A 72089-nucleotide genomic window follows, 5' to 3' on the forward strand; every position below is an offset into this window, starting at 1 on the left:
ACCATCATAAACAATGACAATATCCATAACTCATTAAACGACCAAAAACCTCCCATCCCACCTCTTGGGAATGTGGGTGTCGTCTTCTTAAAATTACTTCCATTTTTAGGGGATCCTGAAAAGAAAATTTTTGGGTTAATTGTTAAGTCCTATATTATTTGTCCAGTCTCTGTATAATAGGAAAGTTCAGGGCTTGTCACAAGTCCTTGTTCGAGTAGTCTGTCAGGCTGGATCATCTTAGCTAGTCATCTCGAAATTGTCCTGACCAGTTTGTAGTCCAAAGTCGATTTTTCCATGGTGTTAATTGGTTTAATGGCTTTATCGTAGTCCATGTGGAATCACCTTTGTGGGGTCTCTTCATCCTTTTGAAGATTTCAAAGTCGCTGTTAGGCGTGGTCATGGTTCCTTGAAGACTTTTTCTTTTTCTTTTCTTTTCTTTTTTTTTTTTTTTTTTTGTGCCTCCTCTGTGGTTTGGAGTAATCACAGTCTGATAAATGTCTGTCTCTCGGAACCATGAACATTCTTCCCTAGAACAGAAAATCTTCACAGCAATTTCTCCCCACCATTTGTTTTGCCAAACTTTTCCAAACTGACCTTTGCCGATGCTTTCTTGTAACATGATGGTCCTGGCAATTCTTCTCTGAACAAGCAGCGGTAAACCCTTTGTCCCAGGTAGCAGCATCACCGCAGTCACCAACACGATAAGAAGAAGCCAGCAATTCGGAGTGTCTGCCGCTGCCTCCATGGTCCCACCACCATTTGTGGTTCCGCCGGGGCCGAAGCTTCTCCCAAGTCTCCTAGGCCGGCCTCAGACTTGGGATCCTCCTGCCTCTGCCTCCTTCAGCAAATCCAACCGGCGTGCACTACCACAACCGGCTGAGTGTAGCTCGGGCCCACAAGCTACTGAGCTGGCCCACAAGCACCTTTTTCATGAATTCGTACCACGAACGTTGGGCACCAGATGTAGCATGAATCTTAAAAGTTCTTATTAATAAAATCCAACCTGAGGCCAGTTATTGGGGTCAATGCTGGTAGATCAGAGAGACAGAACAAGCCACAGCTATCTCACCTTGCCAGTTCTTCAGCTGGTCCTGTTTCCTCAGACTGGAAGCCTCTGAGTCCTCATCCAGAATGAATCTCAGCTGAACTGTGTTGCTCCAAAGCCTGAAAGCTTAACCAGCCAAATGCTTAACCAGGCAAATGCTTCTAGTTTCTGGTCCTCACGCCTTATAAACCTTTCTGCTTTCTACCACCACTCCCTGGGATTAAAGGCTGCTTTCTGGGATTAAAGGCATGAGTCACCATGCCTGGCTGTTTCCAATGCGGCCTTGAACTCACAGAGATCCAGAGGGATTTCTGTCTCTGGAATGCTAGGATTAAAGGCGTGTGCTAACATTTCCTAGCCTAAGTATCTTGTGGCTTTTCTGTTCACTGACCCCAGATAAGTTTATTAAGGTACACAATATTTGGGGGAACACAATACCACCACAATAGAGTAAGAAGGAAAGAAAGAATACAGAATAGAGAAAAGTGAAAGCCCAGAGGGAAAAGATAGATGGGATAATTCAAGTAAAGATAAGTTGGCTAGAACTAAATCAAGCTAAGGCCAGACATTCATAAGTAAGAATAAGTCTATGTGTATTTATTTGGGAACTGGGTCTTGGGTCCCTGAAGAGTTTAAAAAAAACAAACAAAAAAAACTACAGTCAGGTATAGATCTAATAACTCTGCTTTTATATATTACTTGGTCCTTTTCTCTTATAGCTTTTAATATTTTTCTTTGTTCTGTATGTTTAATGTTTTGATTATTATGTGGTGAGGGGTCTTGCTTTTCCGTTTCTATCTGTTTTGTGTTCTGTATGCTTCCCATACTTTTATAGGCTTCTCCTTCTTCAGGTTACAAAAATTCTCTTCTATGCTTTTGTTGAAAATATTTTCTGGGCCTCTGAGTTGGGATTTTTCTCCTTCCTCTATTCCTGTTATTCTTAGATTTGGTCATTTCATAGAGTTCCAGATTTCCCAGATGTTTTGTGTCAGGAAATTTTTAGATTTAACTTTTTCTTTGATTGATTAATACATTTCTTTTATAGTATCTTCAATGCCTGAGATTCTCTCTTTCATCCCTTCACCTATTGGTGAAGCTTGCCTCTGTATTTCCTGTTTGAATTCCTAAATTTTTCAATTCCAGAATTCCTCAGTTTGTGTTTTCTTATTTGCTTCTATTTCCATTTTCAGATCCTAAACAGTTTCTTAAAATTGTTTGTGTTTTCTTGACTTTCTTTTACTCATTTACAGATTTACTCATTTTTTTCTTTAAGGAGCTCTATAGTCTTCATATAGTTGGCTATTCTGTATTTGTCTTTGTTGAGTGGGTGTTTTGTCCCTTGGCTTCTTGTGCCTTGATTTCATGTTTTATATTTTTGGAGAGTATGATGGTTGTGTTGCCTGTTTTACTGGCCTGCTCATCTAGTATGTTCACAGGGAATGTCTGCTGGTATTGGAGGCTGGGGTGCTGGGATGAGGTGAGGGAATGAAGGTTGGGAGAGAAGGTCTTTGTGATCTGTTGGGGACGGGGTTAAAGAGGAAAGTCAGATTGCAGCAGATTTCCTGTTACAGAGCTGGGGACTAGCCTGGGGCTATTGGTTCTAGAGAGCAGTAGGGAAGGTATGAGTCTGCCTTCAACCTACTTATTGCCCTGGGAAGGGTGATCCTGGCATTATCAGGGTGTGCCTGTTGGGGCTTAGGACTGGGATAAAGTGACTGAGTCTCTGGGAAGGTTAAAAGGAGATGGACTGTGGGATCCACAGGAGATGTGGGCAAAGGAGAAGGAAAGCTGTAGCCGGTGTGGTGTTCCTGTGATTGAGATAAGACTGGGGTATTGGATCTTGGGTAACAGAGAGAAAAGAAGGTCTGCAGGCCATGTAGTTGGTTTTCTGTAAGACAGGGTCTCTGGATTAGCATGAGGTACCTGCTGGAGTTGGGGAGTGGGATAAAGTGACTAAGTCAGTGGAGAGAGGTTAGGAGGGGATGGACTGTAAAATCCACAGGGAATGTGAGTAGGCCAGTAAAACAGGAAACATAGAACCATCACACTCTCCAAATATCTAAAAAGTAAAACCAAGGCACAAGAAACTAAGGAAAAAAATGCCCACCCAACAAAGACAATCAAGAATCACCATATAGACCTACAATAATCCCAAACTCAGATTACTGTGTTGTAACTGTTGCAGCACTGGGGATGAGACTAGAAATTAGATTTGCAGGGGAGGAGGGTGTGGTCTTCAGTTAGCTTACCTGTTGCCCTGTTTTGCTTAGGTGGTATGTTCCCAATGAATTTCTGATGGTATTTGAGACTGGGATGATGGGATGAGTTAAGAGGAAGGAAGGTGAGGGGAGAAGATCTTTGTGATCTCATGAGGATGGGGTCAGAAAGGAAATGGAGACCATAGCATGTTCCTTGGTACAGAACTAGGGATGAGACTGTTGGGATTGTATTGGGTCTCAGGAGGAGTATCTGGCATTCATTTCTTTAGTGTTGATGATATCACATTATAGTCCTAATGGTCTATTCTTGCATGTCTTTACTCTATCTACAAGAGTTAACCCATAATGGGTTTTCTGTGAGATTACTCCAACATCTCTGCCATATCTCAGTCTGATTTACTACTCTGTCCCTTCAGACTGGTTTACTTGTCTTTTGGCATGACTATTTGATTGAAAACTGGTAGAGTTTCATCACCTACTAGGAACTGAAGATGTAGGGTTTTGTGTTAGCTTGACTCATCATTAGACTGTGTGTGAGATTTTCTGATGCCAATCTCCCAATTTCTCTAGTTTTCTTTCTATCTTGTTTGAAGACTTTAGTTTCCCCAAGATCTTCTTAGAGCTGTCTGTGTTTTCAACCACTTTGATTAGAATCAACTGTTACTGAATGCAGTCCCCTCACATGGTGACAATCTAGAGCAGAAAGAAGTCCTATGTAATCTCATAATGTGTTCTTAGTCTTCTAGGCAGTCTGTGTGTCTGGGCTGTTTTGATCCTTGTAAGTACTTGTCCAGAGATACAGCTTTTCTCATGAGAAAAACAGAAAGTCTGCAAGGAACCCTATAGGGCAGACTGATCTTTTATGCAGAAAGCCTTAATAAATCTTCTCTCTTTGAGACCATGCCTTTGTCATGAGAATGTTCTGTGTGCATTCCACTACAGAGCTGGAGGATATTTTTCTCCAAGAAATTCCAGTGATGTTCTTGGAGGTAAGGTACATATAAAGGTTCAGGGCTTTCTATGTGTGAGACCTTGGGAGTGGGGTTACTGTGATGCTATCTCATAATAAGCCCCCAGCATTTCTTTACAATTATCACTAAAGTATGTGTATCAGCTTGTTTACATTTCCTGTTAACAAGTAAAATGTTAAAACAAGGTAACAGCAGGAGGTTGGTTCAGAAAGGAAGCAGACATATACTTTCTTTTAATAAGGTTTATTAGAGTGAAAGGGCTTCAAGGTTCTGATGGGGCCCTGAGGTGGGAGAGAAAATATTCGGTAGAAATAACAAACATGACGAGGTCTTAGACAGGAAGAAGAGCAGCTGTTCTTTAAAGCCTGGAGGACAGCACAGTATGTGAAAATTAAGATGAGAGTGGGGGAGGGAGAGAGACAGACAGACAACCACGAGAGTGATGGTGAGAGGAGGCTCTTCTGATTAGCTGAATTTCCATAAGGAGTCTCTAGACCAAAATGTCAGAACAAAGGAGAAATGTGACATTTGATAACCTTAGTGGAAGTGGCAGGAAGTTTCATATCACATGATTTGTTTCAGCACAGTGTATCAGACAAAGAACATGAGGACCTTGGTATCTCCAGAGTAAGGAACAAAGAGGTACAGCCATATAGCCTGTGGGATCTGGTATAGGGTGTGGGCTCCTATTCTAACACTAAGTGGGTCTTGACTTTGATCGTGCTTAATTTCATCTTTCTCCAGATTTAGGCATGACCCAGAAATCTCACTGATGTAGCCAAAGAAATCCATTCACTCTGAAGTTTTCTAGTTTTGCCTTGCTTTAAGAGGGGAATAGAAACTTCTGAATTCTTCACATGAAAGAACAGAAAACAGCACTGGGCATTGACTTTTCACTTCCAATATCCCTCAGTCTCTTTACTCCAACTTTGAGTGTACTGCTCTTTTCTTCTTTAGTTTCTCAGATGAACTTAAGTAATCCTATGAATTTTAAATATGCACTATTGAACTTTTTAATTTAGAATTTTCATTTGGATTATTTTTCAGCCTGTTATCTATCTTCTTATTATATTAATGTCTTTGCCTAAATCCTTTCACTTATTTAGAATACCTGCAGCTTCCAATTCAACCTCCTTTTTCAGTTCTGTCCATTGTATCTACCTTTTTTAAAATGTTGAATTTTCTTGGGACTGTAGATTATAAACCCTACTGTTAGATTATTTTTTTAAGATTGTATATTTTATGGTTGCTTGTATGTATGTCTGTTGGCTTTTGCACATGAGTGTAGGTGCAGAAACCAGAAGAGGATGTCAGATGCCCTGGAGCTGAAGTTACAGGCACTTTTGAACTGTCCATGGTAAATACTGAAAACCAAGCTCAAGTGTAGCCAGAAGTTTTCTCTGGTCCACAGTCCCGCAGAGGCTTAATATTATTAATAACATTATTAATAATTACTCAAAGGCTTAATATTATTTACAAACTGTATGGCCTATGGCAGGCCTCTTGCTAGCTAGCTCTTCTATCTTAAATTAACCCATTTATATTAATCTGTGTTTTGCCACATGTTCCATGGCTTTACCAGTCTCTTGGCATGTTGCTCCTTGGGTGGCAGGCTGGCATCTGACTCTCTCCTCTGCCTTTATTCTTCCTGTCTCTCTCTCTTGGATTTTGTGCCTAGCTATAATTTGACTTGCCATAGGCCCTAGCAGCTTCTTTATTAACCAATCATAGCAACACATATTCACAGCATACAGAAAGACCATCCCATAGAACTCAGGTCCTCTCAAGTAGTAGTGCTTGTCTTACCTGCTGAATCATCTCTTCAGCCCTCCATCTATTGTTTTAAGGCCAGTTTTTTCTCAATATTAAAGAGTAACTCTGTTACCTCTGCTGCTTGACTCAAATTTAGTGAGGTCACACAAGTTAATATTAGTTCTGTGAGTCTACATTTGCAAATATCCAGCTATTTTATATTTTTCTTATTTTCATTCACAAATGAAGTATTTCCTTTTCCAAAGCAGCAATTTGTATGCTGGAGCCTGGATCTCCTACACAAACCACTAGGGCCCCTTTCTCTACTCTTTATCCAACAGATATTACTAATTTAGCTTCCTGGAGTTCTAATTGTAGCTCCTTTACATATCAAGAACTTCACCCTCTACTGGAGTCCCTCTTTCCTGTACCATGGTCCTGAACCTGGCTCAAAAAAAAAAAAAAAAAATGTGACCATTGTATGGACCCAATTTCTTTTCTTTAAAGATCACAGTCTGGTCTTGTTCTTGTTTTGATGCACGAAGGCATCAAATTTGTCTGTGGTGGTCAGTTGTTCTCAATTTAACCTAAACTAGAGTCACATGGGAAGAAGAAACCACAATTGAAGAAATGGCTCTATCAGATTGGCTTGTAGATATGCTTATGAGGAATTTTCTTGATTAATGTTTGATATGGGAGTGGGAAGGCCCAGCCCGCTGTGGGTGGTGCCATCCTTATGCAAGTGGTACTTGGTTGTATGGAAGAGTAAGGTGAACAAATTATAAAAGGAAAGCCAAGAATCTGTGCCTCCATCATCTCTGTATCTCTGCTTCAGTTCCTGCCTTTGTTCTCCTGTTCCTTCCCTTCCTGTCTTGTTTCCCCTTTATCTTGGACTGTCAAGTATAATGAAGTCCAGTCCAGAAGCTATACTGTAAATTTAAGATAAACCCTTATTCTCCCCAAGCTGCTTTGGGTCAGTGTTTTCTCACAACAACAGAAAGTCAACCAGGATACTGTCTCATGTTTTCATCCATGTTCTAAATATTTAGCACAAAGATCATTTCCTCTCAGTTACTCATTAATAGTCAGAGTAAAAAATCCATACTTGATTCCATGCCACTGAATCTTCATAATTCAGGATACCAGGATTGATTGAGCATTATGGAATCATAGAATAATCTGAATTGTATTGAGATTGGTTCACTAAATTCAGGAAAATTTTGTTTTCTTATTCCAAGTTAATTTAATCTTAAAACTAGTTTCCTAATTTTCAGTAGTTTGGGGAATCCTGTGCACCTTCTCTTATTACTGCTGTTTTGAAAACCATCTTATCAAGTGATGGTGTAGATATCTCTAGCTCAAAAGAGTTTCAGAAGAAATTTAAAGTTAGCAAAATATGATTCCTTTTCCACAGAAAGCTAGGGTAGGGAGATTATGAGTTCAAGGTCAGTCTGGGCTACAGAAGGAGCTCAAGGCAGCTTGGGAAATGTTCTTTAAAAATTACCCTTTCTTCAGCCTGGGTGAAGGGAGGAGGGGACTGGACCTGCCTGGACTGAATCTACCAGGCTGAGCTGAATCCCCAGGTGAGTCTTTGCCCTGGAGGAGATGGGAATGGGGGGTGGGCTGGGGGGAGGTTGGGTGGGGGGGCCGGAAGGAGGGAAGACAGGAGAATCCGTGGCTAATATATAAAATCAAATTAAATTATAAAATAAAATAAAAAAATTAACCTTTCTTAAAAAAATGAAGTGCAGTGCTGGGGAAACAACTCCGTGGTCAAACACTTGCCTGGCATGTGCAAAGCCTTAGGTTCCAACCATAGTAACGAAAATACAATATTGAATTAACTAGGATAAATAGCAATAACATGTCTGGAATCCTATTTATGCCCCAGGGCATACGCTGAGCTTATCATACAATTTACTGCATTGACACCCTGCATTATCTTTATATTGTAATTACTAGTATTTTACTAACTAAAAATGAGGGAACAGATAATGCAAGCACAATTACTGCCTTCACTTGATCTACAAAAAAGCAAGTGCTTTAGGAAAAATACATATTAGAATCCAAACCCAGGTTCGAATCAGAAAAGCACAAAACAGATATTAATTTCTACTTAGGAAGGAAAGCAATATGAATTCAGTGTGTATGACTCAGTATCTTCCACAATATGCAACTTTCAAAGCTAAGGCAGGGTCTGTGACGAACAAGAACAATTTTCCTGTTAATTTACTAACAGCATTTGCTTGAGAGCCCCAAGGTTTTTCTTACAAATAGCATGCAGCTTACTTCAGAGACCTTTACTTATTTTCACTTTTATAGTTATTGACATCATTATTCTGTAGGCACAAATATTTTCTCCATTTCTAATTCCTCTCTGCATAAATATTTATTTATAATCAGGCTCACTGCCATTTGTGTTTCTCCAAAGATCTCCTTATGACAATGGTCTGTTCTGCTTTACTCTAGACATGGATTTATTTTTGTTCTAGCACCTCCCAATGCCCTTTGCAAACACTGTAGTAGCATTCATTATGCATTTGTTGAATAAATGAGTAAATGCAATAAATAAGTAATGAAAGCCTGAAGTCCCCTGTCTGCTCTCCAAGTTCTTTCTGCCAATTACTTACTCTCTTTTACTTGCCACAGAACTCCACATCTGTAAATCACAGAGTGAGCAATCCTACACAGACCTTAAATTCTAACTTTTTCTTCATTTTCTTGCCTATACTCCCAGAACTTCTCTCAAGTGCCGACATGCTCACACACATATGTGTACACACACACACACACACACACACACACACACACACACACACACAAACAAGTAAGTACACATACACAGAGGCTTTTCCTTGTAATTTTAGATGTTTGTTTTCTCTTCCACTCATTAGAAATTCCTTGTAAATACCACTTTAGTCCTAAGATGCAAAAAAATAGGATCCTTGTGTTCATCAAAGATTCTGCATTACATACTAAAGGCAAATACTACCTGTAATGATTTACTTACCTATGCATCATGTATTGTGGTATCTGTTAATATTTAAGGATACTTGCTGCTACTGTTGTTGTTGAGGTGTATGTGTTTGTGTGTACAGGCATGAGCATGTGTCTTTTCTTTGTGTGTGTGTGTATGTTGTCAACCAATAATGGAGTAAAATTAAAATTGAGATTTCATTAATTTACTCTCTCTCCTCTCTCTCTCTCTGTGTGTCTCTGTCTCTGTCTCTGTCTCTCTCTCTCTCTCTCTCTCTCTCTCTCTCTCTCTCTCTCTCTCTCTCTGTGTGTGTGTGTGTGTGTGTGTGTGTGTGTGTGTGTGTGTGTGTGTGTGATATAGTCTTTGGTATGGATCCAATGTTATCAGTAGAACTGTTTTTTTAAATTACTCAAACAAGGAAATAGTGCAAATACCCACCATGTTACAAAATGGATGAGTAAACTAAGGTTGAGTGAAACAATCACATACTTCATAGTATGAAAATGTAAATTTTTCTTCAAGTGCACAATATGTTCTTTTATTTCTTAGCACTTTATTATTAAGATTACAATATAATTGCACCCCCTTTCCTCTCTCCAATCCCTCACATATATTTCTCCTTGATACCTTTCAAATGCATGGCCTTTTTATTATTAATTTTGACATCCTGACATAATGCAGATCTATTTCTGTGCCATATTTTTGGATTAGTTCTTTTCTTAACTTTCCTATTAAGCTCTATAATTATTTAATGTACATTTTAGAAGGAAGGCAATATTGTTTTTCTCCCTCTGAATGCCTGTAGACTTTCTTAGATTCCTAAAAGGCAGTTATAGATAAACAGAAGGTAGAAAAAAAGAATGACTTGGTCTGACCTTAGACAGAACCCTATTTATTCATAGCAAAGGGGCAACTTATCATTCATATCTTCAGATGGCCAAAATGCCTACAGGTTGAAGATGAGTTGTGGTCTGTTATAGAGTGCAAATGACTTCTATAGTCTGCAAAGTCTGAGAAGTATAGTTTTTCAGCAGGAAACTATCAGACTCAGAACTGTTTTTACAAAGATTTTGTCTTTGTTAGGGTTACTATTGCCGTGATGAAACACCATAACCAAAGAACTTGGGGAGGAAAGGGTTTATTTTACTCACGGTTTCATATAACAATTCCTTATCTAAAGGAGTGAGGGCAGGAACTCAAGTAGGTCAGGATCCTGGAGGCAGAAGCTGATGCAGAGGCCACGGAGGAATGCTGCTTACTGGCTTGTTTCCATGGCTTCCTCAGCACCATCCACAATAGGCTGGACCTCCCCATCAATCATTAATTAAGAAAATGCCCTACAGGCTTGTCTGCATCTCAGTCTTATGAAGGTATTTTCTCATTTGAGGCTCCCTCCTTTTAGATGATTTTAGCTTGTGTCAAGGTGCCAAAATCTATCCAATAGAGATATATTTTTATTTTTACTTCTATGTTTTTGTGTTTGTGCATGCTCACCTGTGTGCCACATGTGTGCAGGTGGTAAAGCCAAAAGAGGGCATCAGATCCATTAGAACTGGAGTTATAGTCACTTTGGGGACAGCCTGGTGTGGGGGCTGGGAATACTCATGTCCTCTCTATGAGCAACAGACACTTTTTCATCCCTCATAATGATTTAAAAATAATTTATATCTATTTTATTTAGATGTATGAGTGTTTTGCATGGATGTATGTCTGTAATATCACATGTTTTGCATCTGAGATCTCTCCGGCCTGCAGAACTATTTTTTAAGGACAGAACTGTATACTTTATTGTATATAATCTTTGTCACCAATAAATGGGTCACATGCGTGTGGAGCTGACTATGAAAGAAGTTTCGTGCTAATGGCTCATTTATACCTGACATTAGTCTATTGTCATAGCTATAGTGAGAATTTCCATCTAGAATTATGCTCCTCCATCCATTCTATGTGAGATTTCCTCAGTAATTCTTCCCTGTACTACACCACAGTAATTCACTGTCAGTGACCAATTTTAACACAAAAATCTGCTGGAATATTTAGAAATCACATTGTAGTTATTGACAGATTTTGAGAAAACTGTATTTTCACAATACCAAATCTTGGAGCCCATGAATAAAATAGAATCTTACTTTGTATTCCTTCTCAGTAAAATATGCATTTGTTATGTAAGGAAATACAAATGTTTAAATACCAATACTGGTTTGTGTAGATTAACCCAAAGATAGTCATTAAGTCTAGATCTAGTTCTAGTTGAGTAGAGTTGAATTGACAGTAAGAATATGAAAGCAGAGGTATATGTATATCATAGCAGGCAAGTCAACCAATTTCCTCTCTTGTTTTAATCTTCACAGTGTCTGTAATTTGGCCTTGGTGGGTGGGTGGGGCGCTGTTTCAGTGTCTATGATACTTTGATATGGATTGTTTTGTCTAAGTCTTACCTTTGGATAAAGGAAACTTGTGTTGGATTTCTAATCAAGGAGATTTAAGTGAAATAGAATGTGGAACTTGAGTCCTATTTTTCAGAGAGACATTTTACTCATTGAATTAGGTGTGTTGTTATTGGAGTTTCATGCTTCCAAGAAGGAATGGTTTCTTTGATGCATCTTTTCTCAACAAGAGGTTGTCTAGGAAAGAAAATGGTCTTAGTGCATTAGTGTCTTGGGCTTGGTTTTCACATAGGAACTATTGGGTTAAGAAAAATAATGCAGAGAGCTAGAGAGATGGCTCAGTGTTTAAGAAGGTATGGTATTGCTGAAGAAGGCTAAGTACAGTTGCTGGCACCCATACCAAGTAAGTAGCAACTGACTATAACTTCAGGTCCAAAGAATTCTCTGATCTCCACAGGCATGTACACACATGTAGTAGAACACACACACACACACACACACACACACACACACACACGCAAACACATACATGAACAAATTTTAAAACAATAAATGATATAGCTGTCATAGCTTTCTATATATTTGTCTATCTAAAAATGTTAATACTATCTGCCAGTGGTACTGTCTGTAATTCACCTTTTTTTATGCTGAAAATATTTACTGTATACAGTAGTAATATGTCTGCCCCCTTTTCTTCCATGTCACTGAAAGGACAGAGACAGCTATGTTTCAAAGTGGAAATGTTGTAGATAATGTGGTATAAGGATGGGGATATCTCAAAGAGTAACTCCAGAAGAATAGTTACAGAAAGAAAGAAAAACATTCATTGTCAAAGAATTATTTTTCTTTGAATTTAAGGATTTTGAGAAGACTATTGGTAGAAAGTGCGTTTTGCCTTGTTGCAACCCCAGAGCAGAGAAATACAGAACAGAGAAATAATTCCAATTCTGACACTTTAAGTAATTAGTCGGGGTTCAAGAAGCAGTGAGTAGCATTGTGATAGATCTAAAACTGGGCGTATCCTCTTCTGCAGCTGTGGTTTTTGACGCTCTACCACATATCACAGGATCTAACACAAAACATGCTTTTTCATATATTTACCTATGTATTTCAACAATACTTCACTTTGTAGCCCTGGCTTAGCTCAGACTCTGTCTCCCTGCTTCCACCTCCCACGTCCTGAGAATCAAATTTATTACTGACATCATATTTACATTTACATGTACCATATTTATGCATTTATCATTTGATGAAAAGGTGGGTACTTTTTCATTTTCAAGCTATTATGAACAAATGATTACAACATATGCATAACTAAAAATGAGGTTGCAAATATGTCTTTTTTTTTTCAGCTGAGCTTATTCCAGAAGTGAAATGGCTTAGTTTATGGGAAAGAAACATCAAAAATTTGAAGGAACTGTTGGAGTCTTTCCAAAGTAGCACCAAAATTTGCATCTACCACGCTAACACATCAGGTTGGAAACTACACCATCATCTTGACAACACTTGCTATTGCTATTTTAATTTTTCCCATTGTGTGTGAGTACAATATGGCCCATTGCCTTGTATTTTAGATTTCATTAGTGATTAATAATTATGAGTATATACACATTTGTATGAATTTTTTGTTCTTTTCTTTTAATTCTGTTTAATCTTATTTTTAAATTGTTTTCTCCCTTACTATTAAGATTAAAGTCATTTTATATTCCAGACTGTTTCTTTTTTTATATATCATCATTGTTTACAAATATTCTGCTCCTTTCACTGGTTTATCTTCTGCTTTTCAAAAATGTCTAGAAGAGTAAAACTTCTCAATTTTGTTGAAGTACAATTTATTAATTGCCTCTTTTATATCAGGTTTAATGGCTACTTTATGAAAGATGTAGTATTACTGAATTCATAATTTTTATTTTAAAATATATTTTGTGGTCTATTCGAAGGCAGTATTCTGTCATTATTATTAGGATCAAAATTCATTTTAATTTTTGTTTTTTGATTGTGAAACCAGAAGAAGAACAATGAAGAAGGAAAAGGAACTCTTCAAGACATGAAAGTGGACTCTTGGAGAGGAAAATTATACATGGGGCTGATGGAGAGGGCAGAGAGCACTGTGATAAAAACATGTATTAAAATGTCATGAGAAAACGTTACTTTGTATCTTAATTAAAAAATCAAAAGTTTAAAAGAATAAAGGGAGGTAATGCAATAGTTTTAATATCATTATTTAAACAGGGTTTTTGGAATGTCCTTGTCATTTTTGTAGAAAAATCAATAGACTATGTACCTATTTCTGGACTCTCTGTTTTTGGTTCTATCGATCAGGATGTCTATTTATACTCTTATTTATTGAATGCTATAGCTTGTTAGTAAGTACAGAAACCAGGTAATGTAAGGCTTTCAATGCTGGCCTGTCTTTCTTTTTTCCTTTCCTTTCTTTCTTGGTTATTTATTTATTTTTGTATGTGTGTATGCCTTTATGTGTTGGCCAGTTAAATCTGTCAGTTAATGCTGTCCTTTGTTGTTGTAATGAAGTCTTTCCATTTCTATAGTTAGTTCTGAAAAAAGAAAAAAAAAGCCTGCAGGGACTTTTACTGATTTAAATTTGAGTTTTCATATCAGTTAGAAGGGAAAGGACCACATTATCTACTACACAAAAAAACAGATTGTCTTCTGTGTGTAGGTTTCATGGGATTTTAGAGAGTTTGTATGTTAGACACACTGAGTACTGATAAAGAAATGACTTGTTTCATTTCCATTCTTTAAACAGAGGAATCAATAATGTAATTAAAGCACAACTGACCCTTCGACCCCATTCCTTAGAATGCACACATCTACCCAACTATACCTGATTGCTCTTGTTACAGAATGTGACCATTAGAAAAACACATTATTCACAATTACCAACACAATTACACAAGTGTGAGTCCACACACACAAACACATATGTACATACACTGCTTAACGTTTTTACTTGCATTTTAAGTTTCTGTTTCCTTTATGCTCGTGGCTTTCCCATAGAACAACTGCACTTTATTCTGTATTTGATAATTCTCCCAGATGTACTAGACAGTACTTTATTTTGAGAACTAAGTGAGGTCACATTTTCCTGAGAATGCTATAGATTTTTTGTTCTATGACATCATCTGGCCAGTGAAGCATTGGGGGTTTTTAGCATAACCAATCTGACTTTGTCTATGTTTTTTTTCTAGAAATTCTAAGCAGCCTTCTTACTTACTCTCAGCTTGTAATCACTTACAGTATTTTCAGCACAGGAGTGCATCTAGATTTGCTTGATGTTTGACATTGAGCTGTGGCCATATTTTCAGTAATAGAGTGAAACTGAAACCCAGATTTGTCCCCTTCACTCTGTTGGTATATTGCTTAGAAAGAAGCCTCAAAACACCTCATCCTACAGTGTGGATAGGCCTATCTACTTTGTCTAAAGGTACCAACCCATTCCAAAATTTGGCGAATTTACCATGAACAAGCCCATTGCAGGCTACTCAGTCACATTTTTATAATACAAAATTGTGAGCTCATGGTCCCCAAGACTAGTTAAGTATTAGAGTAGGAAAATCCTGATTCAAAATGACCACAAGCAGCCATTGATGTTGACTGGAATAGAGGTCTGATAGACTTGCAATACCTGTCTTCCCCTGAAATGTAGAAATGCAAGAAACTTCCTTTGTAAACAGGCTTGGGGATATGGACCAGATTCTTTTGTTCAGTTTCGTCAACCACTAAGTTCTATAGAAAATTCTTGTATTAAGACCTTGACCTATGGGGTCATATACAGTGATATGTGGCCTGAATTTGGGTTTGTATTGATGAAAATATTCTATTATCTATCTAGGCTGATACTGAGCTGGATTCAGCATTGGTCTCAAAACCACAATGACTCATATTATTTTTGGGGTGCACTGGGGCCCACACTATAGCTCGTGGTGACTCATACCTTTGAATGGAAGTTCTGGGCAAGAAGCTGTACCTTCCACTGAACCTTTGCAGGGCCAGCTACCTAGAATTTCAGGGCCTGCAGAAGGTTTAAATTGTTACAAGGCCAGAGCCAAATTATCTTGGATCATCTTTAGTCTTTTTCATAGCTATTTATAGACCCCTCTGAGTGTGAACTAACATCTTTGTGACTCATTATGTAAATCTTTTGGGATTCACAAACATACAGACAGGTCCCACCAACCAAAAGACAAATAACACCATCAGATAGCACCAGAAATCTACAGATGAGCTTTCCAGTTTTGCTTTAAGGATCCTAAAATTTCCAATGTATTTGAAAAGCACCTCAACCTTTGGCTATCTTTGTTCCATTACTATAAAAATTTCATCCTACTTTTCACCACATTGGAACTCAGAGCTTGGGGTAACAAAGCTGTGTTCTGGTGCCTTGACTACTCCTAATGCTCTCTGGAATGAACTGTCTTTTATTCTCTTTGAGCTGTGTGTTCCTATAATCAGATCAAAACATGAGTCTGTTCCAGTGGGATGCAGGTATCTGCCTAGTGCTGGGGCAGTTCTGGAACATGATTCTGACAGTAATTGTGCTACAAAGAGTTATGGGATGGGTGGTATTGACAGGTCCTTGACTGTTAGGATAATGTTAAGCTTTGCCAAACTCTAGTCTGAATAGTCAGTAGGAACTAAATTTTAGGGGAGGTTAGATGTGCCTCAGGAACATTCGAGGCAGAACTCATCCTGAGGCCACCTGAGAACACAGAGCTTTGACACTGGTCTGAAGCTTCTCCATTGGTTTTTCTTCTCCTCTAGAGAAGTTCCTTTTTCCTTTGTAACTCCCAAGTCATGACCACTGTTCCTGTTATTATTATTCCCATGTTAACATGATATCTTTACTGTCTTCTTGCTTCATTCTTGGAGAAGGTAAGACAAGGGACTGTTGGAGATGGGAATATTGACCTTCTCTCCATACGTTACTTAAAAAACAGTTGCATGATGTGTTGACATATTATTTATCCATTGATACATGCCAATTTTCAGCAAGTTTAAAAACATATTTATACCTACATTTATTTGTAAAATATAAATTTCAGAAGTTCATTCTATTATAAATCCACAATTGCAAGATATTTTAGTTGATAAGTATAACCAGTTAAGTAAAAAATAGGGTTGTACTTCTGTAATCCGGTAGATTTGCTCATTTTCTCATAATAATTATATTTGTTGGGTAATTGTCATGTGCCAAGCCCTCTTCTTCTTCTTCTTCTTCTTTTTTTTTTTTTTGAGACAGGGTTTCTCTGTGTAGCTTTGCGCCTTTCCTGGAACTCACTCTGTAGCCCAGGCTGGCCTCGAACTCACAGAGATTCACCTGCCTCTGCCTCCCAAGTGCTGGGATTAAAGGCGTGCACCACCACCACCCGGCTCCTCTTTTATTTTTAAAATACACTTCTTCTCTCTGACTTTTTGCAACAGGTACATAAAAACTGCTTTGGCTACAAAGTATTGACTACTCAAGTGGGCCCACAATGCCACAAGATAACTAACAATAGTGATGAGGGAGTGGGAAGCCTGGTCCCTGTCTTTATTTTGTATCTTTATCTTTGATTTGGGTCGTCTGTTTACCTCCATAGGCACATAGATGTGTTGATCATTCAAGGAGAACTCATCTAAAACCATCTCAACTTCTTTGAAGGCTAAGGCACAAAGATAAGAGTAACTGAGCCAGGTATGTTGGAGCATGCCTGGATTCTGAGCACTCTGAAGTCTGAGGCAGGAGGATTGCCAAAAGTATAAAGTAGCGTGGTTCTGTGGATATCACTCTGTATCCTGTGAATGTGTTGCTCTGGTTGGTTAATAAATAAAGTGCTGATTGGCCAGTAGCCAGGCAGAAAGTATAGGCAGGACAAAGAGAGAGGAAAACTCTAGGAAAAGGAAGGAGGAATCAGGATTCACTAGCCAAACACAGAGGAAGCAAGATGTAAAGATACCAGTAAGCCATGAGCCACATGGCAAGGTATAGATTTATAGAAATGGATTAATTTAAGATGTAAGATCTAGCTAGCAAAAGCCGGAGCCATTAGGCCATACAGTGTTAATTAATATAAGCCTTTGTGTGTTTATTTGGGTCTGAGTGGCTGTGGGCCTAGTTGGGGCTGGAGAAAACTCCAGCTACAGCTTGGGCTTCTTAGCAAAACATCAGCACAACAACAAAGTCTGGAAATTATATTTTATCAGGGAGTGGTACTTCTTACAGGTATTTTCAGCACTCAGGACTTTTAAAGAAGATGGATTGGTAGGAGTTGAAAGTCATGCTGGGTTAAAATGTGTGTTTCAAGTCAGCTCAGGCTACAGAGTGAGACCCTGTCTTAAACAAAAGTGAGTGAGGTATCTTACTATTAATTCTTAAATGTCCTGCTCCAGTCCTCCAAAAGGTGCAAAAGGTCTTTGGTTGTTGTCCCAAACCTGGGTCCAGGATTTGCATGTCACATCTAATCCCTATCACCACATGAAAGCAATATTCTGTAATAGTGGGACTCCCCCACAGAGCAGGGATAATCATCCTCTAAGAACAAAATTGCTCCCTTTGAACAAGGACAGTGACAATTTTTTGGATCACCTTGCAGAGCCAGAACTGAGACGTGATCAACCAGAAGACTCTGTCACTAGGACTGCTTAGTGATGCTGCTTCTCATATCAAGTCTCCCTGGGTGTAAACCTAAGGTTCATAGAGTGTTCTGAAGATAGACTTGTGGTCACTGGACCCTTCTCCATTTCTCTTCACAATGTTCCACATCTATTAAATCTTTCTTTGCTTTTTCTGTACTCTTTTCTTTAATTGGGGCTTGAGGGCTTGAGGATATTAGTTGAACTCCTTTGTTAAACTTATAGAGCTGGAGGCTTTCCCCTCAAACTCCAGAAACCAACTATAATAGAAACATCAAGAGGTATTGATATACACTCAATTTTCTATGTAAAGACTCTCTCTCTCTCTCTCTCTCTCTCTCTCTCTCTCTCTCTCTTTCTCGGTGTTTTTGAGACAGGGTTTCTCTGTGTAGTTTTTGTTGCTGGGCTTGGATCTCGTTCTGCAGACCAGGCTGCCCTTGAACTCACAGAATTCCACCTGGCTCTGCCTCCCGAGTGCTGGATTAAAAGCATGTGCCACCGCTGCCCATGCTATGTAAAGGTTCTCAAGACAACAGATATCCAGTAGCTTTTCTATCGTCCACTTTAGAAAATACAAATCAAGATTTGTGATTCTAGGGAATGTACTCCACAATTCTACATGCAGTTTTGATTGCATGTGTCTGATTATAAACAGAATCCATGAGTAAATCAGTCAGAATAATTCTACAAGGCATCAGCCAGTCTAGTTTAGCTTGAGCCTGAAGAGTCCTGGGGGAGCTCTGAAGGCCAGAAAGAGGGCAGGAGCATCATGCCTTCCTTTCACCTCCCTGCTTACTGTTTACACAAGCAGGGCCTACAACTATACTTCCCTTCTTGGATATTTTTTACTACCTCCAGTTCAGGAATAAATGTGTGTGTTCAGCGCCATGATGAAAGGCCTCCAGTTTTCCTGTAATTTTTTTCCCCCTAGGGAGTCATGAACAGAGGGAAGACCAATGACAGATTAAAACACAAGCAAACAAACAGAAGCTCTAAGACTAGCTTACTGAAACACTGGGTTTATTTGGGTTACTAGCAGAAAGGTGGGTGATTCTAAGTCAACTGTTTCACTAAGAAGCCTCACCCAGCATGCATGACAACTTGCCTACACTGCATCCCTGGTACTTCTTGCTTAGCAGGCAGACAGTTCTACAGACCAGGCTCTTCTCAACTCACAATGAATGCTCATTACTTAACTTTGGGGAGAGCTCTTGCAAATCTCTGGGGTTTTCTGAGCCTGTGAACCTTATAAGTTTCCTTAGCTTTCTGAGTTTTATGAGCCTCCCTCATACCGGTCTCTCCCTAAAGGGGATTGTTACAATTTGGAGAAATAGTTACACAATTATCAACAGGAAATAGTGAGCTTCCTCATAGTCTGAGGTTCCTAGGGTAGATAGCCCCTGTGGATCCCAGCTTGGTAGGTCTCCTCAACAGTACATCTGTCTTCCTTTCTCAATTACCTACATCAGATAGTAAGACAGTAACCTTGAAGACACGGAACAAGGTCAATTTTATTACAATTCCTTTTATATATGGAGAATAACAATATATTGATAATTTTATATCATGTAATTAGCATTACGTTCACATATAATTGTGTACACAGAAAATGTTCTAGTTATTCTTCATAAGAATTTCCAGTTACCACTGTTTATTTTATTGACAAGGAGCCACATACCCAACTATGTATGGCACAGTCTGTCATATTGATTGAGAAATATCTATGTATTTAGACTTCCATTAATAGGAGGTTCATACATATCTACCATGTGATGATGAGCAGGTTACATAATCTCTCAGAAGGTTACTTTCCTTGTGGGCAAAAGAAAGTTGTGAGGATGATATAACACATAAATTGCCTAATAAGTGTTGTAGCACTTAAAGAAATGAGAGATACAGTTATCTGTATTGTTATGGCTGTCAGAATTAGTACTAAAGACATGTAATTGAGTCTATAAAATCATCTCTCCATATAACAATATTTAATGGGACACAATGATGACACTTATTTCTATCTGACAGTATCTCAATACATTTTGTTTCAGACAAAGACTTTTATTGCTGCAGTACCAAAAACACTTTTCTAAGTGAAAGACTAATTTAGAAGAATAATGAAATTAATGATAGGGATTAAAAAACAATAGTCATGCTCCTTGAAAAAGTGTGCAAGGGTCCCATTCACATTTTAAAACTGAAATACAATTAACATGTATTACAAAGCCCAGATCTCAAGTGTTAATTTAGATTATTTAAATGTATTTTTAGTTACTTACATGCAGCATGTACTGACAACTTTCAATCCCCACCTCCTTAGCACTCTTGCCTACCCCAATCCTCACTACAAATCTCTTTCACATTGTTACCAGTTCATTTTGTTTTGTGACACAGAGAGTTTGAACAAACTATGGGTTTGGAGCTATCCCTTGGATCCCTGTGGGGTCAGCCATAAATAAACAACTAAAAACAGTGATTGTCTCTCTCCCAGAATCTATTGATAGCTAATAGTTCATCTGTGAAGAATAGTGCCCTGGGAGCCTCTCCCACTTCCTTGACTGACTCTCTATAGGGCCAGTATTATATGGACCCCATGCATGTAACCACAATTGTTTTGCGCTACTAATAGATGATGGGTGCCTTTTGGGCAGTTTTTGTACATTGCAAGCTAAAACTAGATTCAATATCTCCTACCTTTTTTGGCCCTTCTTCCTCTTTGTCCACATTTTCTGATTTCTGTAATAATAGATTGTTGTAAAGTTCCCACACTTGTGAATGTCTTTACTTCCTAGCTTCTTACAACATAATGTTGGGATTGATACACAACTTTGTATATATATGTGACTGCTTTGTTCCTAATGTTTTGTTTAGTTTTAGGTTTTTTTTTTTTTTTTTTTTTTTTTTTTGAGATAGACTCTCCTTATGTAACTCTGGCTGACATCAAACTGGAGGTCTTCCTGTCAGGCTTTCAAGGGCTGACATTACGGGCATGCACCACCACAGCCAGCTACGTTTTACTTCTTTATTTAGAACTAATATTTCATTGTATGAATCTATTAAAAGCATAGTTTCCTAAGGAAGGTATTTGAGTTATTTGTTTTATAACTGTTAAAATGACATTTCTAGAACATTCCTAAGTCATTTTCATATACATTTTTATGTGCTGAATTGCTGTCTCAGTGAGGCTGATGATTTTTACTTTTTGTAAGAAACTGTCAAACACATTCCCTAATCTGTTAGAGCAACCCATGCTTCTACCAAAATGCATGGAAGTTTTAGGTACTGTCTCTCCTCACCAGCATTTGATACTTTTGCTTATTTTATATTTAACCATTTAGGCCTCAGAATATAAAGGTACATTCTTTCAAGCCTGAGTTTAATCCCTTGGATCCACATGGTGGAAGAAATGAACCAAGGAAAGAACATGGGCTGTGGCATGTGCCGACCTAACCGACACAAATAAATAATAAATAAATGCCATAAAACTGAATCTTTAATGAGTAAAATTGCTCTACTTTTACTTTGTCTTTGTCTGGTAACCAGTGACAGACAACATATCATGTGCTGCTTCTTCAGTTGTGTTCCTCTTTAGTGAAGCATCTTTACCACTCTGCCTAGGACTTGTCAACTTTATTAACCTTGCCAGTGATTTCATTTCTGCCTTTATTTTTCTTAACATTATTTTTCAATTACATTTCTTTTCAGTTTTGACTATTTCCTTTTAATATTTCCTTTGGTTTTAAACTTGAACTCCTTAGACTACTGTTTTCCAAATTAACTTGGATATTTTCACTCCTCAGTGTAAGTGAATATTCCATGAGAATATCAAAAGACCTTGTATTCCATGCTTGCTAGTTGGAGTGTTTTCTACAAATTAGTTTCAAGTTGTTTGTAATGCTGATTAAAAGTTCTCTATTCTTGGTAAAACCCTAAGTACTTTTTTTCTTCATATACTTATCTAGTTATTCTGTCTTCCATATTCCAATTATTGTCTAAACATTCCATTGACTTTCCTTTTTTTCCCATTACTGTATAGAATAATTACTGAAAACTTAGCAATTTACAATAATACAAATTTATTATCCCATGATATCTTTGGGTAAGGGATCCAGATATGCTTGCTCATGTTCTTTTAGAATCTTGTCAGGTTGGAATCCAGATGACAGCAGGAGCAGTGATCTAATTTGTAGTTTTGAGTCCCTCTTCCAACATCATTGTATTTTTTTTTTTTGCCATACTTTAGTTCTTTGAGGTTGTAGAACTAGGGCTTCCCTGAGCATTGAACATTAATTATTCTCAGTAAATGGAGGATGACCTTGAAACCATTCTGAAAGGGGCAAAAGTATTCTAAGCTTAGACTGACTTGTGACCCTTCTTTTGGCTATCAACCTTTTGAAAAAATGGGTCCTAGGGAATTAGAATTTTCTCCGGAATCTCATAACAGAGAAATGGAAAAGTTCAAGTTTGGTTTCAACCAAAGAGGTACTTGTTTCCTATGACAGTGTTTCACAGAGCAATGAGTTCTGATCTACTCAAACCTGCTTTTCCCCATAACTCTTCCCAGATATGCACACATCCCACAATCCCTACCAAGTAGATACCTTTCTTTTTGTTTTATTTAATAAACTACTGAGTCTGATTTTTGTTAACCATAAACTCCTGGGTTTGGGGCTATACACTGGAGCTTGGTTGTCCTACCAGGAGCCACACACCCTTAAATTCAACACAGCTTCAGCTGGAGGCCGTATTCAGGTCTGTGGTCTGTGCTGTGCTCAGAGGCCTTGTGAATGTCCATGGTCTTTGCTGCCACCTGAAGCCATGTTGATGTCCACAGGCTGTGTTACCACCAAACTCATAGATTTCAATGGTCTGTGCTGCTACCTGAAGCCATGTAAATGTTCATAGGCCATGTTCCCACCAAAGGCCATGTGGATGTCCAGGGTCTGTGCTACAACCTGAAGCCATACTGATGTCCACGGGCCATGTTATCACTAAAATCAATGTGGATGTCTCTTGCAAAACATTTGATTGTACTATGAAACCAGAGATTGTGCTAATAAAATCAACCTTGGGATCAGGAGGCAGAGCCAGCAAGTAGTTGATTGGAATTGGCCATAGAGAGTACAGAGGAGCCAGGAAGACAGGTAGAGAGACACACAGGAAGGAGTAGGAAGGGACTTAGAGTTTCACAGTCTTTTTGGTTTTGGACATGGCTGGGGAGATGCTCTCTTGCTGGGTCTCTGGCCAAAAAAGTTCAGTTGGTTGCATCTTGGCATCTGTGAGCTAGCAAGTTTTCACCCCAATATCCAACTGCCATGCCTTTATTGGCAAATAGAATGACAAAGACTTAGTTAAAAACTACATTTGAAGGCAGCAGAAGAGCCAGTGTCATCAAAACCAGAAATCCTACCAGTCCCTAGTGGTGGGGTTCTGACTGTGGACCATAGGGCCACAGATGGTAGTTACAATATCAGTAGATTCAGGTGTAGCCACTAACCCAATGGGCAAACAACAGATGTCCATGGTCTGCACTGCCATCTGAAGCCATGTTGATGTCTGAGGGCCATGCTGCCTCCTGGGGCCATGTTGGTGTTTGTGGCCTGTGCTCCCACTGAGGGCAATGATTATGTCTGTATTCTGTGCTATGGTGAGCAACATGCTAATGTCCATGGTCTGTGCTGCCACCAGAAACCATGCTGAGGTCCAGTGGTACATGCTGCCGTGGGAAGCCATGTGGATGTCCAAGGTCTGTGCTGTTGCCAGAAACCACGTAGAAGTCCATGATCTGTCCTGCTGCTGACTGTAAAGGGCAAGGAAGCTTTTTTTTTTTTTTTTTTTTTTTTTTTGCAATGGTATTGGTGACTGTTGAGAATGAGAGACATAGAAGGTTTCTATGACAACCTCTGCCCTCCACCACCCCTTCAAGTAAAGGAACAGTCTAGACAGTAATCCATTGAAGAGAACTGATAAAAACAATGTGATAGGGATGCTAATGGGTAGCTCTTCACAGTTGATGGCTTCTGGCAGGGATCAGGTGGAGAAGAACGCAGTTTTCTTTAAGGGAATGGCTACGGGGAGTTTGACCATGCTCCAGTGAAAATATGGGCAACATCAATTGGACTTGGTATATTTTTTTTTCCTTGGAGGAGGAAACAAGGGAGAAAAGTGTGGGCCTGGGCTGACTTGGAAGTGAATGTGATTGGGTGCATTGCATGAGATTACTAAATAATCAATACAAATATTAGATTGGGAAAAATTAAACTGACTCTTCCTACCCCAAAAACCACTGTCTCATAGCTTCTTGGTTAGGGGTGGAGGCTCATAAACTCCTTCCCACTCCATGGTAGAATGCTGTTTGGCTTTACCACAGTTCATTGAAAAATACTGATGAGTATGGGTGGGACTTAAGGTTTATTTTTTTTTTCGAATTTTATTGTTATTGTGTGTATATTATGTGAAGGGATGTAGGCATACCGCTGTGTTTATAGAGGCCAGAGAACAACATTGTAAGGTTGGTTCTTTTCTTTCACCTGTATAAGGGATCAGACTCAGATCACCAGGCTCGATCAGTGAGCACTCTGCCCTCTATGCCAGCTCACTGGCTGTGTCCTGAGGTTTACAACCTGGTCTTCTAGTCTAGTGTATTTCCTGATTTGCTCAAATATGAACAAGCAGCCTCATGATCCTGATGCCACAGCCAACAGCTCTTTCTCTTGCTCCATTGGACTATATCTTCAGTTGCTTCTGGTTAGATACTTGATCACAGCAGGGAGAAAAGTAATTAACATATACCATGTTATATGGTGTCATATGGTCAGCAAAGAAGATTTTATCTTGGCAGAAAATGTCTCTTCCAAAGCCCACAGGTTCAGGAACTAGTAGGATGAGCCATTAAGCATGGACTTAGTGATGGGAATGGGACCGAGCTCTGATGACATCTGTCCTCCACAGAGTACTTTGCTACCAATTTCCCATCCTGTGCAGTGGTGATATGGTACCTGAAAAAATGCAAATCATTTCTAAATTATATGTGTTAGAACAGGACTGTATAAGAGCAGTGGGAAAAAACAAAATTCCCCTTTAATGCCTATATAATTCATAGTATAGCCAAATTTGTTCTAAAAACTGCTAATTTATAAATAATAAGGGTTTACTAATTTTACTCAAGCATTCAACTTAATGTGTAGTTTTATTCCTCTCAAGTGACACTTAAAAACATAAAGAATAACAATAAACCTCTCAAGAATAATGTGTTGCAATAATATAATAAAGCACATTAGAGGAAATCAGAATGAACTTCAACCACACAGCACAAAGGGGGATAAGATTTACTGAATAATATTTACTTACATAAGTTTGCTTAAAGCTTAAACTGGGAGGTTAGAATGCCTTCACATCTCTTTCTTCAGACCCCACTGCAGGTTGAAGATTGAAATACAAGCACTAATAAAACATAATGACAAATAGAAGGACATGTGTGTGATCTGTCTTAAGGTAATAAAGTCTGTTGCTTGAGCAATGTATTTATTTAGGGTCCAAAATGCTGTTGAACATAAAGTAGTTCTAGAAAACCCTAAAGGAATTGAGCTACAGCCTGAAGATCTCAAATCTCAGAAAGTCGCTGCAGTAGAAAAGGAAATAGATAAAAATAAAGATGAATGTAGAAATTGAGATTAATTTCAATGGGCAAGGTTAAGGTTAATAGAATTTTTTGCTAAATAAATCTAATCTCAGAAGGAGCTGATTATTGCATTTGGGAATGACATCTTTTGGGAAAAATGTCTTACTATGGTCTATGTATTATCTAGTTACCATTTAACCATATCTATTATTTATTTTATATATCTCCAATTTATCTATCATCTATAATTCTATATGTAATTGTTTACCTGTAGCTAAACAAATCTCTCTCACCTGCCAGTCCCACAGCCATTCAGACCCAACCAAGTAAACACAGAAACTTATATTGGTTACAAACTGTATGGCCGTGGCAGGCTTCTTGCTAACTGTTCTTACAGCTTAAATTAATCCATTTCCATTAATCTATACCTTGCCACATGGCTCGTGGCTTACCGGCATCTTCACATGCTGTTTGTCATCGTGGCGGCTGGCAGTGTCTCTCTGACTCAGCCTTCCTCTTCCCAGCTTTATTCTCCTCCTTGTCCTGCCTATACTTCCTGCCTGGCCACTGGCCAATCAGTGTTTTATTTATTGACCAATCAGCAACACACTTGACAAACAGACCATCCCATAGCATTTACCTACCTATGTCTTATATGATTGCCATTTTTTCTCAGTTCATCTATCAATTCTTTATCTATCATCTATCTACTTTTCTTTCAACTATTGTGTCATATATTATCTCTATCATTTTATGTATCATCTATTTATTAATCTTCTATCGATCCTCTAGCTATAATCATATAATAACTAAAAGTGCAAGGACAGCAATATCTTTAATCTTACTGGTAGGAGCTGCTATGTTTTGTGAAGTTGTGAGAACACACACGCGTTCCTGTAAGTATCAGGTACCTACAAAAAAGGTGCTTAATTTTGTATATGTCCTTTAATACTAAATTTTTTATTATTAAATCACAAATATTACCTATCTGTGGTCATGTTATCTATGATCATTTTTCAAAATGTGTATATAGGCTAGTCTATGTCTTAAAAAAAAGCACAAATAAATAAAAACAACAACAAAAATCAGTTGACACGAAACATTTACCGCATAATATGTGTGAATTTACAAATCATGGTTGTATAAGGATGGAGATTTTTTAGATGCTTGTTGTAAAATTTAGTTGTTTCTAACTGGTTATTTAAAATATACTTGTACACTCAGACACAGATATTTAAGAGATACAATGAGAGAGCTTTGCAGGAATCTAACCTGCTGGGGCTTCATTTCTGTGCTCTCTTGATATGGTTGTGTGCAACACAGTGTGTACTCTACAGCTTAACAGAGATATGGGAAGAATGAGGAGCCAATGAAGAGGTTTGATGGATTGACAGTGTAGTAGTCAAATATAGAAATTGGACTTTGCTTGGCAGAAGGCAATTTCTGAGAAATAACTAGTCATTTCTTCCTCTTTACCCAGGTGACATCATATGAATCATGAAGGAGACTTGGTTTCTTCATCCTCAAAAGGAGACTACTTAAGAATGTCTGACAGTCTTTTCCTCAACTACAGGGTATAATTCTCAGAAAGACTAGTGCATGGAGGTATTGTCTTAAAATAGACTAAATTGAAGCAAGAAAAAAATTAGACTGGATACTGCAAAGGAAAAAGAAAGTTAACTGTTAAGCTATATTGTCTAAAAAAGAACTTCTCTTTCTATACATTTTTAAAACAATGGGAGGTAATTCATATGAGAAAAAAATATGTGGATTGGATATTTAGAAACTGTGAACTTATTTTTTTCAAAAAGTAATTCACAGTCCATCTTTCAGTTTGGGAAAAGCTTGGCTCAGCTGTGCCTTCAGTCATGTTCTTGTTCATTCTGACTTGTCTAGGTTTAACCTTCTAATCATCCAAAGTAGACTTATGTGGCTTCTCATCTTCACAGGGTCTTTGTATTTGCTGTTACTTTGTGTGAAATTATTATCTATCTCTGTTTAAGCTCTTCATGCAGAAGATTCCACTTTTTAAGAGGGTGTACCTTGATTTTCTTTCTATGTCAATGACCCTGTTTGGAACTCTTTTAACAAGAAATCATTTATCTGTAGTAGAATGTAAGGCTGAAGTTTCATTTCCCTGTGTACTCACTTCCAAGTTTCATTTCCTAACTCTGCTCTTTAACTCCAGAGGGAAGAACCAACCAAATTTTCATTATGAATATGTCCCAAGTGCTCAGACACAGACCCTAGGACAAGCCTGGAAGTCCTATAATACATATGCATCTAACAGTGGAATGATGATTTTTACTCTCTCTTGTTTTAATTTGAACTCAGTTTAACTGATATTTAGGGACACGAGAGTTTTACACGTATGTCTCCTATGTCATATGTTTGTGTGATATAGATCATGTAATGCAATCCCTTATCTATGTAAGTCTTACTTTCTACTCAGGATCATTTCCTTGGTTTTCCATTTGGAGGGTTGATAAAGTCCTGCATATCTCCACAGTTTCTTCCTTCCCAGTTAATGTTAAATTATACATAATCTTCACTAGGGCAGTTATAATCTACAGACCCTAATCAGCAAAAGCTTACATACAATGAACATAAAATCATGAAGGAGCTGAAAAGTTCCTGTCAACTATTGTCTTTATTGTGCGTCTTTCACATCTCAATGTGTTTATGTGTGTACATGTTTCTCATTACACTGAACATTCCTACAGCACTCAGTAACATGCAGTACAGTTTACAAATTTACAACCTAGGGGACATGAATATACAGATTAGCCTAGATGAACAAGAGGCCAGATGATTCTTGTGTTTTGTAACTATATTCTAGGACATTAATGCAGGGATGAAATTACCTACTGACACATTTCTCCAATATTTAGCTGATTAATAACTGTAAATAAGAAATAGATTGTTAGGATGATAGAGCTATGGAAGAACAACTTCATGTAATGCAAAATTAACCAACATTATTAAGACTTCTGTACAGATCCAACATCTGACATATAAGCATTTTTTTGCACAGGTTTGCTTATTTGTAGGTTGGATTGGTAATATTTACCTTATTTGTGTTGATGGATGCCTTATAAGTAATAATAAAACAGCTTCCCAAGTTGTTATAAAAATATAAGATGGAAAGGACAAGCATGTGCACATGTAGCACAAACAGAATTCCAGCAAGCTTAGTTTTTACACAAACTGAAAATTTTAAAAATGATTCTGGTCCAACAAGTTTAAAAAGCTTTCTTGTCTTGGGCTCTTCGTCTTCTTCATCTTTCCTGTGCCTTTGTTGTGCTACTGGTCTCAGATTGGGTCACATGACTTAGGACGGTTTTCACAAATCCATTTATAATCCACTTTTCTGAAAGAAAAAAAAAGTCCCCAAATCTGCCTCTAGAGACAGTGACAGATTTATGCTAGGGAAAATATTTAAAATTTTTTCTGAGATTAGGCACTTTCTCAAAGAAAAACCAGACTCAGTCATTCTAAAATTCTAGAGATCAGGAATGGTTTAAGATTGAGGTTCTGCCTTAGTTTATGCTTACCAATAGAAAAAAATTGTCCAGTCATACTTAATAATTCCTAGTTACCTCTAGATTTTACTGTGGAGTTGCACACAGTGCCTCATTTATATTCTATTATTATTCACACAATTTTTATTATCACACAATATTGTAGGACTTTCATATATATATATATATTAGCAAGTTTCTAATGTAGTAGATTTTCATATTGTTTAAAGGCCTTTGTATTAGTTTTATATCCCCATATTCCATGCTTTCCTGTGCCCTCCTATGTCCTTCTCCATTTATTCCTCTTATTCTAGTTTCCTCTTTAATACTATATTGTATTTTCCCTTTTTTGGAAGGTTCCCTATTTTACCCTGGTCCCTTATTAGGTACCAAACTTATGTGGTTATTTGGACTGAAGCACATATATGTAAGCTTGAATGCTAACATACGTGTAAAAGAACACACAGTATTTGTTTGTTTGTTTGTTTTTCAGGTCTGGAATACCTTACATGGGTTGATTCTTTCTAGCTCTATCCATTTACCAGCAAATTTTATAATTTTCTTACCTGAATAGTATTATATTTGTATAACTATACCACATTTTCATTATTTGTTCATCAATAGATGGATATCTAGGCTGCTTCCAATTTCTGGATATTATGAATAGTGCAGTAATGAACATGGATGAACAAGTATTGACATAGTAAAATAGAGTCTTTTGAGTATGTGCCCAACAGCTGTATAGCTTATTCATGAGGTAGATCAATTGAAGATACTGCACACTGATTTTTGATAATAACTGTGTCAATTCGTACTCCCATCAAAAATAAATATTCCCCTTTCTTCACATCCTTGCCATCATGTCCTGTCATTTCTTTTATTGATCTTGGTTTCCTGACTGGTGTAAGATAAAATCTCAGAGTTGTTTTACTTTACATTTCCCTGATAGCTAAGGATGTTGAACATTTTAAAAAACTTTTTCCCAGTCATGTGTGCTTCATCTTTTGATAACTTTCTGTTTAGTTCTATACCCCATTTTTAATTAGGTTATTAGTTTTCTTGATTTTATGTTTTTTTTTCTTTTTAGTTCTTTATATATTTAAGATACTAAACTTTTATCAAAGGTACAATTGGTAAAGATTGTTCTTATTTTTCCTTCTATAGGTACTGCTTTGCTCTAATGATGGATTATATGTTGTTGAATCATTGGCCAAAGGAGTCCCATAGACTGCTCCCCAACATCACAGGCTATTAACAAGGCTATTGATTACTCTCCATAAACTGATGGTAAGGCCCTTTTGCTGAAAACCACACTTATGTCATTGCACATGGAGAAATAGAGCTGTGGTCCAGCTAGAAGATTCACCCCTACGGACTAGTGTTCATGGTGATAGAAGATATTCTAAATATCATGGGAGGAGAAAATCATCATCAATATCACTCAGCTACAAACCCTGCTACCTATGGCCATGACCTGCCTGCAAGATATACTGATGCAATGGTGGCACAAAAGCTACTAAGGCAACCAACCACTTTTTGGTTGAATTTAAGGGTTTCTCTATGAGATGAATCTATACCTAGCTCTGCTGAAGTGACCAATGACCTGAGACTAGATAGTTTCTGCTGTGGGAAACAGAGAGGAGAACTGAGAGAACAGGAAGGTGGGAGGAGACACTGCCAGACACTGCCATGACAAGCTACATGTGAAGATGTCGGTAAGCCACAAGCCACGTGGCAAGGTATAGATTTATGGAAATGGATTAATTTAAATTATAAGAACAGTTAGCAAGAAGCCTGCCACGGCCATACAGTTTGTAAGCAATATAAGTCTTTGTGTTTACTTTGTTGGGTCTGAGTGGCTGTGGGACTGGCAGGTGACAGAGATTTGTCCTGACTGTGGGCCAGGCAGGAAAACTCTAGCTACAAGTTTCTGAGTCCTAAGGAAAAAACTACTGCTGTTATTCTGCTAAAGCAACAGCAATACCAATAAAATAACATGGCAATAAAATGGCTACTTAATGACACATTGCTATATCCATAAATCAGTGAATCACTCAGCCTTCATTAGAGAAGCTTCTTTCAATGGATGAAAGAATGAAGACAGAGACCCACAACTAAGCAGTTAATAGAAAATGAGAGTTTGGACCTCTCAGCACTGAAAGGTATGTCTTTATCACACTTCTCCACTCAAGGCATTTGGGTCTATGTAGAAGAGGAGGTAGAAAGATTATAAGAACTAGAGGTGGTAGATGGCTCCAGGAAAACAAAAGCCAGAGATGGCAGATTCCAGTGTCTTTCAGACACAACAAGACACAACATTTGAACCCACAGAGACTGTGGAAATGCTCTTAAGATCTAAACATGTTCAAATCAGACAAAACCCTAGCACTAAGAAAAGGAAAGTAGACACAAAGCCACACCTCTAGACAAAAAGCTATTTGCAATTGATAACTGCTGGAGAATGTAAAGTCATTTTTCACCAATGGAGTTTCACTAGTTCTATCAACCATTCTCCAGGTCAGGCCTCATGTTCAGGAGGAGTTTGGTAACCCAAAACTGACTTCAAGTGTTGTTTTTGTTTGTTTGTTTGTTTGTGGGTGGGTGGGGTAGGGTATTTTTTGTTTCATTTTGGTATTTTCTGTCTTTTTTTGTTTATTTTGAGAGGGAGGATGGAAGGGAGGGAGAGACAGAGGGGGGAGGGAGGGAGAATTTGCTTAGGGAAGGAGGTGAAGAAGATCTCAGAGAAGTTGGGGCAGGGGAAAGAATATGATCAAGTATATTGTATGAAAAAAATTTACTTAAAAAAGCCAACAAATGTCCCTAGTGTAGGCTGTGGAAAAGCTACAATGGCCTTCAGAGATGTCCTAGTTTAGGATTAGCCAGCTGTGCCAATAGAGACCCTTTGCTGAATGTGGGCTATTCCTGGCAAAGTCGGACTGTGGGTGGCACAGCTCTTCTGAAAGGATGATTCATTATCTGGTCTTACCCAAGATCCTTGAGCAGCCAACATATCTATTACTTGGGGAAGAGAAGCAAAGCACTGCTTCTCTAAATATTATCTAGTAGATTTAGGGGTTTATGTAAAAATTGCATGTAAAACAAGCTTTGAGCATTCTCAATAATGAGGACTAAATCCAATTTATGGTGTTGACATTTGTATCAAGCTGTATCAATAGTGTGTGTGTGTGTGTCTGTGTGTGTGTGTGTGTATGTGGGATCATGTGCATGTGAGTGCTGATGCATAGGGAGATGAGAAGGGGCTTTTGGTTCTATTTTAACGGGAGTTAAAAGCAATTGTGAGCTACCACGTGGGTTTCTGGATCCTGGAAATTAAACCTGGTTCCACGCAAGAACAATAAGCCTTCTTAACTACTAAGCCATCTCTCCAGTCCCAAATTAACTTTTAAACAATATTATTTGGTTTATATTTCCCAGTCTTTTCATTCATTATTAAATTGATTTGTTTGTTTTTGAAAACTGTAGGGTAGTTCATCTTCACCCTCAGATGACCCTTATATTTAGTCTTATAGTTGAGGTCTGGCAACAAATTTTCTTTGCTAGTCCTTGGTTTGAAAATGCCTTTAATTCACCTCCATTCCAATCTCAAATCACCTCTTTACTGTGTGTACAAACTGAGTAACTTCCTGTTGTTTTGTGAGGACTTAAAAATGTGTTTGACTTGGGCAGAATAATTCCAGGGCCATTCGGTCTGATGGATTTTGGTGAGAAACGTAGGGTCTACTGAAGGGTTATTGTTCTATATGTCGCTTGTTTACTCTTTTGGTTAAGTTTTTGTGTTTTGGTAGTATGATTCTCATGTGTCTATGCAAAGTCTCACAGGTGTTTATCTTGTCTGGTGTTTACTGATCTCTTACATTCTATAAGTTTAGTGTATTTTTGAATATTATTTCTCTAAATACAATGTGGTCATAATCCCTTTATCTCACTCTGAGAATCTCATGCTTTTAGATTTTTGTTTTGTTTTGTTTTGTTTGACAATTCCAAAGGTCTCCAGTCTTCTTCAATTTTTATGAAGTTTCTTCCCTGTTCTTGAGCTGTGTAATTTCTATTGATCTATCCTCAAGTTGACTGACATTTTCATCTGTCATACAGTCTGTTATTGAGCATATCCAGTGAATTCTGTACTTAGGGTAGAGCAGTTCTCTTTTAAATTTTTCATTGGGTTGCATTTTTTTATTTCTATCTGTTGAAATGTTTTCACCCTTTATTCATTTCAGTTCTTATAACAGATGTAATATAGTTCTTAAAATTGTTTTCAGATAGTTGAAGCATCAGGGTCATTTGTGGCTTGCGATCTGTTGATTGTTATATTTCCTTAAAACACTATTTTTTTTCTGTATTATTCACTTGAGGTTGTGTTCTTGTTCTTTGTCAATCATTTTTTGTGCAGACTCTGGATTCTTTTCTAATCTCTTTGGAAACATGGATGGTTTTTATTTTATGAAGCACTTAGTTTGGATACATCTGTACTGTAAGATGTAGCTTTTGATGGATGAAGGTTTTAATCTCAGATCAGTCCTTTTAGCTATTGCTGTGTTGGTCTGAATATACTTTTTTAATACATATTTCACTGTAATCAGAAGAACCTGCTTTATTTACAGTTATAAGTTTAATTTTTTCACATATCAAGTGATTCCTTAATTACCAACTTAGAATTGACGTAGCTCAACTAAAGAACTGGAATATTTCAGTTAATAAGTGTTCCAATACTTGGACTCATTTATCTAACTGAACTTCAATCCAAACTGCTAGACAAATAACTGAGAGACCAAAAAGTGAGGCCAAACATTGACATTTAATGTGTTTGAGGGAAAAGATGAAGTTATAAGTTTGTTTAATGCCCTAGGCTTTCTCTTGGGGCCTGAAGGTCTTATATCCTAAATGTCACTGAGAATGGGAATCAGGCCAGCTCTTAGGCCTGATGCTTAGTTTAACAAAATATTGCTTTCTGTCTGATGAAGGTAATATGCCCTAATTTGATGGTAGCAGCAATATTCTTTTGTGCAGGAAAATTGTACCAGGCAAAGCTTCCAAGTATTTGTATAAGATTTTAATTCTGTTCAATGATAGTGTCTTAGTTAGGATTTTTATTGCTGTGAAGAGATACCATGACCACAACAACTCTCCTAAGGAAAACATTTAATTGGGGTGGTTCACTTATAGTTCCAGAGGTTCAGTCCATTATCATCATGATGGGGAACATGGCGGCGACATTCAGGCAGACATGTTTCTACAGTAGTAGCTGAGAGTCCTACATCTTGCAGACAACAGGGAGTTGACTGAGACACTTGGCGGTATCCTGAGCATAGGAAATCACAAAGCCTACACCCACAGTGACGCATTTCCTCCTACAAGACCATACCCATTCCAACAAAGCCACACCTCTGAATAGTGCCACTCCCTATGAGATTATGGGGGCAGATTACATTTAAATTACCACAGATAAGTAACACTAAGCAATGAACCAGCAACAAGAACAATCAGCTGGAAAAATGAGAAAAATTGTTATTGAACAAGAGTGAATAAGAATATACTCAAATTATAATTTATAACTTTTAATTTAAAAAAATATGTTTTTGTAGGAATATGAGTACAATTATTTGCTTGTCGTAGCACATGAGTAGAAGTTAGAGAATAATTTTGGGTAGTTGGTTCTCTCTGTCCACCCTGACATGAGTTCCAGCCATTCAACTCAGGTTATACTTAGCTGATGAGCCATCTTGATGATCCTGTAATTCATAACTTTTAATAACTTCAATTAATATACTTATAAATTAGTGACAAAATGGACAATTTAACAAAAAATGGAAAGCTAAAGAATTAGGAATGACAGAAAAATAGTAATTGAGGTGGAAGTGGTTCAGGTCTTGAGCTGAGAGTTTCATTGTTAGGGCATTTGCAGGAAATGTGTGTAAATGAGGAGCTGAATGGTTGGGTCATCAGGTCTGAAAGGATAATTGACTTTGTTCATAAGGCTAATAACTGGAAGGAAAATATCCAAATGAAAAGATGAAAATGAGGATCTCCACAAAGTTGTAAGCTGAAAAAGAATGCATACAATAAACACAGAATATGAGTTTGAAACTATTCAATTGGGATCTTAGAAACAGAGAAAAATGTGAATTAAGTAGAAGAGACTGTTGAGAAGGTTATGATTAGTTGAGAAATAAATTAAATTTCAAGGCAGAAAATTAAGAATCTTATAAAACCCAAGTACTACAGACACAGAGAAAACACATGGAAGTTTGTGATTAAAAATTCCTAAAAGCAGGGAATGGAGAGAGGGCTTGGTGATTAAGAGAGCATTTGTTGTTCTAGAAATTGAGTTCCCAGCACCCATATGGTGGCTCACAACTACAGGTCCTGGGGATACCAATGCCGTCTTGTGACCTCTGCCAATCACAAACATAGTACAATATACATGTGCAGACAAATACTCAGACACATACAAAATAAACTACTGAAAACAATGATAAATTTTAAAAGCATGCAGAAGTCTATCCATGGTGTCTTCTCACTGTCAGGTGTGTGTGTGTGTGTGTGTGTGTGTGTGTGTGTGTGTGTGTGTGTGTGTTTATTGTATGTGTATATCAGTGTGGGTTCAAGAATGAATGCTTGTATAGAGGCCAGGAGAGGCCACTGGGGACTGTGCTCTATCACTCTTTGTATTATTCTTTGAGACACTGTCTCTAGACTTGCTACTAACTTAGGCATCAAACCTTCTGTCTCTATTCTCTTCATATACACATGATACTGGTATTATTACAAGAGTATATGACCATGACTTATATTTTCATGGGTGCAGGGGATTTGTAATCAGATCATCAAGCTTGTACAGTGTGGGTTTTTTACCCACTAAACCATGTTCCCAGCCTCAAAATGCTATATTTTAATTGCATACAATTATTATATAAAAATATATATACTTTAATGAGTTAGTTGAAGAAACATACATTATTCTAGTTTAGGAATTACTATATAACTATAATAATTAAGACTAGATGGGCAACGGTGGCTCACACCTTTAATCCCAGTACTTAGGAGGTAGAGGCAGGCAGAGCTCTATGAGTTTGAGGCCAGCCTGATCTACAGAGTAAGTTCCAGAACAGCCAGGGCTATACAGAGAAACCTTATCTCAAAAACAAAAAACAAACAAACAAACAAACAACAAAAAAACCAAAAATAATAACAATTAAGACTGAAATAATTGGTGTAAGGAATGGCAATTTGCTGAACAGAACCAGATATCTATCTATCTATCTATCTATCTATCTATCTATCTATCTATCTATCCTCTATCTACTATTCTACATTGTACAATCAGTTTATTTTCAAGCAAGGTGCTAATTTAAATCCCTGGGTGAAAGATAAGATGATCATAGTTCAGTTTGGTATAGTATACCCACACTAAAATTGAGTGAATTCAAAATCAGTACAAGATCTACATATGAAATGTAACCCATAAAATTTTAGAAACCAATATTTTCACTTAGACTTTGCAAAAGTATATAGACAAAACACAAAAAGCGTGGACCATTACAAAACCTGTTGATACTGACTTGGATAGTATTTAAAAGACCAAATCTGCCTCTACTGAATGTACCAGGTTTTGCTAACTCCCCGTGGGAAGCCTTACCTTTTTGGAGGAGAAAATGGGGAATAGGTTTTGGGGGGAAGGCTGAGGGGGAGCAGAAGGAGGGATGAAGAGGAGATCTGTGGTTGGTATGTAAAATAAATAAATAATTTCTTAATAAAGAAAAAGAACAACAAAGTAATAAAGACAAACAACCAAATGAAAACAGATAGCGCTTTTGAACACATACTTTTCAAAATGAAATGCAAGAAAAATCAATAAATGTAAAATGTGAAAAAATGTTCAACATTATTAATTATTCAAGAAATAAAAATGCAAATGAAAACCATGGTATGTCATTAAAAATGGAATAAGTCAAAGTTAGGAATAAAATGCTAGATCTTCTTAAAAGTGTGTAGCCTCTAGGATGCTCACTGATGCTGAAAGGAATAGAGCAGCTTGGCTCAGTGGTCAAACAGCTTGCTGAGAAGCCTGGTGGTATGAGGTCAGCTACCAGAACCCACAGTAGAAGGACTCCATCCAGTCATCCCCTGACTTCCACACATGCACAGTGGTGCACACCCTCCTTCCAATAAATAAATGTTTAAAAAATTAAAAATAAAGGAGTGCTGAAACGATTTTTTAAAATTACACAAATGTTTTGATTTTCCTCATAAAATTAAACATACATAGTAGCCACAATATAGAAATTTCATTCTTAGTTATTTACATGAGACAAATAAATCATTACATACAAAAAGACCAATGAGAATGTTCACCACAGTCACATCATAATAATCTGAAATGTGAAACACATAAAATGCTATCAACACTTAATTAGATAAACGACTTATGGACTATTCATATAATGGATTAGTGATTGACAATGAAAAGGAAATAAAAAGTACTGATGCATGCCTTATAAGAAGTGATTCAGAAACACAACACTGAAGCAGATAAGCCAGGCATGAAAGAGTATGTACTCTAGAGTTTCCCTTACTTAGGTTGAAGAATAGGACTTTAGTGGTCGAAATCAGGATAGTACTATTTCAGGTAGAATATTGTGCTGTTGTGGCAGAAGATTTGATGTACACCACAGAAAGAAAATATTTACATTGAATTATGGTTTCAGACTTAAAGTGTCTATCACTTTTTATAACAGTCCGATCAGCTGATGATCAAGTTATTAACGCATGAGAGTGCAAGAGGCATTTTAGATTCAAATCAGAACATACCAACTATGATCATCAAAGGCTCATGACCATGTTATAATGCAGCATGAATTCAGTCCATTCCCAAGGGTTCCTGAAATTGCAATAGTACCCATACCATTCCTTTAAAACCTGGGTGGCCTGAACACTTTGAAGATCAAAGGTGAATATCTACAAAGCTCTGGCCAGCAATTTTGCTTCTTGGTATATTTCAGAAGAGAAGTGTATAAAATCCTGATATAACTATTTTAATAGCATTATTTTAATGGCAACATATGTGCTATATTCTTATAAAACAATGGAAAGAATTTCAACATACAATAATGTGGGGAAATCATGACCAAAAGAGTTAACAAAAGAAACTCAGGCAAGAAAGAATACACATCATGAGAATCCATTATAACTGAAAAACAGATAAAAATTTATCTTCCTTTTTCTATTTTTTTTAGTTTCAGAAATTACATTGTGAATAAGAAAAGATGAGGTGATGCTGTGGGATTGTGCTGGAATAAAGGCAAAGAAGAAGCAGAGGCAAGAAGCAAGGGAGTTATGCCTAGTTTCCATTTCCATGATCAGAAAAAGACAGCATCTTTACATTTGTGTCCACTTTTTTCTTCATTGATTTTTTACCCCTATATTCTCCTTATAATAAAATCACAAACTTTGTGTCTTAGAGAATTTCTTTGCTCTTCTCTTCCCATGCACTCTCCACATCTGGTACCATATTACCTAGTTATCTCACTGAGCATCTTTTTATTCATGGGCTTCTTACTGAGGTTGTTTTTACAGTTCTGCTTCATCTCTGCTGTCTTCTACATGCTACCTGTCTGTGGGGCAGAAGACTTTGGCAAATCTGTTAGTCCCCTTTGTGCTTTTAAAATGGTATGTCAAACATTATGATTGCATTATTGAATAGTGTGATCATATACTAAGTTTTGAAATTAGGACATAAACATATGCTAAAAGATTTAGTAATTTGACTGAATTACTAATTTCCTGCTTAGTTAGTATTTAGTATTTATTTTTAAAAAATACTGTAGTCTCAGATTATTGCTGACATGCAATTATGTCTTGCTGTTCTATTTAATGACTTTAGTGTGAATAATTGCTTTGTAATAAATTAATGACCTAAGCAGGAGGATGGATTATTTCACTATTTATATGATTTGCAACATTTTTTTTCTTTTGAAACTCCAGTACTTAAACATAGAACACATAGAATTTGAAAAACTCAAAGACTGACTTCCTAGATATTCCAATATATTATATTTTCTTAGATTAAACAGCTTCAATCTTACCACTGCTTATGAATGCAAATATAGCAAATACAATTTATGTACAGGAAACAAGTCTGCTGTTATATCTTTGATATTTATTGTATTATATTATTTCATGAATAATTTTTATACTGAATTTTATAGTGATTATAATTTTTCATTATTTACATCTATAGTAGATATTATTCTACTTTGCAGATGAGGAAACTTGGAACTTAAATAGGTGAAATAACTTGAACCAATCACACATGTTTGGTTACTTTCTCTTGTGGTATTTCTAATTGATGACCAATGACTTCCTTAGAGATATATCTACTCTTGACATCACCTGTTGATCCAGAAAGTGGGATCAGTAATTCATTTGAGAACTTCTGATTAGATGAGTATCAAAGATATTTGGTTTTAAGACCATCATTGGAAAAAATGCTAATGTATGTAGTGGTATTTGCTCTGCCCATGACTTTGGGCTAAAGGGCCTGAAGGAGGTGGTGCTTCTTACTGTTGTGTGTGACCTCTTATAAGGAAGGCAAGAAGGGTGCCACCTGCTGCCTGCAAGGTGGATTCACTCCTAGTCAGATCAGAGGATGACTTCAGCTGTCTACTCCCTTCTATATTTGTAAGTGTATTTTCTCAATTTATATCATAATAAATCTCTATTACCCATTAAATAGACTCACATGGATTGATCTTAATAAGTGGTGCCCAATGTGGGGCATGAACCCATGACCCTGAGATTAAGAGTCTCTGCAAATGTAGACAGAAATTTCTCTGGTCCTGCCTTGCCCAGCAGTCAAGACAAATCTCTCCCATCCTCAGTTCCATGGCCATTTATAAAATAGTTACACAGAAGCTTAATATTAATTACAAATTTTATGGCCTATGGCTCAAGCTTTTTGCTAGCCAGCTCTTATAACTCAACTCAACCCATTTCTATTAATCTTTGTATTGCCAGGTGTTCCATGGCTTTACATGTGTCCCATTATATGTTGGTCCTTGAACAGCGGGCTGACATCTCCCCACCTTGCCTTTCTTTCCTCACTATCTCTTTTGGATTTTCCTATCTGGCTCCATCCTGCCCTGCCACAGGCCAGTGAAGCTTTATTTATTATCCTATGGGATCCACACATATTAACAGTATATAGAAAGACATCCCACAGCAAATGTAATTAGCATTCTACTACCTAATAGAAATGAAAGTCAGGGGGAAACTATTTGAATGTTATAACTTTTATCACTATATGAAACAGTAGGGACTCTCCTATTTATATCACCATCCTGTTTTCCTTTTCAATTTTTCTTATTTCTGACTTTTGGCACTGTGTGTTGCTCATTTGGACTTTCTAGCTGTCTTCTTCTACCTTAAAACCGTAAACTGATGAATGAACATTTATACATTTATTTATTTGTAGATGAGCACTTTTGAAGATTTCATATTTTTAGTCTAGAATTTTTGAAAATACAAAAAAACTGTAGGGTCTGTGTTTCCTCACAGTGAAACATGATGGCACAAGATAAAACATCAGAAGGTTATTTAAATGGTACAATTGAAATATCCTTGAGAGATGCACATTTCATCAGAGATATTTGATATGTCAGCACATAACTGCTGGAAAGTTGATCAGATTTATACAGTCCAGAGATTGAATTTTGCATTCAAAATATCCCTGTCCTCACCCAATCACATTAGATTAGAGTAGTCCATCTGCGTGCAAAGTATCTGTAGAGTTTATTTCTTGTCAGAGAAAAATAATACTCTCCATTGCAAGCAGACTCTTTCTTTATTCTTTGTGGGTTACCCAGACTGCTTAAAGAAAATGGATAAAATACAATAATGTGAAATAAAGAGACTTCAATGCTGAGTGCGCAGATGATCCTTCAAAGAACACGTGGGTATGCTAAGTGGGGCTATGACTACAAATAAAGCATGCCGGATTTGTATGTAATTTAGTGTGAGGGAAGCAAGCCATGGTTGGTAGAAACTCATGAAAGACAAGTGTTAAGGTAGGGTTTAAGGTTTAAAATGTTTTAAGTAAACTTCGTTGAAAAAAAAAAAGAGATCTAATCAGCTCCCAGTTGACAGTTTTCAGAAAAAATAATGCAAATAAAAAGTTCTTAGGGCCTCTGCTCCCTGTTTTAGAAGTACAGTTATAAAATATAAAGAAGTAAAGGGCCTGAAGCAGGAGAGGACACTCCTGGCTTGAGGGTGAATTCTCCACTGCTCTGGAGCAGCTGTTCTGATAAATCCACCATTATAGGTACTAATAATTACAGATTATTGTAATTTATTTTTGAAATATCATATCTTCTGTGAAAATGTACCACTGTAGAACAGAGGATGACCTGCAAAAAGATACACTGAAGATTTTTGGCTTGTTCCGTGCCTGTTCTAACTTTTCTTTTTTCTTTTTTTTCTTTTTTAAATGTAATATTTTTATTGATTATTTGGGAATTTCACATAGTGCACCCTGATCCCCTACACTTTCCAGTCCTCTCTGGTCTACTCGCATCCTTGTGGCCTCTCCCCCCAAAAAAAATTACAAAAAGAAAGAAAATATGTCTAATGTGTGCTGTTCATATAGCTAATAAAGCATGGTCAAACTCCCGATGGGCAGATTCTTAAAGAAAAGTGGGTCCTTCCCCTCCTAACCCCCAACAGTAGCCATCTATTGTGGAGAACTACACTTTGGCATTCTTGTCACAATTTTGTGTGCTTTTCTGTGGCCTCAGATACTTCCTTTTATTTAAAATTCATGAGCCTTCCTTCAGTCTTCCTTCTCCAAACTACTCTCTTATGTCTTTTTCAGGTTGTATGTGCAGATGTTTTTTACATAGTGTTTTGAGCAATCTCTTAGTTTGGCTTGCATGAATTAAATTTTGAATTTTAAATAAGAAGGGACAGTATTTTAGGTTACAAATCCCGGGAGAAAAGTAGACAGCTAACCTCTGGTTTATTGACTAGCTATAACTTGAGATCTTAGTCAACTGTCCCTCAGTGGGGTTTTGTTTCAGTATTTTCATAGCAAGAGAAGGAAACAAGATGTTCAAAGCTCAAAATAAGAAGTATTACTGTTCTAACTTTTCAACTCTGGTAAAATATTTGAAATATGTAAACTATAGAAAATATTTCTGCTGTTTAAATATCCACAGTTCCATATGTTTCTACCCTGGGTATCATTTTTGGAGGCTGTGGACACCATGGGGTGAGCCCTTGTTAGAGGAAATAGGCTACAGGGGCATGGCTTTGAACATTATACCATGTTCACAATCCATTCCTTGCTCTCTGCTTCTTATCCACCACAAGACGAAAAGCCTCTTCTATTACAAACTTCCTTGTGAGGAGCCAAGCAACCATGGGCTGAATATTCTGAGTGTGTACCAAGTAAATCCTCCATTCTTTATGCTGTTAACTCAGGCATTTGATTTCAGCAATGGCAGAACTAATGCTAACTGCTTGAAGCTTGTTTACAAACCAAGTGAGGAGTCAGAAGAGCAACTGTAGACAAATCTTATCACTCAATTCTAAAGATAGCCTTAGGGTCAAAGCTATAACCTTAACACAACTATGAGAATACCCAGTAGAAAATATGTAAAAGAGTGTATGTACAGTCATTGAAAGTGTTTGGTCAAAGAGGCAGCAGGCTGGATTTGGCCTCTCAGCTACGGATTGCCAACTCTTGCAGAAAATTGAATTGTCTTGGGAAATAGCATTGGGGTAATTTAAGATTAAAGGCCTGAAATGAATGAAACTAGAAAAAAAATCATCCTGAGTGGAGTAACCCAGACCCAGAAAGACAAACATGGTATGTACTCATTTATAAGTTGATATTAACTATAAAGAATACTCATGATACAATCCACAGACCCCAAGAGATTAGGTAACAAGGACGGCCCAAAGGAGGATACATGGATCTCCCTGGAAAGGGGAAATAGAAGAGATCTCTTGGGTGGACTGAGGGCAGGTAGGTATGGAAACTCAAGGGGTCAGGTTGGGAATGGGTGGAGGGAGAGAGTACTGAAATAGGTGACTGAAAAGGCAGGAGCTTTTTAGGGTCAAGTAGAAACCTGTTGCAAGGAAACTCCCATGAATCTACAAGGACCACCTCAGCTAAGACTGCTAGCAATAGCTTAATCTTGCAGGAACTTGATATGCTATGCTTCATTGATACTCATGTGAGGCCTGCCCCCTTTCTGAATGGAAACAGAGGAAAGAATGGAATGAGCAGGGGCAGAGGGGAAGGAAGGGGAGGAGAAGAGGAACGGGAAATTGTGGATGGAATATCAAATAAATGAATAAATGAAATAAAAAGATTAAATGCCTATATGTTATTGACCATCAGCACATAAATTCCAAATTTCAAGTACTACTTAATACTATTTCAGTGCCTAGATGGTCAAAAACAGAGAACTGGCTGTAGGGTACCTAATGCCAATAGGTATAGCTAATGACCCGTACACCTAATGTAGAAGAGTTGAAAAAAAAATCGTGAGAAGCCGGGCAGTGTTGGCACAAACCTTTAATCCCAGCACTCTGAAGGCAGAGGCAGGTGGATCTCTGTGAGTTTGAGGCCAGCCTGGGCTAAAGAGTTCCAGGAAAGGTGCAAATCTACACAGAGAAACCCTGTCTTGAAAAAACAAAACAAACAAACAAAATATCGTGAGAACCAGAGGACCAAGAAATTTGCTGTAAGATTGTGTCTTCCATGTATGACAGGGATGCTGTAACCATGAAACCTTAACAATACGGTTGCCTAAACAATGTTGTTATAGTGACGTCAGTTAAAATACTAATATGGGTAGATGATATCTCACAGGATATCACCTCAAAATAAAGGGCTACAGGCAGTTAATGATTGTTGAGAGAGAGACAACCAATATTTCTCAGGGATGAGACTAAATGACCTAATCAGATTTATTTACATATTAGCACATGTGTGTGTGTATAAAATAATAACAATTAAGATGAAGTAATGAATTTCAGAGGAGTAGGTAAGATGTGTGAGGAGTTGGAAGGAGAAGAGGAAGGATAGAAATGATATAAATACACTATTCATGCATGTGTTTTGTGGATTCTCTTGTTCTCTTTGTAAGCACAATCTCACATGAGTTCTTGTGGAAAGCAGTACAATAGTTAAGATCCTGAACAGGTTGTTTCCAGGTTCCGGCTATTACCAATAATGCTGCTATGAACATCTTTGAGCAACTATCCTTGTGGTATGGTTGAGCATTTTTTGGGTATATGCCCAAGAGTGGTATTGCTGGGTGCTGTGGGAGGTTCTGTATGGCAAATGTGTTGCTGATTGGTCAATAAATAAAACACTGATTGGCCATTGGCTAGGCAGGAAGTATAGGCGGGACAAGGAGGAGAATAAAGCTGGGAAGTGGAAGGCTGAGTCAGAGAGACACTGCCAGCCCCCACGATGACAAACAGCATGTGAAGATGCCAGCAAGCCATGAGCCATGTGGCAAGGTATAGATTAATAGAAATGGATTAATTTAAGCTGTAAGAACAGTTAGCAAGAAGCCTGCCACGGTCATACAGTTTGTAACCAATATAAGTCTCTGTGTTTACTTGGTTGGGTCTGAGGCTGTGGGACTGGCAGGTGAGAGAGATTTGTCCTGACTGTGGGCCAGGCAGGAAAACTCTAGCTACAGCTGGGATTTGAGTTAGGCTGTTTCCCAATTTTCTGAGAAACTAACATACTGATTTCCAGAGTGGCTGTATAAGATTGCATTCCCATTAGCAGTGGAGGAGTGTTCACCTTATTCTACCTCTCCAACATAAGCTGTTATCAGTGTTTTTGATCTTAGCCATTCTGACAGGTGAAAGATGGTATCTCAGTGTCATTTTGATTTGCATTTCCCTAATGACTAAGGATGTTGAGCAATTCTTTAAATGTATTTTGGCCATTTGAGATTCTTTTATTGAGAAGTTTCTGTTTAGATATGTTCCCCTTTTTTAATTAGATTATTTGGAATGGATTTTTAAAAATGTGGTATCTTTACACAATGGAGTATTACTCACAAGTAAAAAAAAAAATGACATCATGAAATTTGTAGACAAATGGATGGAACTAGAAAAAAATTATCCTGAGTGAGGTAACCCAGACGCAAAAAGACAAACAAGGTATGTACTCACTTATAAGTGGTTATTAGATGCAAAGCAAAGGATAACCAGGCTACAGTCCATAATCCCAGAGAAGCTAGGTAAAGAGGAGGACCCTAAGAGGGTCACACAGGGATCACCCCAGGAAGGGAAAAGGGTTAATATCTCCTAGGTAAAATGGGGTTGGGGGTAGAGGGAAGGGGATGAGGGATCCAGTTGGTTGAGTTGGGGAAAGGATGTAGAGGGAGATCCATGAAAGAGATATCTTGACAGAGGGAGTCATTATGGGGTTAGGGAGAAACCTGGTGTTAGGGAAATCCCCAGGAGCCCACAAAGATGACCCCAGCTAAGACTCCTAGCAATGGTGGAGAGGGTGCCTGAACTAGCCTTCCTCAGTAGTCAGATTGGTGACTACCCTAATTGTCATCATAGAACCTATATCCAGTGATTGATGGAAGCAGATGCAGGGACCTACAGCCAAGTATTTGGCCTAGCTCCTGGAGTTCAGCTGAAGAGAGGGAGGAAGGTATGAGCAAGGGGGGAGGGTCAAGATCATGATGAGGAAAACCACAGAGACATCTGACCCAAGCTAGTGGGAGCTCATGGACTATGGACTGACAGCTGGGGAGCCTGCATAGGACTGAACTAGGACCTCCAAATGTGCGTGACTGTTGTGTGACTTGAGATTTTTGTGCAGCCCCTGGCAGTGGGACCAGGACTTATCCTAGGCACAAGAACTGGCTTATTAGAATCCATTCCCTATGGTGGGATGCCTTGCTCAGCCTTGATGCAGAGGGGAGGGTCTTGGTCCTGCCCCAACTTGGTATGTCAGACTGTGTTGACTCCCTAAGGGAGGCCTTACCCTCTATGAGGAATGGATGGGGAGTGGGGTGGGGGAGCGGTTAGGGGGAAGAGAGAGAGATGGAGAGGGAGGAAGAACTGTGGTTGGTATGTAAAGTGAAAAAAATTAAATAAAAAAAGACCCTTAACAGTATTCACTTATTGAGAAGACAATTTTATATTGTCTTTGTGTCCCAACTCTGCCTCTTACTAGCTAATGTGCTTGTACCAAATGATGTGACTTGTCTGAGCCTTGATTTCTTCATTTTTATCATAAATATAATAGAAAATTGGGTTAAAGTCTTTGGCTAGCGTCTGGCCTATAGACTCTTCACTGATTTACTGCTATTATCTGTCACCTTTTGTAAAATGAGTGAAACTACTCTACAACTTACATCATTTCAGTACAATTACTATTGTATCTGAGGAGGGGGGTGACTTTTCTTTCTGCTCACCAGATACTCGTTTCCCCCTGTTTTCTGCTAATTTCATGTGGTTTCTAGGTGGTTAAGATTGAGTCCACCCTCCATTCTAGTTCAAAGAATAGTTACAGCCCATCTTGGTCTTAGGATTTATTCAAACAGGAGCCCAAGACCTGCTTTCTGCCAGTGTGATTTCATCTCAGAATAACTTTTAGAAATTGAAAGCATGGCTCCTTGGAGCAACTAACAGGCATCTCAGCTGCAAACTGCATCTGTCCTTGAACTTTTAATTTGTGGGAATCAATAAACTTTTTAGGGGCAGTTGTTGTGTGCTTTATGTACTTTGAGGCGAGTTTCTGTCACTTCTGGTTGGATGATGAGTGGTGACAGAGCTGATGTTTGACTTTTTCTCGCAGGACAGATTTTATCAACTAACAGATGTTCCAAGAGTATTAATTCACTCTGATAACATAGTTCTGCCTTCCTGACTATCTTTCCTCCTTTCCTTCCACCATTCCTTTTTTTTTTAACCTGAGGAGTCAAAATTATTATTAATCATGTGATAAGAGCTAAACCAGTTATGATGACCAGATTCTTTTGTCAGCTTGAGTTGATGGGATGTTTTTGGTAATGTTTTCTTTGAGAATATACAGTTAAGGAGGGTCAAATCTCAAAATTTTTAGTCTACCCCCTTTTCCCATAGGAAAACACTTTGTTCTAAGAGACACAATGACTTACCAAGAGTCACACAAAACCAATGCACAGAAAGACTGGAAATCAGTTTTCTTACATATGTAGAAGTTGCCTTTCTTAGTTCATATGTGTTTAGATGGCTATCTTGTTGTGCAATAGAAATACAATACAAATGAGTAAGATTTCTCAGATCAAAGCATGAAACAGCCTGAGAGGCATCTGTTTTGTGAATAAAATCCAATTATATCTATAGAGATAATGGTGCCTGTTTAAATACAGGTAACAGATTAATACAGCTGGAGAAACATCTTAAGCACATTTGCCAGTAACAGACTGCATTGGGTGGCACTTTGGCTGCTGTTGTTATGTCTATAAAAACTCCTCAGTTGTTCCTTTGTGCTTATAAAAGTAAATGTGAGATGGCCTTAGAGCGATTACAGTGAACTTAGGAGGTTACTTAACTGCTGTTTCAGTTTTGCCCCTTTCCCTTTTTAATGTCTTAGCTTCTATTTTTCAGAACTTGGATAGCCTATGGTAGGGGCAGGAAGTGACTGCCAACATTCCATCCATACTGCGTAAGAAATCTTCATTATAGGTTGTTGTTCATTGTTATAATGGTGTTACAAAGCTATTGTTGAGTTCAAAATTAAACCTTAACATGGTCTAACATTTTAGAAATGGTTTTATCCTGGAGTACTGTAATAATACTTGTTTACCAAAGTCTGGAATTTTGGTGAGCTTCTCAGGTATTTTGTCATGTTAACAAATTGTGCAATCAGAATGGAGGATGGAATAAGGTGTTTGAAATGGATAAGAACAATAAGATGTTCTTTCTGTATGGTAATAATAAGGTAAAAAATAAACAGGCTACTATAATCCTGAAAAATAGAGGTACAATTTTAGGAAACCAGAGAGTTCATCAATTATTTGTTTTAAACAACCTAACAAATAACATTTCATACATTATATTGTTCTGCTGGTAACCCTAGAAAATAAAACTAAGCATTGTGAGTCACAGCCTGAATTCTATTGGTGTGACATATAGCAATCCTACTCACAACAGCAAGACATTAGAGAGAGATAATGCAGGGAATGAATGGGGACAGCCTGGCAGCAGGGGCACTCTCGAAAATAGTATTTGAAAAGCATTGTAAACCTTTCCTTTTTTCCCCCTTCCAATACAAAGCATTTGATATGAAGCAGGTTCTGTATTTCGCAGTTTCAAAAGGGACTTCAGTTCTCATAAAGCTGAGGTCCAAATTGGTATTTTACTCGGCAATATTGGCATTTCTTCAGTTATTATTCTCGGTATGACCATTTAACGATGTTTTTCACCCCACTCAAAGTAGTGAATTATCAATAGAATTCCATTATATAGTCAGTTACCTCCTATAACTATGGTTCTGAAGTATGAACATGGATACTGGTTGCCTAAGAATCATTTTAGAATACAGGGTGGGCATGTGGCACGGCATGTTTCTATCTGGACCTCAGGGGGTCTCTATGCTAGGGTCCTGAAACCACACTAGGAACACTGCTGGCAATAGATGTTATGTGGAAATGGATATTTTGTATTTATTGCATCTGAAAGTAGTTAGAAGCCAGAGGTGTCTGTTTAGCTCTTATAATGTGGTTAGTGCGATAATTAAGTTTTACAGTGTATTGCGACTAAATGTAAATAGCCGCATGTAATTTGTTCCTATCACATTGCCCTGCCAGTATGCCCTCCCCTCTAAAGCTTACCAAGGGATTTCATTGTGTTTGCATGGAAGTAGGATGAGTGTGAAAGACTTCTGCCATCTCTTTGGCATCTCAGATGCTGCTAGTCTTCACCCTGTTGCTCTCACCACCTTCAGGTTCTTTGCCCTTATCACGTAGGTCCCTTCAGTCATAGGATCCACGATTCTATTTTCCTTCTCTATTCAAAGCACCCCACTTCACTTCCCTTGGTTAATGAATTTTAGCTTCTGTTCAGAGAAACTTTCTTTGGAATTTTGGCAAACTGTTTATCTACATTGCAGATTTCTCTCCTATGTGGCCTTTGCCCTTATTGAGATTCTGTGTTCATGTGTGTGGTTATGTATTGATATCTGGGTTCCCTACTAGGCTAGCATCCATAGGGAGCAGGGACTTCAGATTTCTGATTATCATTTTACTCCCAATAACAAGCATAGGACATGTACATAGTGACTGCTGAAAACTTATTTGGTGAATAACGATAGTGATAATATTGACTGCTGAACATATACAGTCATAAGTAAATTGGGGTGTTGACTAAGAACAAAGTGTTTTTATTATTCCCTTTGATACAGTGCATTCTATCTCCCCTCCCTTGAAAATCTCTCCACCTGGCCCCTTAATAATTTCCTGACCACTACAAGCACTATTACAGTTGAAGCTCTCATTTCTAAGATTCAAATCTAACATCTACAGATGAGAAAATAAGTGATGTTTGCCTTTTTGGGCCTGGATTATCTCACTCATTGTGATTGTTTGCAACTCTATTCATTTTCCTGCAAATTTAATTTTTTTTAACAGTTGAATAAATTGTGTTTGTATACCAACTTTTCATTATCCATTCATCAGTTGATGGGTATCTAGGCTGTTTTGATTTCCTGGCTATTGTGAGTGGAGCAGCAGTGAACACTGATTAACAGGTGTCTCTAGAGTGGGAATGTGGAGCAGTCCTTGGGATCAATACCCAGGGGGGTGTAGCGGGATCATATGGTAAGTTTTGATTTTGGTCTTTAGAGGATCCTCCATAAGAATGTAGACTCAGGTGAGTCTACCACACTCCACTGGAAGACAACACATTCAGAAATGTTTTCGGCAACAAAATTTGGTTTTGTGGGGTTAGAAAAATACACACAATGTGGATAAGGAAGAAGGAATGTCCCTGAAAAGATCTTGGGGAGAGGTAGTGAACATGATCAAAATATATTGTCAGAACTCTTAAACAATTAATAAAAAATATTGATGAAAATTATAAACTGTGACAAAAGTTAAAATAATAGATATTTGTGTCTATATATAATTAAAATTAAAATTTTACAGACAAATAATATAAACATTTATATTAAAAACTAACAAAAGACTGAAAATTAATGACTTAAGCATTCTATTCAAGTTATTAGAGAAACTGGTGGTGTGATACAAGAATATGGCAAAAATAGGTCATATAATATAACTTTGAATTAACAAAGAAAATGAATGATTATAAATCTAAAGCAGTTCTTTGTTATTAATTTCAATGAAACACAAATGATCAGAGTTATATGAAAATAGGGAAAAATAAGAGATATAAAAATATTTTAAAAGTAGTGTTTTAGTTAGAGAAAGCAGTTAACAATATTTTCCAATCAGTGATAAGCACAATGAGAAACTGTTTTGAGAACTATAACTCACAAAATCAATTCAATAAGATGTAGTCATCCAGAATAAGTACATAAACATTAAACTAATTGAGCCAACATTTACTTATAATTTAAGAATAATAATTACTAGAACATAAGATGTGGTATCCTCTGTAGTACAAAAAGATTAAATTTGTCAATATGGAGCCAGTGAGATGGCTGAGATGGTAGAGGTCCTTGCCATAAAGCCTGACAGCATGAGTTCAATCCCCCTACAAGCATTTCATGGCATGCATGAGCACATACACACAGACACACACACACACAGACACACACACACACACACACACACACACACACACACACACACACGCACTGCACATACATACTGCACAGACACATACACATACACACACACACACACACTGAACAGACACACAAGCACTGCACACACACACACACACACATGCTACAGAGAGAGAGAGAGAGAGAGAGAGAGAGAGAGAGAGAGAGAGAGAGTAAATAAAATGAATAAACAACAAGTTCATGTAAACATTTAAAAACTACCATTATGGGAAAGGTCCTCAGCTATGCTCTAAGACCTACAGATTGCCAAATTGTTTAAATGATGGAAAATAAGACAATCAAAAAAGGAAGAATGGCCAGAAAGAAACATCAAAATGACTCATGCTTACCAAAAGTCATGACTCTTTTTTGAGGGATGTAATATAAGGTCTGAATGAGGTGGTTGCTGGAATAAAGAAAAGGATAATCAATCTAGTCAATGGGTAACAAATTCAGATATCATCACCTCAGTAGAGTACACAGATGTTAATGTTCATCTTTAACAGAAGCTATGCATAAGTAAGCACTGTTGTGTTGACAGATGGTCTTGTATGAAGAGTAAGGGATTGTGAAAAATAATACTTTAAATGTGTAAGAAAATGTAAAATAAGTGAAAATTTTGTCTCACTTCCTCAAATGCTCTAGAATTCCGAATTTTTAATATGCTTCTAAGATGATGCTGATGGTGGTGCCCATCTAGGATGGGGAAGCTGTTTATTAGGAAGCCATTTTCTAGGTATCCTTCAAGAGCTGGGATATTTTCAGGCTGTGTGTGCAAGAGGGGAGTGAACAGTGGCTTTGTGTATTAAAGGAGATGCCTACTGTCCACTGCTATCTGCTGTATTTGAGCGGAACCAAGATAAAAGAGGCTTGCTTTAGTAATTCATCTCTGCACTTTCATAATGCAACCAGACAGCAACTCCTACTACAATGAAATGTGGTATGAAAATCCAGTTTGTATGGGATAGGAAGAGAACAGGATATTCTGGTGAATTCAAGAATTATGTCATTGCTCAAAAAAAATGCCAATGTTAATAATAGACTGTTGAGTTATGTTATAATATTGAAAGGGGGAAATTAACATGCCTGTGTTAAAGAGGAAGTCACCCTGTCCAGAGGCTACTTGTATAATGAATGAAAATCACTAGTACAGAGGAGGACACCTCCCTGATGATGATGATGATGATGATGATGATGATGATGATGATGATGATGGTAGTGAAATGAATATGGGATAGTAGGCATGCTGAGACACCTGGCTGAAGGAGAGCGCCTTGCATCCCTCAGGCCAGATGAAGGATGGAGAAATAAAAGTTAGTGTCCTGTATGTTTTCCCATATTTTTCTGAATCAAACCAAAGGAAATGAATTTGTTTTCCAGAAGTGCAGGAATTTGAATGTGCTTAAAGATCTCCCTATCTTAGTTCACTCAGGCCAATAAATTGCTGCATATTTGTCAACAGCACACCACCCCAGTGTCTTCCCATTGGAGCAACAGGGCCAATTCAACACCATCCTTTCATCCCTCATGAGCATTATAGGGTGGGAAAGCTGCTTAAGAATCTGAATGCTTCACGTTTCTTATCTTTCAAAGGAAGAGGACAATAATACCTATTTCAAAGGGGCTATGCTGAGCAGTAAATAAAAACATTAAAAGGCTGGATATAATGATTGTATTGTAGATACTATATTAATAAAACTTATTTGTGGGGTTGATTTTTAATTCTTTGATGAGAAAGTCTGTAACTTTGTAGAGGTTAAAACCATGTGCAACAAGTATAAGTATCACTCAATAGTGATGATGATGATAATAATAATAAGTAAATAATAAAGCATTCTCAGCCAACAGATGTACTTCCCAGAGATAAAATTGGTATTGTAGAAGACATGGTATGAAAATGAGACTGCTAGTATGGAAGATAATTTTTAAATGTAAATGTATTTACTTCTCTAAACAAGTCTATGAAATAAGTGTTATTCTTCAACACACAGAGGCATTCTTAAGGTCATGTAAGTAGCATGAAAGTCTAATTTCAGGGACCCACAACACAGCCAATTGGTAGGTCTCAGAGAGTCTCAGATGGTGTTGTCTGTAGGGTATGGTAGAATGAGCATCAGCAACATTGGAGGGCACAATCACTCCAAATGTGTTAAGACAGGAGCAGTCTGGTAGGCTGGGGAGGAACAAGGGGTGTGCTAGGACCAACATGAAATAACAAGGGAGACACTTGTGACAGTATGATGATGGGAACATGAAAGTCATGGAGGCAGTTCTTTGTGGAATGAACATCTGTGTTCCCTCAAACTCAGTTTGAAGTCCTAAGCCCCATTGTGATGGTAAATTAGAGTGTGGGACTTCAGAGAGCTGGTTGCACTATGAATTATATTATATAAATTATATTATTATATAAACCACACAGAGGCTTATTCTTTCTTATGAAGGCCTGGTCTAAGTTTGCCTTGTTATTAGCCAGCTTTTCTTAAATTAAAGTAGCCCATCTACCTTTTGCCTCTGGACTTTTGCCTTTTTCTATTTCTGTATATCTTTACATTTACTCCTGTGTCTGACTGTGTGGCTGGCTGGTTGGCCCTGGTCTCCTCTCTCCTCTTCCTTTTCTCCTCCTTGATCTTCCTTCCCAGATTTGTCCCCCATGTTGACTCTCTCTGCCTGCCAGCCTTGCCAATCCATTCTCCTGCCTTGCTATTGGACATTCAACTCTTTATTAGAGCAATCAGGTGTTTTAGACAGGCAAAGTAACATCTTCACAGAGTTAAACAAATGTAACATAAAAGAATGGAACATATCTTTGCATCATTAAACAAATATTCCACAGCATAAACAACTGTAACACCTTTTCAGCTTATATTCTACAATACAATAGACTGCTTGCTTCCTCTTTGCTGTCTGTCTTGTGAGAGTGTAAGGAGGCAGCCATCTGCTAGTCAAGAAAAGGACCCTCACCAAAGCTTTGCCATGTTTTTACCATGATCTTCGGCTTTAGCCTCTAAAAATATATCAACAAATGTAGTAGGACAGGCCCATAAGGTTGAGGAAATTGGCTCAAAACAGTTGCCAACCTGAAGTCTGCCCCACATTGGGCAACAGATGTTGCTAGGGCCTCAGGAAGACTCCAGGTTGGTTCATAAGGAAGTATGTTATGTGCCTGCCTTGGCAACTGGTTTTAGCCAATCTCCTTGACCCAACGGGCCTGTCCTACTACTACATACCCACTCCTTTATTTTATTATGTGGATGCTTAGCAGGAGTCAGAGTTCTTTACTCCAGCCTTGTTGACTCTGCCTTGGGGGGCTCAGCAACTAGACTGTCCTGTCTTAGGCTGTCTTGCCAAACAAGCTCTTACTTGTCATTGACTATCAGCCCTTGAAGACTGTCCATCCCTGGGGAGTCACCCTGGGTGGGAAGGGTAAGGCATGTACAGCCTCCTGTGGAGGGCAATGAGTTGGGTGTCTAAGAGCCACTAGCACCTGTAGAGCTGCCTCAGCCTGTTGTTGCTGGATGTGCTGTAGGAGACACTTAAAAAGGAGAAAGATTAAAAGCACCACCCTGCCAATCAAAACAAAGTGACAATCCAGGAAGAATCAAACAGCCTTTTTATATTATGCCAAACCTTTTCAAAAAATAGAGTCAAAGGCCATAATTTATGCCCTTGTCTGATTTAATTGGAAAATTTCATGTGTTAGCTGTAATGAATAATAGAGAAACTTAGCTAACCATAGGCCCTTAGTATATTTCGGTAGCTACCGGCATGCTAAATTAACATTCCTCATTTCAATAGGCATCATACAAAATGAGGAAAAGTGAGGGTCCACAAGTCTTCAGCTTTTACAGGGGCAATGAGAGCAAGAAAGGGGAGTATATACATTGCCCATCCTGGGTTATTTTCTCCTTGGTGGAAGCAGGCTGATTGTGCCCAGCCAATGAGCGATGACCATGCCATACCACAAGATTGGGACATAGCCTGGGTGCTGGGAGGAGGGTATATAAGGCCTTCCCCATTATTGAATAAGCAAGTCTGTTGTTTGCCTCCAACTGACTCCCAGTGTCTGTGGCATTGATGTTGCACCTTCTCACCCCCTCCCCTGAGGAAGCCATTAGTACCAAGCAACAAACAAGATTCTGTTTCAGTGTTTAGGGGCACTGCCTACAGCAATTTGTTTTAGCAACTTGAACCAAGACACCATTGTTAGAATTTGTCACTTAGGTAGAATGTGATGAGAGATCATTGAGAGGTGTTTTGAAAATAATCTTAAAGGAAAATATTTAAACATAATGAGAAGAAAGGCCACACAATGGTTTTAATAATATTATTCTAGGAATTAAATTCTACAAATGAATACAGTTACACAACAATAGCAAATACTTTGTGTTTAGAACATGGCTGGTTTTCCTCTTTGTTATATTCATTATTTTTCAAGTATATAAGATAAGTATTATATTTATAGTCAGAAAATAGTGTTGTTGGTTGTTTTTTACTCTTTTACTCTTTAGGGGTCCTGGCACCCACCTCCCAAATAAATAACAAAGAGGCTTATTCTTTCCTTTGAATGCCCAGACTTAATTTGGCTTATTTCTAGCCAGCTTTTCTTAACTTACATTACCCTGTACACCTTTTGGTTCTGGGCTTTTACCTTTCTCTATTTTTCTATATCTTTTCCTTCCTTCATATTCTGTGGCTGGCTGTGTGGCTGTGTGGCTACCCACCTCCCCACCCCCCAGTGTCCTCCTTTTTTTCTTGCTCCTCTATCCTCCTCTTCCCAGAGTTTTCCTGTTGTTGGTAGTTTTTACCACTTTTGGGGGGCCTGCCACCTAGCTCACAAATAAATCACACACAGAGGCTTGTTCTTAATTATGAATGCCCAGCTTTAGTTTGGCTGGTTGCTAGCCAGCTTTTCTTGAATTATCCTGTTATCTTTTGCCTCTGGGATTTTCCAGCTCTCTTACTTCTGTAAATCTTACTCTTACTCCATGGCTTGTAGCTGTGTAGCTGTGTAGCTGGCCCCTGATGTCATCCTCCTTCTCTGGCTCCTAGATCTCTCCTCCCAGTTCTCTCCTTCTATATATCCTTTCTGCCTGCCAGCCCCTCCTGTCCCTTCTTCTGCCTTGCTATTGTCTGTTCAGTTCTTTATTAGACCATCAGTGTTTTAGAGAGACACAGTAACACAGCTTTATAGAGTTAAACAAAGCCTACATAAACACAAGCAACACACCTAAAAATAATGTTCTACTCTATTTTCCTTCTATTGTCTATGCCTACCAGCCTTGCCTATTCTTTTTCCTGCCTGCATCATTTTCTAATATATGGGTAATAAAGAAGTAGTTAAAACATTAACAACAAATATAAATATATTAAACATTTAGCCATTTGGTGGTGGTGGTGGTGGTGGTGGTGGTGGTGGTGGTGGTGGTGGTGTGTGTATGTGTGTGTTTTATGTCTCTTAAAGCAGAGTATCCCAATATAGCCCAGGCTAGTCTGGAACTTATGATACTACTACAATCAGACTTTCAAATGCTGGGATGGGATCACAGTGATGCACCACTAGTCCTGCTCTATGGTGTGTGTGTGTGTGTGTGTGTGTCTGATGGTCACTAAGGAAACACCACTGAGTTAAATATCCAAAAAACTATGATTATGGAACATGAGACAGTGGACGTGACTTCAAACTTGTCATCAGAACAGATTCATTTTTCCACTCTATTATCAGAAGTTATTTTGTGTTGATTTTTAATAAGAATGTGTGATTAAAATTGTTCATTTGAAATTTACTATACTTAAAGTTTCAGCATAGTGCCTTAAATTACGTGTGAGGTTTGGGAGATTATAAATTTAGTCTGAATTTATAAAATATTATGTCCTGTAGGAAAATATTATAATTCTATTATATCTTTGAAATGTTAATATCATGTTGAGGCTTGGATAAACTATAATTATGTCATAATGATATTCACTTTTACAAGAAAATTATATGAATAGAAGATTTAGTATCTATTTTGCATATGCTTTTATAATTGTTCTCTTAAGCAATAAATTCTTTTATTCAGATTAGAAGATAGCCAAGTGTTGATGTTCATGGAAAATTGTACTTGAAGATAGTATTTTCTCTACTTCTCTGTCATTTGAATGGCAATCAGGAGCCATGTTGTAACCAACAGAAATCCCACTTGAGTCAGTAAGGGATGATTTAGATGTTGCCAAGAAGTGGAAATCATCATTTCCTCAAAAATATGTGAGTAAGCACATACAGTTGTGTCATAATGATATCTAGTTTTCACACATGAGCATGTATTTCAGGTACCTTGTTACACAGTCCATGGGGTCAGTCTTATTAAGTCAAGTATTTAATTGAAATAAAACTACAGAGATCAAGTGCATGGCAAGACTCATTCCCCTAAAAGTAGCTCAGTCAGTAAAGCACTAGCTTTGCAAGTGATGAGGACAGAAGTTGGTTACATAAATCCCATGTGAAAATACATGCATGGTGATGTGTGCTTTTAATCCTAACACTGAGGAGGTACAGACAGGATCTGTGGGCATTGGTGGCCAACAAGTACTGCAAAAATTTGTGGCACATAATGTAAATCTATGGAACAAACAGACAGCAGTTTATAATTCTAACTCAGAAGAGGTGTGAAGAAAGAAAATAGAGGTACACCAGAGTTGGTTTGTAGTGCACCTGTAATGCACAGTTGAGTAGAAGAATTTGTTCCACTTCACCTTTAATAGAAGTAGAGTTTATGGTCATGCTTAGTAGAGTTTCTTGTTAACATCCAAGAAAGTAAAGCATATCCCTGTAGCACAGATTTAACTTTATAATCATTTCTGTACAGACAGTTAATTTGGTGCCCATAGGGGATTGGTTCTAGACCCTCTTCAAATGCTAAAATGAGGATATGGACAGATGTCTTGTAAACAGTAAAATAGACTATCATATCCTTTGTAATTTTAAACCCATCTCTGAATTACTTAATGTACCCAGTTCAATATAAATCCTATGCAGTTGTTATACATTGTTTGCCAAGTAGTCACAAGTTATAAAAATTCTGTACCTGAAAAGTGCAGATGCAACATTTTATTCAGGTATTTGCAACCAATGGATAGCTGAATCAATGGATGCAGAACATTCAGATACTGAGGATAGGTTGTAATATCAATTTAAGTACAAACAACTCATCAGTGAAATGACATATACAATTCATATTTGAAATTATTACAATTGCTTTTAGTTTTGCAGTGTTGAATACCATACTTGACTGAAATCTTTGTGGTCATTCTAGAGGAGTTTATATATAAATTATTGTTTTCAAAGCAATGTTTTTACATTCCCTTGGCTTGATTTACTGGAGAACATTTTATAAAACCCACAAAGGAAATTTAGGTTAAATGGCCATTAGTTTTGAGTGCAGTGGGGCTTGATTTGGGGAGGAGGGTATCATAACTTTAACATGAGCTAAGTGTACTTTTATGTAGTGATTTGTAAATCATCACAGTAGATCATAGCAAATTACCCACCTTTGTTCTGCCTGATGGGTAATGTGTTTGAGATGAGCAATTAGATATTAGTTATACACAGCTGCAACTTATTCAACAAATACTGTTGAACATATTTCTCTCTCTCTTCCTGGATAAATTAGCCATTTGCCTTGTACAGGTCTTTATAGTAATATTTTTCTGTCATTCTTATTTGCTAGTTCAAAGGACATTTGTATAAAATTATGTACAATTTTATTTTGAGTAAGAATTCTAGTTTTACAAAGATGTACTTTATGTGTTCGGGTGTTTTGCCTTCAAGAGTATGTGCACTCCACACATGCAGTGTCTAGAGAAGCCAAAAGAGGGCAGCAGATCCCATGCAACAGCAATAACAGATGGTTGTGAGCAGCTATGTGGTTGCTGGGAACTGAATCTGGATTGTCTGCAGGATCAATAAGTCCTCTTAAGCAATGAGACATTCTGCAGGCCTTGACATTTATCATACACTAATTAGTCTTAAATAAACTATACTTACTAAAACCCATGGAATACTTTGTGCTTGTGTGTCCACGTGCATATATATGACTGCCCATGTGAATGGTAGTGTGTAAAAGCATGGAGGTCCAAGTTTGGTGTCAGGTGTCTTCCCTGGTTGTTTCCTACCTTATCTTTAAGACACAGTCACTGAAATTGAAACTTATTGTTTGATTGGATTACTTGGCCATACATCCTTCTGCTTCCACCTCTGCACTGCTGGGATTACAGGCTAGCATTGCCACACCTGGCTTCTTTAAGTGGGTGCTAAGGGTTTGAACTCAGGTCTCCATTCTTCAAAGACAAACACTTTACTGAGTAAGCTACTCCCCCCGCCATGCCCAAATAGTGTGTGATCTTTATATTTTTTTAAATCACTCCACAATTGAGTATACTCTTTGAAGGCTGTACTTTGAAAATAAAATAATTTATGCATGCTGTTCCATGACTCTAATGTTTGCCCACATGTAACTGTTGTATTTGGTATATTGGCAACAGTGTCATTGGCTGGAGTGTCAACATCACAGTGGTGTTCCTTTGAACCAGGAATTGTTACATACCTCTGAAATTCTGGCCCTGAAATGTATTTGAGGTGAAGTGCTGCACTATACATTTGACATACTGAGAGCCTCTCTAATTGACCTCTCCTGCATGCATTAGAAACCACCTGTACTTCTTCCTCTCTAGAGTGTGACAATCACAAGCATCCTTAACTTGCAAAGATTTCTTAAGATGTGAAATCACACGTACTAAGTAGTAATGCTATAGTCTGCTATTGATAATTAAGAGGGCATAGAGTGACCCTCCACAAACATACTGTCAATTTTCGAATATCTTTGCTTAAGATATTATAAAGTAACAATTTAAAAAAATGAGGATAATGTATCACATGCAAACATACCAAAGAATGTTGACAAGATGGCTGTAAGCTGTTGATAAAAGCTGCAAGCTGCAAGCTTGATGACTAGTTCAATCCTCAGAACCCCTGATGGAAGGAAGGAACTGACTTTGCAAGTTGTCCTCTGTCCTTCTCTCTCTCTTTCTCTCTCTGGCTCTCTGTCTGTCTCTGCCCCCCCCCCCCCCGACACACACACAATTTAAATAACGATCATGATTATTTTAGGAAACATAATCTTGTTACTGAGATGCTTCTAAGGAATTATTTGGGAAGTAAGTTTCTGTATGACCAGAAGGCTCTTTATCACTCACTTTGTTGTCACCATTCCTTCCTCAGTATTTATGTCCTTATTATAATTTGCCAAGTTTTTGCTAATTTAATAGAATGCGTATATCCATTCTATCTGGTCGGCAAGATATTGCAAAACAGAGGATATTGTTAGTTATCCTATTGTGTTTATGAAAACTACTCTAAATAAGCATTTTTACAAATTAGAAGTGCTCGGGGAACAAGAGTACTTGGATTTTGGAGAGAGAATGATTTAGGATTGATTGAGCACAGTTATGAAATTACACTAGGCTTCTAATGTACCAGGTGGCTGAGATAACAGATATTCCAAGATACCTACAAGAATATTGTTCACTCCATGTCCTTATTCTGGAATCTAATTAATTTCACAGAGTTTTAATCTGGGCACTCCAGCCTAAATTTTATGGAATCATATGATAGAGCAGGAAAGTGGGTTTCAATAAAGAAAACTGGATTTGAGTACTTGCTCTTGCCTTTTGGCTGCACAACTTCGACAGCCTTACTCCAGTACTCTAAACCTATTTCCTCGCCTCTGAGTAAAAACAATGTCTTTTATTCATGTTGCATAGGAAAAGAGCTAATAGAGCTCCCTGTACTTGCTATTTATGCTTCCTTTATAACACATTGAAAAAATATTTATTATCAGCCATGAAAACTGTTGTCCCAATGTCACCAAAACCTTGCTAACTCTAAGTATAGGGCACAACTGCTAGTAGTGGTTTAGTGTTGGGGACAGATAGTGTGTGCTCCTGTGGTGTGTTTGTATGTAGACATATATGCACATTTATATGCATCCTTGTGGAAGACAGAATTCAAAATAGCATGTTACTTCTTAGGAGCTACCCACCTTGTGAGTTTTGTTTGTTTGTTATTTTGTTTGTTTTGAGACAGAGCCTCTCACTGACTTGAAGCTCACCCAATATCCTATGTTGGTTAGCCAGAAAGTCACATAGATTTTAGCTCATGAATATCAAATTAGCTCAGGAATATTGTGTTCAAATTCAGGTTCTCTGCTTACAAAGCAAGCACTTCATAGTCTGAGCTCTCTCCCCATCCTGACTGTTTGCTTTTTACATCACTCATTCCTTTGCTTGAAACAAAGAATTAACAAATGTTTTTGGCAAATAGCTATATGCTTTTGACTTCCTTTGTTGTATAAGTGTCTTTAATCCTCAGGCTCATTGCCACAAGGAAAGTAACCTTGGTCTTCAGTATTGGAGGAAGAATATACACAACAAAGATGAGCAAGATGGGGGATTTTCTAGGGCAATGCAATGTCAAAAGTCACAGTTGTCTGGGGTACTGGTCAAATCATGAGACAATTCATATCTTGTAAATTATTCTGCAGCTCTCATCTCTGTGCTTTATGTGAAAGCCTCAGTCACATAATTGATAATGTACTTTCTATATTTTTCCAAAGAAACAGAACCAATAGATTCATTCTTACATGCCTGCACACATATACATATATGCAAACATTTCCTATACATGAATGTGAGAGAGATTAATAAATCTGGCTTATGCATTGTTGAGGGACATGTATCTAACTGCAATAGACCACTCGCAAACTAATGGGCAGAGAAGTCAGTGGTATAATTCAGCTTGAGCTGAAAAGTTAAGAACTAGGGGCTCATGTATCTGGAAGCAGAAGGAGATGTCTAACCAAGACAAAGATAATATGCTTCTTCCTTATTCATTTCTTCCATTCATTCCTCTGTGTAGTGAGAGATGTGTGTGTTCTCTGGTGAGATGAATAGCACTTTCTGCCGCTGCTTTAGCTGAATCACCTCTGAGAACTCACAGACACATCTAAAATAATGTCTACATGCTAGCAAGCCCTGTTGGCAAATGAAATTACCCATCACCAATGACTATTTGCATGTTGGTTTGAGTTTTTATCATGGGAATTTTGAGTTAGACTAATTTTTACTTATTTATTTTTAATTCTTCTCTCATACAATATACAATACATCCCAACTGCAGCCTCCCCTCCCTCCATGCCTCTCAGCTCCTCCCTGAGCTCCCCTCTCCCCTAGATCCACTCCTCCTCTGTTTCCCTGCAGAAAAGAGCAGACCTCCCCGGGATATTAACCAAACATGGCATAGCATGATACAGCAAGAGTCGGCACAAATCCTCATCCAGTGATGAGGCAACCCTGTAGGAAATGGATCCCAAGAGCAGGCAAGAGTCAGAGACACCTCATGCCCACTGTTAGGAGTCCCACAGGAACACCAAGCTATACAACCACGACATATATGTAGGGGATCTAGCACAGATCCACACAGGTTCCATGATTCTCACTTTACTCTGTGAGCACCTATGAGCCCTGATTAATTCTGTGGGCTGTGTTCTCCTGGTGTCCTTGGCCCCTCTGTCTCCTACAATCCTTCCCTGAGCTCCACCTAATGTTTGGCTATGTGTGTGTCTGCATCTGCTCCCATCAGCTGTTGGAGGAGGCCTCTCTGATGACCACTGGGCTAAGCACCAATCTACGAGTATAGCAGACTATCATTAGGAATTATTTCATCGACTTTTTTTTCTGACCAGTTCTACCCTAGGTCTCTGGGCTGTCCAGCTTCGGGTTCCTAGGTATCCAGGCAGTGTCAGACATGAGCTCCTTTTCCTGGCATGGGTCTCAAGTTAGACCAGTCACTGGTTGGCCATTTTGAATCGCCATTGCCCTAGCACATCTTTCAGGCAGGATAGGTTGTAGATCTAAGGTTTTGTGACTGTGTTGATATCCCAGTTCTAACATTGGAAGCCTTGCCCAGTTACAGAAGATGGTCAGTTCAGGCTCTGTATCCTCCATTATTAGGAGTCCTTTCTAGGGTCACCTACACAAGTTCTAGAAGTTTTCACAATGTTTCTTTGTGACAGATCTTAACATAATATTTAGTTAAGGTATTTAAAATCTGTGACCCTACATTAGCTGGTAGCTGGGGTCTGTGATGGTGTCCATGGCTCATGATGACACCAAAATCCATACAGAGGCCAGTGTTCTGGGTCACCAACTGAAGCCATGTTGATATTTGAGGGTCATGCTGCTGCTAGGGCTATTCTGATCTGAATGGCCTGTGCTGCCACCTGAGGCCATAAGTTTGTTTGGCATAAGTTGTAGCCAAGGACCATGTCTGGGTCTGTTGCCCTACTATAGCAAGGGTATTTGATGATGTCCAGATGCCTGGGGTCTGACCATCTGAGGCCACATACGTGTCCAAGGGCTATGTTTTCAATGGGGCCGTACCAAGCTTAGTGTCCTGAGCAGCCACCCAGGGCCATGATGATGCCTGGGCCTGAGGTATGGCAGAGGGCCGTGCTGCCAGGGTCTGTGTTGATGTCCATGGCCCATGTTACAAGTGAGGGGACATAGGAAAGCTGGCCCTGGTGTCCTAGGCATCGGAGAATTGGTCCCGCCCCCATTGGCCACCTCAATGGGAGAGCTACCCTCCCCCGCAGAACTGGCCCCAAAGGCATGGGTGTGGGAGAGCTGGCCCCAACCTTAGATGCCCCTGGGAGAACTGCCCCCTTCACTGGCCACAACAGGAGTGCTGGCCCTTCATGCATGAGAGCAGGTCCCATCCATCACAAAACAGAGGTGGGGGTGGGAGAGAAGAACTGGCCCTGATGGCATAGGCAGAGAAGAGCTGGTCCTGACATCAGCTGAGGGGGTAGTCCTGGAGGAGGCCTGGTTTGACCAACTCAACTATCATTTCGGCCCACATCCAGGGCTTTGAGTTGGCACTCCCCAACATCTACCCCATCTATGACCTACTGGGGCACAGGAAGCGACCATAGCCACAGGATCTCCATGACTCAGGACAATACCAGGATATCTGATGGAAGTTTCAGTGAGCATCCAGTATTGATGATGTGCCAGAAGCTAGAGTTCTTGAACCAGACCAGCAATTCATTGCACTGAAGATTTGTAAGTAAGGCTGTTTGGGCAAAAGGGTATACTATGTGACACACTGCAGCTCCCAAGGCCACTATGACAAAAGACTGTATGATGGAGAGGTGGGAAAGATGGAGGATCAAAATGTAGCTTTTTGTTTGTTTGTTTGTTCTCTTTGGGAGTGGAGGGAGGCTACAAGAGTGGAGAGCAGACATGGAAGGACTTGGAAATGAGTGGAATTGGGGTACATGGTGTGAAATTCTCAAAGAATCAATGAAAATTATGTTAAAAAAAGACAATTTAAAATACCCTGAACTTTTATCACAGTACTCTGGCTGTAAGTATACAGCTTACAGTAGACATATTGAAGTCATTTGGTGGTCTATCTTACCCAGCTACCACCAAGTATCTATTCTTTACAGAAAGGCCTTCATAACTTCTTCTGGAGTGACATGAACCCATGACTGTTACAAGAACATGACACCTTTTCTAAGCAATAATTAAATAAATGGCTTAGCATCATCAAGAATGTATGCAAGACATAAAATGAACCCTGAGCACTGTTTACAACAAACTAATTTTCTTCTAATATATATACTATAACTCAAACAGTATATATGTGTGAATTATAGTAATGAAGTTTAATCATAAATATCTTAAACTCTTAAATAAATGTTGTAAGTTCACTTCTAACTAAATGGTAAGATAAAACTTACCATTTTCCTCTGATGTTCATTATTTTATATTCCTTTTTATAGTTGTGGTGCTTTGAAAGAAAATGACTCCCAAAGGGAGTGGCACTATTAGGAGATGTGGCCTTGTTGGAGTAGGTGTGGCTTTGTTGGAAGAAGTGTGTCACTGTGGTAGTGGGTTTTGAGGTCTCCTAGATCAAGCTACAGCCTGTGAGACAGTTCACTTCCTGTTGTTTGTGGATAAAGATATAGAAATCTCAACTCCTTCTCCAGCACCATGTCTTCCTATATGCCACCATATCTTGCCATGATAATAATGGACTAAATCTATGAAATTATAAGCCATCTAATTAAATGTTTTCTTTTATAAGCATTGATGTGGTCATGGTGTCTCTTCACAGCAATAGAAACCCTAAGACAGCTGTATAATTCTACTTCTGTGAAAACACTACAGCAAACTCTGCTCATCCATCTTATTAAGTTCTAGAAACTTGGCATTAGCTGTTTCCCTATATTATGAATGCATGTGAACATGGTTATTGTTAACCACTTACTTGAATAAGCATTGCTTCATTTCTTTTTAACTACAAGGTTATTGTCAATGCAAAATAACACATTTCTCACCTCAATGGAAATAAGAGATTTTTCTAGAGACAATTTCAGTTTTTAGGTTTAGACACTCTGAAATTTAGACAATTTCAGAGATTTAGGTTCCCCTAAACTCCATGTTCCACTGCAGAAGCACTGTCATAATGTTTTATAGTAACAGAAAATAAAAGAAAGCCATAAATGATGACATTTTTAACTACATTGGTGGAAACATCAAAGGTTGGTTACAGGAAGATTCTAGAATCTCTTCTAAAGGTCTCAGTTGATAGTTTGATGACATTCTTATAATTTGAGTTTGTGGAAGGCCATGGTTAAGCTAAGATACAAAAAAAAAGTTTGTATCTACTAGCCACAGAATTTCAGTTCTGACACAAAGATAGGTAATGAATGGCTATTATAAGGAGTAAGCCTTACTCCAGATAAGGTAACTAGGCTCTGTACCTGAAATAACCAAATCTCTCCACATCACTATTCTTCTAATGAATCAATAAGCCTTTGGAGACACATCCCCTTTCTGGAAACTCACCTTCATGCTATCTATTTAGGATGGAATTGTTTTCTCAATACTTTATGATGTACACAGTTTGGCTACTTATGTATTTGCCATTTTAAGACAAATCTCTAAATATATTTATTTTGAGAATAAAATTTTTGGGGAAATTACTTTTTAAAAGTTAGTATAGCAATAAAAAATCTAGATAAAACAAAAGCAAAAGAATAGATTTTTTTTGTAGACTTATTCTGCATAATCTGAGTGTTGGAATTAAGGCATGCCATTTATAGAGAACAAGCCCTGTTGAATGGGGCCCTAGAGAGTGAGAACAGACTTAATGCTTTAGTGGGTTGAACAATCTGCCCTGCCATATGAGCAAAACTACAGTTTTATTTTTCTAAAGATTTCTCCTTGCTATTTCATGCCTCACTAACCATGGCTATATGTGTCCAATTTGTAGGCAAAAGTTATTATAGTTTATACATATATTTTGCTGTATTATCCAAAACAATAATCTGATACAAGAATTCATAAGATTTCTATTCAGAACCTTTTACTAGGTAATGATAGAATAATGATTGTTCATTAAATGTTAACCATGATGGAAAGAATGCATTATAATCATGCTATGCTTAAAAGACATCGAAACCCACAAAGGGAGAAAGATGTTTTTTATTATTTATAGACATTCAAAAAATTAACAAAATTTTTATTTTTTGAGACTCTCCTGTATTTACATCTTGCCTTCCCTTTTTCTCCACACTCAGCTTCTCCTATACCCCTCTCATTCTCTCTCAAATTCATGACCCCTTCTTTGTTAATTATTGTTGTTACACACATATGCACACATATATCCTATTGAATTTATTTATTGTTGCTGGTATATTAATATGTTCAGTCTGACCACTTCATATTGGATGAACTACCAAGGGGTTCATCCCTAGAGAAAACTGATTCTCCATCTCTCTGCAGTCATTCACTGTATGCATCTCTTTATCTAGGGGTAGGACCTTGTGTCAACCCCCTTCCGCACTGGCAAGTTAAATGGTGCTGTTATTGTAGAGATTCTGTCTAGAAACCACACTGTTGAGATTATGTGGGTGCAACATCTTAGCCCTATCTAGTAGACACTATCTAGCACCAGGCTTTCCGGTCTTCTGGCCTTAAAATCTTACCATCCCTTCTACCACTTAATAAACTTCTTGATACCTCACAAGCTCAAAGGCACAGGGAACTAGGGTAATATGTATGGTGTAATTCTAGTTTGGAAGGGTTAGAAAATGAGAATGAGCTATAATAGAACTTAATACTGAAACTCAGTGTCTAAATAAGTATGGTAACTAGTAACTAAATTCCTGAATATAGTAACAATAACAACTTATTCAAAATGTTTAATAAAACTTCAGGAAGTAATGGAAGTAATATATTTGGTTCAATCTGATATTAAGAAATTACAAAGGTAAAATCATAAAATCAAAACACTGGTTATTGCTCCATGTTCATATTTTAATTTCTCATATTTTAAAATAATTTCCTGGAAAAGAAATTTATGTCAATGTCTTTGGGGTTTGCAATGGAAAGATACTGTACAGATAAAAGGGTACATATAGAAGTAGAAGATGACAATATTGGTTGTGATCTTATGAATAATTCTTAATAAGTTTTTTATGTTTTGCATTGACTTTGGGAGCCATGCAGAAAAGAAATATAGAGTAAATCAAATCTACACTGCTGTTTCTTACTTAGAAATGTTCAATTTCTTTACTACTTTAAGTTGTCAAAACTGGGGGATATTACGATCTCAGTAAGAAAGAGAAACAATTATTAAGATGTCTTAGTCCATCCAATTTCTATAGCAGAAAATTGGATACTGGGTAATTCATCAAAAATGTAAATTTATTCCCCACAATTACTGCAAATTGGGGAATCCCTCACAAAAGTGTGGTTGATTTAGTGCCTAGTAGAGGCTGCTTGCTCCTGTCAACATGGTGGCTTTTATGTGTGTCCTCACATAAAAGAAAGGAGAAATTCTGGAAGGACCAAATCTATATGCTTACTAAATGCTATGTTATCTCTTGCCAGAAGGTGGGCTTGTCAAAGCTTTTTTAATCTTCTCCTATGAAAACACTAGACCCATTCAAGAGTTCCCACCTCATGATCTCACCTTAAATGCACCATCCCCAAAATCTGTCTTATTAGCTGTTAAGGCTTAATATATGCATTTTGAGGGTGACACATCAGACCAATAACCTAAAGAATCTCACAGAAATCTAGTGATCCATTCAAGCAGACTGAAAGAATAAATTCAATATGTGAATATTACTCTATACCTGCTTTTTAGCCAGTTTCTTTTTCCATTAGTTTTATTTTCATTTCGATTTAAGCTTATATTCACTGATATATTGAAACCACAAAAAGTACACATATTCGTGGGTTATCTGTTGTTCTAATGTGATCGTATTGTATGATGGTTAAATCAGGTTAAACACATAGCTCTTGAAATATTTATTTTCTTGTAGCAAAATATTTAAAAGCCCTTTTTCTAGTTTTGAGAATGCCCGGTCCAGTATCCCCCTCTGCAGTCATCCTCTCTGCAGAAGCCTAGCAGAACTGACACTTAACATCCTCTGATCACCCTCTCCTATCCCTTCTTCCTCTCCTAGCCCCAGCCTGTGTTCAATTCCATCCTGCTTTCTATTTTAACAGGGTAACTATTCTAGATTCTATGTATCATTCAAACTATGATGTTCTTCTTTCTGCACAAGATTTATTTCACCTAAATATGTTCTCACTTTTTCTTCCTATTTCTTTTCATTTTTTTCAGCTGTTCTGTCTTTTTACCCCTCAATTTCAACCACTCTGCCATCAAGACAACCACACACATATGCAAAGGCAAACTTGGTTAGCATTGTCCTGGAAGAGAGTTAGTTACCACAGCTTCTTTTCTTTTCCTTGCCCTGCACTGCTAGTTATTTACAATTTATATTGGCATTAGAAGGATTACTTGATCTTTGAATTTCCCCTAAGACAAAAACCCCGGTAACCATAGCAGCACTGCCATCCAATCTCTTGAATCCACAGCAAAATGTTGCTCAAAATTCTCAGCCCAGACTCCCAAGGCAAACATTGCTGTGTTGAGTGACAAACTAAAACAATTGGAGCTGTGCCTGTTGCCATGGAAACAGACCTTTCCTTCTGAATGGTTCCAATCCAGGATTCCCAGCCCAAAATGCTGCAAAGGTATGCTGGTCTCAACTCCCCTACTGATTAGCACTCACCACTAGACTAACACTGCTGAGAAGACTTAAAAAGGAACAGAATGGGGGCTACCAATCATTGCCATGGTAACTCAGGTTTCCAGTAATTTGCATTGGTGAGAATTTAAGGACCTGTGAGGCAGGTATTGACCAAAATCAAGGTAACACTTGAAGAAGAGAATTGTGATAAGTTCTATGGAACTTCAATACATGTCCTATTTAGTACCAATGGTAACTATGTTTTTCATTATATAAAAAAGGAAATTCTCCACAACACTTTAGTAATTCACATCATGCAATGCTTGAACAAAATAAAAATTATCTTCTTGAATAGACATTTACAAAAATTTTAGAAACTTAGCCTAAATGCAACAAAAAGTATTGATTGCTTTTTGAACATTAATTTCTTTTGGAGTCTTTGGAAGGATGTTATCTGAAAACACAAGACAGAAATTTGAGATTAATTAGCTGATTTATATGTATCTAACCTCATATTTGAAGGGCATTTTATAAGTAAATGACTAAATAAATATTGAACTTTTATAAAATTATAATGAACTGGTAAAATGTCTTTGTTTTATTTTATGTTTTAAAAATTATTCTTTGATAATTTCATACAGCACACTTTAATCATATTCTTTCCTGTCCCCTAACTTCTCTCGGATTCCTTCCCTATTCCTTACCCATCCAACTTCATGTTTTTACTGTCACTTAAAAAAAAAAAGAGCCGGGCGGTGGTGGCGCACGCCTTTAATCCCAGCACTCGGGAGGCAGAGCCAGGCGGATCTTTGTGAGTTCGAGGCCAGCCTGGGCTACCAAGTGAGTCCCAGGAAAGGCACAAAGCTTCACAGAGAAACCCTGTCTCAAAAAACCAAAAAAAAAAAAAAAAAAAAAAAAAAAAAGAGTCACTAAAAAACATAGAATCTGATTTGTGTGGTCCATCAACTCTTGAACATGGGGACTGCCTGGAGTGTCTTTGATATACTTAATATCTCCCTACTGAAATGAAGGTGAGTCATGGATTTTAAACACGTTTTATGCCTGATGTATGATCTCCAGGGTTAGCCGGTGGGTTGATCTGTGAGGGGGACAGGATAACTATCCCCATTCACTAGACAAATGAAAGGTGACTGAGACTGATGACAGTTACTGTGTCATGGTTCATTAAGCCACTCGTGTCAAATGACTTATTCCATGATGAGGACGCTGAGCCTCTGGACTCAGATAGCCTACTTCTGTAGCTTCCTCCATTGCTTTTACCATCTTGTTGTAATCACTACAATATGTGCTTATTAAATCTGTCAGAGAATTTAACCAGTTTGTACTTTCACTCCAGACTAAATGCCTCCTTTCCCTAAGATGCAATAATCTATAGGGACATTCCTGTTGTCTTCTCTCTATGCTGTGCTTTGTGGACATCTTTCCCTGGAACTAATAATCTGGTTGTAGGTGAGGAAGCTAACTGATGTGACAACCTGTCAAGTAGAGAGGCAGTGACGGGCCTTTAGTAGAGACTCAACAGAAATTTGTATCGCATTACTTTGTCCTTGAAATCAAAGGTCAAAGGGGAATACAACATGTGATTTCTTTTTTATGACAGAGGAAGCCAGTGGAAACATCTCTCAGATATGAAGGATCCAGTAAGACATGGTTTAAAAGAAAAAAAAATGTCTCTGTGTCCAGATTTCTCTTTGTATAGAGATATCGGTCACATTAGACTAGGGCTGTTGCTTGAAGTATCCTGAGTAGCAAGTAAACAATATCAATTTATGAAAATCAATTATCACTAAAGCCATCCTGACTCACAGTTTCACTCCACTAAAACAGTGAATTTCCTCACAGAGGATGTTAGAACTGTCACTCCTTTTAATCTTAGAAACATGACTTGTGGTATAAAAGGAAACCTTGCCTCCTCAACAAAATTATATGTTGGTTGACATAACGTCTAAAGGCTATTTACAAAGAATGTGGTTTGGTTTCATTGGGATTACTATTAATGAAGAGTTATTGACAGCTGACTATATGCACACTACCTTCAGATTTAATTTTTGATGCATTCTGACAGTGATGGTTTTCTGCTACTTCCTGGCATTAACCGTTTGGAAATCACAAAAAGCCCTAGAATTTATGCTGTCTCAAAAGTGGAGTAAGTATATAGAAATCTGACTCAGTTTTAGCTAGGCCACCTTGAAGGAAAGATAACTGGATACATACAAAATGCAGAACAGTAGTAATTAGAAGCTTTAATGACATTATCAAACTTTAAGATAGAAACTTGAGAGTGGTTTGTTTTGGTCTGTGTCTGCTACTATAACAAAATACCAGAAGGAAATTAGCTAATAAGGAACATAACTGTATTCATCATAACTCTGAAGACTTATAAAGTCCAAGTTCAAAGCAGCAGTTGATTTCATGTGTGGTAAGCATCCTTGTTTTCTTATGCCTGACCAGTACCCTTCCTCTGTGACCCCACATAGAGGAGGAGTAGGACAGCTCTCCACAGTCTCTTATAAAGGAACTTGTCACATTCATATAGGTTCTTCCTTATAATGCCATTTTCCAAAGAACTGGCCATTTAGTATAGCCATAATCAGGGCTAAGGTTTCAGCATACAAATGTTGAAGGAAAAAATAAGACGTCTCATTGGAATGCACTTAACATGGGCCCTTGCCTTTGGGGAGGGATTTCTATAGTGAGTTTTAGTATAGATGATGTCCCACAGGAAGCTGGCACATCATCCTGTCTTTCCAAATCTGCTGTGATTCAGCTGCTCTTTATTGATTAGAAGCTGAAAGAGGAATGAGTCTGAATATGTAAATAAAAAGAAGACATAAATGCTTCTTGTTTCTCATTCTGTACATCTTATTTTTCCTTGTTCCCATCTTTGGTACATGTGTCCTAGCGTGAATTTAAAAATAAGTTCATAACATGTCTCTAACAGCTGGCTCAAAGTGATTT

The 72089-nt window shown here is 37.9% G+C and overlaps 1 long non-coding RNA gene across 1 annotated transcript; it reads left to right on the plus strand.

Annotated features, from left to right (window-relative positions):
- The first annotated feature begins 14518 nt into the window (after nucleotides 1-14518).
- Nucleotides 14519-30401, plus strand: LOC131906025 (uncharacterized). The gene is made up of 4 exons (XR_009378100.1): nucleotides 14519-14796; nucleotides 16952-17046; nucleotides 27080-27204; nucleotides 30285-30401. It is a non-coding gene; the product is annotated as an uncharacterized LOC131906025 (long non-coding RNA).
- Nucleotides 30402-72089: the final 41688 nt, after the last annotated feature.

The sequence above is a fragment of the Peromyscus eremicus genome, chromosome 3, assembly GCF_949786415.1.
Source record: "Peromyscus eremicus chromosome 3, PerEre_H2_v1, whole genome shotgun sequence".
Classification (NCBI taxonomy): Eukaryota; Metazoa; Chordata; class Mammalia; order Rodentia; family Cricetidae; genus Peromyscus; species Peromyscus eremicus.